This window comes from Salvia hispanica, chromosome 6 (assembly GCF_029641045.1).
Source record: "Salvia hispanica isolate PSC_SH4W2 chromosome 6, Shi_PSC_v1, whole genome shotgun sequence".
In the NCBI taxonomy this organism is placed as follows: domain Eukaryota; kingdom Viridiplantae; phylum Streptophyta; class Magnoliopsida; order Lamiales; family Lamiaceae; genus Salvia; species Salvia hispanica.
Window position 1 is genome coordinate 34,399,099 of NC_142697.1, and position 68,144 is coordinate 34,467,242.

The following is a 68,144-nucleotide window of genomic DNA, read 5'->3' on the forward strand; positions in this document are numbered from 1 at the left end:
ATAAAAAATTAAGTGTTTATATATGAATTACTAATAATGAAATAATTTGATGTAGATCACTATAGATGAGTAAATTTTTAATACTATTAGAATAAATAGATGTGAATGACTATTAGGGAGTAAAATTTTAAAAGTGATTAAATAATAAAATAATTGAATTGAATAATTATAATTATTTCGTTTGATGATAATATTAAGAAATTAAATATATATGTATATAGTCATTTTTATAATATAGAATTTTAAATTCAATTGAAAAGTGAACGTTTATATTAGTGTTTAAATAATAAATAAATAAAATTCTCTATTTTAAGGTAAGTTAATTCAAATCCTTTTATATTATGCAAATTTGTAGAAAGTTGCTAAATGACTTAATTACAATTCCCCAAAGTTATTGAAAGTTATTAAGGTATTGACTTTCCTTTCATAAAAAACGTTATAGTACTACATAAATATTTATAAAATTTCCTTTTATTTAAATTAAGGGTATATTAATACACATTTACATTAAATTTATGGCAAAATGACATAGGGGTATTATGGCATGGAAACATCTAAATCACAACTTTTTAGTTAATTAGTTTCTAATATATACTGCCTAATCAACTTTTTTCCTTATTGTATCTCCGCTCTGACTTATCTTCCAATTAATTCCATCCCTTCCAAGTTCTATTGTCTCTTCAGATTATTTTCATTCGTATGTAGATTGCTTGAAGATTACTTTCCTGCTTGAGGATTTGTTTCCTTGTTTATATTAAGTTTACAGTTGTATCTTGCATGTGTCCTATAAATAATTCCTCATTCCAAGAGCTGGTTTTCTTAGAAAACATAAGATTTACTCTATATATCAATTGATATGATGAACGTGGATTGCATCAAGGTAAGGCAGTCGAAGAGATCAACGCCAAGTCCAATGCCGTAAACGTCATCAACACCTGAGGGACATCATCACCATCAGTCGAGCATTTTAAATTGCATTAGAACTCTAAGTATGAGCATCCACTGGCTCAACATATGGTGTGTGTGTGTGTGTTTGTCGTCCGACACGATAAGGCAAAAATCTCGAACATCGATCACATAATAAAACCTTCGTCACAACCACAACCAGATGACAATAAAACATGAATGTTGACTAACATTATGAGCTATTATAACGTGACTATGGATTAGCAATATAGCATCCGTCATTATATATACTAGCTAGCTACGCCCGACATATAGTGTGCAACTGGTCGACATGATAAGGCCAAACGCAAACACTACAGAGCAAATAAACGTTAAGACCCTGATCCCTAAACGACTAAGAAACTTTATACGAACACATAAATGTAGACTAAAACGAGATCACATTTTCGATTCCTAAACTCTTGAGCGAGAAAAGGCTAGGAGTGAAAATCTTGACATAGGTATGGTGATCCATCGCAACAAGATCCATAAATATCCGGATGTCTCGAGTAGTTCTTGTCTTGTTGTAGTGGTAGATGAGTCGCTCGTCCAACAACATCAAAACATCACCATCTTTGAAAAGTTTGAGAGGATAAACAGGCATTACCTCCAAAGGACAATTCAAACCAAAATCAAAACCATTACTACTTATCTTGTACTACAATATGGTCCAAGATTCCGCGACATGGTATTCCTTCATCAACCAGATGACAATTTCATCTTTCCACTAATAAGAAAAACACGGGCGGTCCCTCAAAACACTCAACTCCATTACACAGGAATGTAGTGAAGATCGCCGTGTCTCACCGGATCGGATTTATAGATAATCTATTTTTTTCATATATTAATAGGTGTGGAGTTTTTTATTATTATTTAAAATAATTATTCTCGTTCTCTTTCACGCGCAAAGCTTTCCTTGCCCCTGGAACTAGGAATTTTCATTCTCGTTCACATCTTAACTTTGGCTATCTTTAATTAATTTACTGTGGTTTCATTGAGACCTTATAATCTCCATATTATTATTTTGTGGTTTGTTGTTATAGTTGTTAGGATTTGATATACTTTCTAAAATTTCTCTGATAGGATTTGTTTTCCTAAACTAAGATGACGCAAATTCTCAACAAAATGATGGACATAAGTACGTATTTAGCCCAAACCAATGTTAAGTCTCATCCCACCAACAAAGAGAAGGTCAAGAATGACGACAATGTGACGAACATCAAGTATTAGTTCAATGCTTAATACTCGGGTTCGCAATTTCCGGTGGTCAAACACTCTGTTAAATTCTCTAAATTCTGTCCCACATCGACTTGGTGATGATCCTAGCTTCTCTATATATAAGTGTGGATAACCCTCCCCCTTATAAGGCCTTTTAAGGGGTGAGTGGCCCATTTCTAATATGGTATCAGAGCAGGGCCCAAGTCGATGATGGTTTATCTCTTTATCTCTTCTCTTGCCTACCCACATGATGGAAGTCCGATGTGTCATTCCGGCCCACATGTGAGGGGGTGTGTTAAAATTCTAATATCTTGTCCCACATCGGCTTGGTGATGATCCTAGCTTCTCTATATAAGTGTGGATAACCCTCCCCCTTATGAGGCCTTTTAAGGGGTGAGTGGCCCATTTCTAATACACTCGATTAAGACACCACTCTATGCTCGATTGGCATTAACAGAGCTAGGTGATATATAGAGGTTTGAGCCACAAAAAGATTGGAACTTCATGAAATAGGAGTGATTTCTAATACACTCGATTAAGACACCACTCTATGCTCGATTGGCATTAACAGAGCTAGGTGATATATAGAGGTTTGAGCCACAAAAAGATTGGAACTTCATGAAATAGGAGTGTGAATACTATCTATAGTGACAAAATGAGTGTACAATGATAGTTGAATGTTTTAAAAGTATTAATTTGATTAGGTTCATTGTATCTCGTTGAATAATCCATGTGACTCAAAGAACTTGTAACAAATCCTTTTTCAGATTACCTTTTTTCAGCCCTATTCCATTACAAATTAAAATCTAGAATTCATCACAATAAAAGAGAAAAAGTAAGATACAATTGTGTAACTCTGTTTTGACCTAATCAAAAGAAAACTTTTTTTCCTCTGTTTTCCTTTGTAGTCAATCTTCAAGATACTAGAATCAGTTCCCTTGTACATGCCAAAAGCACACAAAAACTGCCTCCTCATTAGTAATGAAGTTTGAATGAAGTTATAAACTAAAGAATTTGAATTAACATTGCTCTTAAGTCTTAACAATACACAATAAAGAAACCTTCGACATAGACACGAACATATAACGACAAAACACATATGTAGACGAACATCATGAACTAGAACGAAATCACGTTCTCGCCTCCAAAATTCTTGAGCGAGAAAAGGCTAGGGGTGTAAACCATGACAGATGCAATGTCATCCACTGAAGTTGCAACCGTAAGCAAACCTATTAGTCGATTAGTTCTCGTCTTGCTGGAGTAGTAGAGGAAGCACATCTCATCAAAATACATAAAAACATCACCATTTTCGAAAATTTTGATCGGATAAACATTCATATTCCGATTAACACCAAAACCATTTGAATAATCAATACTAATCTCGCACTTTATGGTCCAAGATTCCTTGACTTGGTATTCCTTCATCTGCCAGATAACAACTTTATCGTCCAATCGGTAATACAAACAGAGGCAATCTCTCCAAACAATCAATTTAACATCCACAGCAAGTCCATATACTACCGCGGGAGGAGATAAGACGCCAAAACATTCTGTTTCGAGATCAAAAGCACAAATCTGAACTTTAGCGGAATCATATACCGTCCAATGGAGGTTGCCATTGCACACAACGTAAGCATTGAAATCGAATGTACGACCGGAAGCAGGGCCGGGTTCAACGCGCCTCCATATTCCTGTTCCGAGGGTGTATACAAAAGTCGAGCCGGAGCCCAGTCCGGCCACAATAATACAGATGACCTTATATTTCCCGCTTAATTTGCTCACACCGAATCCGAAATTCAAAATCGAGATGTAATCAGCGGGGCAGCAGAGCTCGATGTATTCACGAGTGATTGGATTGCATATGTAAACATGACGCTCTACCGATGAGTATAGAAGAAGCAAACCATTAGTTTGACGAGCTCGATAAATCGCTGCTGAGTTTCCGTGAGGGATGTCGAAATCGGCGAGGGGAAAGAGTTGGAGATCGTGGCTCTCGGCATCGGCTTCGTCTTCGTCTTTGAATTCGAAAATTGCGCACTGAGTTGAGTTTGTGTCTGGCATCAATCGAATTAGGGCGGGAGGGGTTTTGAGTTTGGATTTGACGAAATCGTCGGATTGGAGGAGATTGAGCCATGGTTTGCAGACGCATTTGCTGATTGAGATGCTTCGGAGAGGGAGACGTGAGAGGATGTTTGTGGTGAGTTGTGATGGTAGATTTTTGAAGGAATTTGGCTCCATTTTAATGGTAGAAAAGGATTGCGTTTATGCTGTAAAAACAGACGGTAGAAGAAGAAGTAGCTGCGGCGCTGGGTGAATATGAATTAGGGCTTTTACTCATCACTTTTTATACTACTGTTTTTTTTTTACTTCTAGGAATTTTGAAATTAGATGCATATATTTTTATATTAAAATTATTAAATGAATTTAAAAATTATTAAATGAAACATCGTAGTTCTAGAGGTGCCCACGGTTCCGGAATCGGCGGTTATGATTCAGAACGCCGGTTCCAGTTTTGGAAATTGCCGAACCGGAACAAACCGCGACTGTCATTTGCAGTTTCAGTTACTGTTCCGGTTCCAAAACGTCGGGTTCAGTTTCAGTTCTGAACCGGCGATTTTTAAGGTTTTTCATGGTTCCGAACCACCGGTTTTCGGCGATTTCACGGTTTTTCGCGGTTTCGGCACGGTTTCGATTCAGAAATTTTTGAACTTAAACCGAACCACGGTTCTAAAATCAACGGTTTCGGTTCTGAAAATTTCTCACAGTTTCGCGACTAATCAACGAAACTTTAAATCTTGGGCAGCTCTGGTCCTCACAAAGTTACGTGCTTCATCGAGAATAATCAACCATTAAATGCTCGGCAAGCACGATCGAGCATCTTGCATCATCATAGTACTACTTAATAATTTGTGACAAAATAGTGTAGAATGTTTTCAAAGTGGTGTTTTAATTCGACTAGTATTACACATGTGCTATGCACATATTAAAATATGTTAAAATATTAATTTTTGATAATATTATTATTAAAATTGTAAAAATGTATGTATATTAACTATGGATTATACAGCCAAATAATACTCCTATAAAACTTGAAATAATTAATAGTAATAATTTTTTTTAAAATGGATAACTTTGGTGTATCATAACTTATTAAAAAATACCATTCCTATATGAGAAATTAGAATCATTGGAAACTGTTAACATCTTATGAACTACTACTATCTATATGGAAAATTTATAATTGCAAATAAATATATTTTAAATCAAATTAAACTTCTATTTTGTTACCATTATTCAACACACTTAATAACAACAAATTTTAAAAATTGACATGTACTAATAAATACTACCTCCGTCCCCCAAATTTTGACCCGGTTTGACCTGGCACGAGTTTTAAGAAATATAATGAAAAGTGTGTTGAAAAAGTTGGTGGGATGTGGGTCCTACTTTTAAAGTATTAGTTTTATAATAAAATGTGAGTAAGAATGAGTTAGTGGAATATGAGGTCCACTACCAAAAATGGTAAATAGTGAAGTGTGTCAAACTTTCATGGACGGATTGAAATGGTAAACAGTGTCAAAATTTGGGAGACTGGGTTAGTAATAAAAATAATAGCTAAATGACATGTAAAAAAAATACTAATGGTCATTATTCTAATAAAAAGACTTAACAGATTCTCATGATTATTATTCGAAAGAAATTTTGTACAATCATAATTATACAAAATAAAGAAATTACTGGTAATATGGAGTAATATATTAGAGTAATATAGTAGTAGAATATAGTAGTAATGTCATAAGTGATCCAAAATGATAATATAAATTAGTGAGATAGCTAATATAGTAGTAGAATATAATAGTAATTTTTTATTTAAGTGATCCGAAACTATAGTAATACTCCATAAATTACTGAGGGCTATCGCATAACCAAATATATAACAGGCCAATAATATAGAGAAGCTTAAACTTGTTGAAGCCTAATAGTAATTTCATAGAGTAGTAATGTCATATTTAAGTGATCCAAAATGATAATATAAATTACTGAGATAGCTAATATAGTAGTAGAATATAATAGTAATTTCTTATTTAAGTGATCTAAACGATAGTAATATAAATTACTGAGAGCTATCGCATAACCAAATATGTAACGAGCCAATAATATAGATAAGCTTAAACTTCTTGAAGCCTAATAGCTTATCATTATATCTAAAAGAATAAAGTGAAGTTAATCAAACTAATAATAATATAAATATTAAGGAAGATTAAACCAAAATTATAAAGGGCCAATAATAGAGAGAAGGCTAAACTTGAAAATAGTCTAATAGTTCATCCCTAATAAATCTAATCTACGACTAATCGAACTAATAATTATATTAATACTGAAAAAGGACTAAACCTAGATATGCAAATTGGACGGGAGTATGCGAGTAGTGTTGCTACACAAAAATATGACCACATCATCGGCTTTTGTCCACAACATACCCCTCTACCGCATTCTTTGATACAATTTGTCGACGAGAGGAAAAAACACACAACCGCAATAAAAATGCAATAAATGATAAACTCGAAATTGTACAAAAAATCCTGACTTTTAAGTATTGCATCAAACCTGGCCCTTGTGTAAACTTCACAGAAAAGTTGTTTGGATACTAACGCCCCTGCGGAAAAAAAAAGTCTATAATTAATAATTTTATATAATTTGCATACAAACATACCACTATAAACTAAAGACATTGGTTTTGGCTACATGATCGGTAGCTTCATAAACTTAAATGCAATGAATTTTCATAACTGAATAAATTGTGGAAGGCTGCAGATCAATGAGCAATGTGTGAAATAGTTCTATGATATTAACCTTTCTTCCTATGGTATGAAAAAAAATATCAAACTTGACTTTGGTAAGTTAAGTAGGAATACGTGGATCAAATGTCATATTTATAGGTAAAAAAAAATAACCATGAGATGGCAAGTGCATAATTTAAGTGGGAATATGTGGATCAAACTTGACTTTCTCCGGTATGCACCCTTAATCACATTAATGTAATCGGCCTAATGGCAGGTGCATAAATAATTAATGTCCAGCCTAAAATCGCTTAATGATACACATTACACATCGCTTAATGTCTAAATAATCACACATACTATTTCTCTTCATTGGCTCAGTATTCCTTTATCAACCAGGTGACAATTTTATGGTCCAATCATGTCGTATATAGCTATATATTACAATCATTACAATTCCTTTTTCAAATCAACTTTTTCCAGCCAAATTCCATAACAAACGCAAAATATAATCAAGAAATCATCACAACAAAATTGAAAAAGAAACAAATATGTTTTTACCTAATCAAAGTAAAACATTTCCTCTGTTGTCAATCTACAAGATACTAAAATCTGTTCACTATGTCTGCGACATAACAGCAACAAGGAAGCTCCACGTTCGCCATGCTTCCCAAAGGCAAGCAACGACACGCAGCGACAAGGACCAAGAGGGCACCAGCACTGAAACCCGAAACGTAGACTCAATGACACTGGTGCGACCAACAGATCTCTCCACATCAGCTTTAGGTCTCGGGGCCGTTCAATGGCCATGATCCCTTCCGACATCTGCATAACCTGCCCCATCATCGCGACCGCAAGAGCTGTTCTTGGATGCATCAAAGCTCACAACAACTGCCTCATCACTTGATAATGAAGTTTGAATAAAGTTATAAACTAAAGAATTTGAATAATCAAACAAATGGAGGCACAAATCACAAATAGAAATATTAACTTAAAACCAACAATGTCGTTGTCACGATGCACTACATAATAAAGAAACCTTCAACACAGGCACGACCATACAACAACAAAACACATATGTAGAATAACATTATGAAACTAGAACGATATCACATTCTCAACTCCGAAACTCTTGAGTGAGAAAAGGCTAGGAGTGTAAATCATGGCAGAGGCCTCGTCATGCTCTGAAGTTCCTTCCGTAAGCCTACGGACTTCTCGAAGAGTTCTCGTCTCGTTGGAGTAGTAGATGAGGCACTTCTCTTCCAGAAACATCATCACATCACCATTTTCGAAAAGTTTGATTAGATAAACATTCATAGGCCTCCAATGACAATCATTAAAACCACAATCAATATCAATACCAATGTGGGACACCATGGTCCAAGATTCCACGACTCGGTATTCCTTCATCATCCAGACGACAACCTTATCGTCCAACGTGTAAGACAAACACAGACAGCCCCTCAAAACATAAAACCTGAAATCGATAGTATGTGGTTCTTCGGTTAGTCCTTCAATTGCGAGTACAGCGAAGATGCTAAAACATTCTGTATCGAGATCAAACGCACAAAGCGACAGTTTTTCAGCGGAATCTTCCACCGTCCAATGGAGGTTGCCGTTACACTCAATGTAACCATGGAAACAGAATATGAAACCGGAAGCAGCGCCAGCTTCAACGCGCCTCCATGTTCCCGTTCCGAGAGTGTATACGCAATGAGAGTCGGATCCATTAGTTTTAAATGTAATGTGAGTGGAATGAGTTAGTTGAAGGTGAGACTCTATTACCATTTATGGTAAAAATGAATGGGACTCCTATTCGAGGACGAACTAAAATGAAAAAACAAGACTCTTATTTGCGGACGAAGGGAGTACGTGCTTGATCGAGAATACTCAACCATTAAATGCTCGGCAAGCACGATCGAGCATCTTGCATCATAAAATAATTTGTGACAAAAATGAGTGTTGAATGTTTTTGAAGTATGTCTAATCTAATGGTGTTTTAATTTGATTAGTTTATTTTGTAACACATTTTGTAGTACTACGTTAAATAATCCATGCCAATCAACTAACCTGCACAATTTTTATGAACTGTTGTTATTTTTTTATTTATCTTGAATTCACTTGATTTCACACGTGCTGTTTCTCTTCCTTTCTCGGTCTCATAATAATAATAATAATAATAATAATAATAATAATAATAATAATAATAATAATAATAGCATAGTCTTATGTTCTACAGATATACAGCTGCACAACAATTATTACAATTCCTTTTCCAAATTTCCATTTTCCTGCCGCATGCCAAAATTAAATCAAGAAATCTTCACTATTAGAAGAAAAAGCAAGATACAAATATATGCTCTGTTCTGACCCGATCAAAGGAATAAAGTCCATATAACAAGAAAACATCTAGACTAACAGTATGAACTAGAAAGAGATCTTCTCGACTCTAAAATTGAAAAAAGGCTAGGACTAGGAGTGTAAATCAAGGCAGGGGCAACATCATACATTGAAGGTCCTTCTATAAGCATACCAACTTGTCCAATAATTCTTGTCTAAGTGGAGTAGTAGATGAGGTACCTCTTGTTCAGAAACATCAAAACTTCACCATTTTTGAAAACTTTGATCGGTTGAACAAGCATCAAATCAAAAACAAAGCCAAAAATCAAAATCAATACTACTAATCATGTACTCAGTAGTCTAAGATTCCTTGACTCGGTTATCTACCAGATGACAATTTTATGGTTCAATTTGTAAGACAAACAAACATGGTCTTTCCAATTGTAAACCTTGCCATCTTCAACGATGGAATCAGAGAGTTGAAGATGAATGATGAGTTGGATAGAGCTGGCACTGCAATGAAATCTTTGACAGAAATTATGGAAGATAACAAGCAAGAAATTAGTGATCCATTCCATAGATAGAATTCAATCAAATCAAAGTATACCTTTGACATGTAGAAATTCTCCCTATATAATGGGACGTACTGATCTTCAAATTCATCATCTAATACAATCATCCTTATGCAATACAGTAGCCTTGTTCATTTTCTAGCTATGGCTTTGAAGGCCTTCAACCTAACTTTCTGTCATGGTATCAGAGCCTAGGTTTCGTACCTAGGCTTTGACCCCTTCCTTCACCTTAATCTCTTCTACCTTGAAATATGGCTGAAAGTGACAGCTCTAGCCCAACACAACAAACTTCAGTAAATAACATCCCCACCATTCCTATGCTTCCGCAAAGTCACCCGATATCCACAAAATTATCCGATAGCAATTATTTGATCTGGCGTCAACAAGTCTTAGCCACTGTTAGAGGATACGGACTCGAACCGTATCTCATGGGAGAGCAAATTATTCCGCCAAAAATGGTGGTCACAACAGAATCGTCAACTATGTCGCCAAATCCGAGCTTTCTTGTGTGGCACCAGCAGGATCAGCGCCTAGCGGCATGGCTGCAATCTTCTCTTGATGAAAGTGCAATGGTGATCGTGGTGGGTTTGACCACGAGTAGGGAGATCTGGTCGGCTCTTGAAACGAATTTCGCCAGCCAGTCGAAAGCAAAAATTATGCACTACAAACTCCAACTACAAACCTTAAGAAAGGATTCCCTCACAATGATGGAATACCTCAACAAAATCAAGAGCATATGTGATATGCTTGGATCAGCGGGATGTCGAATCATGGAGATGGATCAAATTCTTCACATCTTGAGTGGCCTCGGAGCTGAATACAATCCTGTGATGGTGACGATAACATCCAAAGGTGAAACCTGGTCTGTTCAAGAAGTTACAGGACTTCTCTTGAGTTTTGAATCCAGGCTCGAATCCACCAAAAGCCTCTCCATCAATGTGGATGGATCTCAACCTACTGCTCACCTATCTCAGGCTCCTCCTCCAAGAAAGGAAAACACTATTGGCCATTATGGGAGCAGCTTCAATCGAGGGGAAGGTAGCCGTGGAGGTGGCAATTTCAGAGGTCGTGGAGGTCGAGGTGGCTACAGAAGTCGCGGCAATCGAGCCACCTGCCAACTATGCCAGAAACCTGGACACATGGCAGATAGGTGCTGGTACAGGTACCAACAAAATTTTCCAGCAGCTGCATCTCAGCCCAGACAGTCCAGCTTCAATCCGCAGCATGTACCACCACCTCCTTCGGCAAACTTGGTGCAGACAAGGGGAAGCCCCAGTCACTACTCTCAAACTAATTTCAGTGGCGACAACATGTCCTCCTGGTATCCCGACTCTGGTGCCACCAATCATGTAACAAATGATTTCAACAATCTGACCACCTCTTCTGAATACAATGGAGGTAATAATCTTCACCTTGGGGATGGTCACGGGGTCCCCATTTCTCACGTAGGTCAGTTTATTGCTAAATCATCTCCTTCTTCACCAAGAACTCTTTTGCTAAAAAATCTTCTCCTTGTCCCTAAAGTCACCAAGAACCTTCTGAGTGTCTCCCACTTTGCTCGAGATAATAATGTGTTTTTTGAATTCCATTCCTCTTATTGTTTCGTGAAGGACCAGGTCACCAAATCAATTTTGCTCAAGGGCTCCCTTGAGAATGGCCTTTACAAGTTTGATCTCCACAAGCCTGCTGCTACTTTATCATCCACTCCTACATCACAGTTGAAGAAATGTGTTCCAGTCGCCTATACTTCTTCATTAGGACACTCTACTGCTTTCCCTAAATCTACTACATCTAGCATAGATCTTTGGCACAAAAGGCTTGGCCATTGTGCTTTCAATATTGTTGAAAAGACTTTGCATAGTTGTAATATCCCCTTCTCATCTATGAAATCAAGTTTATTATGTCATCCTTGCTGTGTTGCTAAAAGTCACCGTCTGCCATATTCCGTTTCTTCTTCTCTTTACACTGCTCCCCTCCAAATGGTACATAGTGATGTTTGGGGTCCTGCCCCCTTGAGTTCTAGAAATGGTTACAAATATTATGTGAACTTCATCGATCAATTCAGTCGTTATACATGGCTCTATCTACTCAAGTCCAAATCTGAGCTTGTTGATGTGTTCAAACACTTTATGGTGTTGGCTGAAAATCAATTTGATACAAGAATCAAGGCTCTCCAATCTGACTGGGGTGGTGAATACAGGGGCCTTTCATCCCTCCTTCAATCTCGAGGGATTGTACACCGAGTTTCCTGCCCATATACTCCCCAACAAAACGGGATGGCTGAGCGGAAACACCGACATATCACTGAGATGGGTTTGGCACTTCTAGCTCAATCAGGGCTATCCACATCTTTTTGGGATGATGCTTTCACCACAGCCGTATATATCATCAATCGGCTCCCATCGCCCACTCTCAACAATATGTCCCCATATGAAAAACTTTATCACAAAAAGCCAAATTATACACTGCTAAAAACCTTTGGTTGCCTCTGCTATCCACATCTTCGCCCTACCAATCATCACAAGCTCGAGTTTCGATCTGATGCTGCAATCTTTATTGGGTACAGCTCTTCTCATAAGGGTTATAAGGCTTTACTTCCTTGTGGCAAAGTTGTCATCACACGGGACATCTTGTTTGATGAATACACATTTCCTCATAAAAAACCACTCTCTTTCGTCCCATCACAAATCCCACCGTCACCTCTTATACCTCCCTCACTACCTCTCTCTTTTCCCTCATTACCACCTGCACCTGTGCTCACTCCAGATTCTCCAATCACATCCGTCTCACCATCTACTATACCTCCAAACTCTCCTATACCTCTCAGCTCCCCTCCTGACTCACATATGGACATCTCAGATCATGATTCTCCTGATCATGTACATGGATCCCCACCACCCACCTCTCAACTACCACCTAATCAAGATTCCCCACCTGCTGCCACCTTTCAACCACCACCTAATAAAGATCCACCATCCACAGATTCATCCTCCTCACCTTCCCCAATAACTCAGCCATCTAGCACTCATCACATGGTGACTAGATCTAGAGCAGGCATTTTCAAGCCAAAGGTATTTCACATCAGTGTAATTGATCCTTCGTCCACTGTGCCTCGTTCCATCCGCCTAGCTCTATCTATTCCAATCTGGAAAGCAGCTATGACAGCCGAGTTTCTTGCCCTTCTCCGCAACAAGACTTGGATCCTCACTCTTTTGCCCCCGGGCAAAAATCTGATCGGTTGCACATGGATCTTTCGAATTAAGAAGCATGTGTCTGGCTCAATTGCTCGCCATAAAGCTCGCCTCGTGGCCCAAGGTTTTTCACAAGAAGCAGGCTTCGATTTCACTGATACCTTCAGTCCCGTTGTAAAGCCAAATACCATCCGTCTCATCCTAAGTATAGCAGTCTCATCTGGCTGGTCGATAACTCATCTCGATGTAAACAATGCTTTCCTAAATGGCTCTTTGGAAGAAGAAATATACATGCATCAACCTCCCGGTTTTGAACAGGGTGGTCCTAATGTGGTTTGCAAGCTCAATAAGGCGTTGTATGGTTTGAAACAAGCTTCTCGTGCTTGGTTTCTAACCATTCAATCAGTGCTTATGGGTCTTGGATTCATTCAGTCTAAGGCCGATACTTCACTTTTCTTTCGCAAGATTGGCTCTGAAGTGATCTATCTCCTGCTCTACGTTGATGACATGCTCATCACCGGCTCTTCTCCGTCGGCCATACAACTTGTGATTAAGCAGCTTAACAGTAAGTTCTCACTGAAGGATCTTGGAGAGGTATCCCATTTTCTCGGTGTGGAGATTTCAAAAACCTCTCAAGGAATTCACCTATGTCAAGCAGCCTATATCAAGGAATTATTGCTCAAGGTCAAGATGGACAGTGCCAAAGCTTCCCCCACTCCTATGATTTCTGATTCGAAACTTAGCAAGCATGATGGTGATCCTTTTGTCGAAGGTAAGCTTTACAGAAGCGTGGTTGGTGCATTACAGTATGCAACAATCACAAGGCCGGAAATCAGCTTCTCTGTTAACAAGGTCAGTCAATTTATGGCGTGCCCTCTTGATCAACACTGGAAAGCTGTAAAGCGAATTCTCCGTTACCTTGCTGGCTCAGTTAATCATGGCATCCACATTCGTGCCTCTAATTTTAATCTCACTGGCTTTTGTGATTCTGATTGGGCTTCGGATCCCGATGATAGGAAATCGGTCTCTGGCTACTGCACTTATTTTGGGGGTAATTTGGTTTCATGGTGCTCACAGAAGCAAAAGGTTGTATCTCGTTCCAGCACTGAGTCAGAATACCGCAGCCTTGCACTCCTCGTTTCTGAAATAACTTGGCTCACCTCGCTTCTCACTGAATTGGGCATAAAACTTCCTCATTGTCCGATCATCTGGATTGATAACATGAGCACTATCGCCCTTGCTTCAAATCCTGTCCTCCATGCTCGTTCGAAACACATCGAACTGGACATTCATTTTGTAAGAGACAAGGTAGCAGCAAAAATGATAGACCTTCGCCATGTCCCGACCACAGATCAAATAGCAGATATATTCACAAAGCCCCTGAGCCACCAATTCTTCTCTCGTCTGCGGAATAAACTCGGAGTTTATTCTCGTTCCTCCATCGAATTGAGGGGAAGTGTAAACCTTGCCATCTTCAACGATGGAATCAGAGAGTTGAAGATGAATGATGAGTTGGATAGAGCTGGCACTGCAATGAAATCTTTGACAGAAATTATGGAAGATAACAAGCAAGAAATTAGTGATCCATTCCATAGATAGAATTCAATCAAATCAAAGTATACCTTTGACATGTAGAAATTCTCCCTATATAATGGGACGTACTGATCTTCAAATTCATCATCTAATACAATCATCCTTATGCAATACAGTAGCCTTGTTCATTTTCTAGCTATGGCTTTGAAGGCCTTCAACCTAACTTTCTGTCACCAATAATTCAATTTCATGTAATCAACTAATCCATCTACGACAGGGAGGAGAGAAGATATTAAAACATTCTGTTTCGAGATCACAAGCACAAATCTAAAAGATTTTGGTTGATTCATGTACTATCCAATGGAGGTTGCCATTACATTCAATGAATGCATGGAACTCGAATGGAACAAATAAAAAAAAAAAAATTTAATTGTTTAATTTTTATAGGATGCAGAGAGTATAAAAGAATATATTCTCATGTTCTGACTTATATAGCTAAATCGTATAAAGCTATATGAAAATAATTACAATTCCTGATCAAATCACCTTTTTCCAGCCCAATTCAATAACAAACACAAACTATAATCAACAAATCATCACAGTAAAATAGAAAAAGAAGAAACAAATGAGTAATCTGTGTTTACCTATTCAAAGTAAAACATTTTCTCTGTTTTCCTCTGTAGTCAATCTACAAAATATACTAAAATCTGTTCACTTTGGATGCATCAAAAGCTCACAACACCGGCCCTCATCACTTGATCATGAAGTTTTAATAGTATATAGTTGTAAACTAAAGAATTTGAACAATCAACCAAATGGAGGCACAAATCACAAATAGAAATGTCAACTTAAAACCAACAAAGTCGTAGCGATACACTACATAATAAAGAAACCTTCGACACAGCACGACCATACAACAGCAAAACATGAATGTAGACTAACATAATGAACTAGAAAGAGATCACATTCTCAACTCCAAAACTCTTGAGTGAGAAAGGGGTAGGAGTGAAAATCATGGCAGAAGCCTCGTCATCCTCTGAAGTTCCTTCCGTAAGCCTACAGACATGTTGAAGAGTTCCTGTCTTGTTGGAGTAGTAGATGATGCACTTCTCTTCCAGAAACATCAACACATCACCGTTTTCGAAAAGCTTGATTGGATAAACATTCATAAGCTTCCAATGACAGTCATCAATACCACAATCAATATCAATACCAATATGGTACACCATGGTCCAAGATTCCTTGACACGGTACTCCTTCATCATCCAGATGACAACCTTATCGTCCAACGTGTAAGACAAACACAGACAGCCCCTCAAAACATTAAACCTGAAATCGATAGCATGTCGATCTTCAGTAAGTCCTTCTATCACAGGCGCAGAGAAGATGCTGAAACATTCTGTATCGAGATCAAATGCACAGATCGACAAGATTTCAGCAGAATCTTCCAACGTCCAATGGAGGTTGCCATTACACTCGATGTAAGCATGGAAACAGAATTTGAAACCGGAGGCGGCGCCGGCTTCAACGCGCCTCCATGTTCCCGTTCCGAGGGTGTACACGCAATGAGAGTCGGATCCATTATCCGCATTGATACAAACAATCTTATATTGCTCACTTATTTTGCTCACGCCAAATCCGAAACTCAGCGAATAAGCTGCTGACACATATTCGGCAGGGATAAAGAGGTTAATATATTCACGAGTGATCGGATTGGATACAGAAACACGACGCACTGACGATGTATGTATAAGGAGCAATCCATTAGTCTCCTGAGCTCGACATCTTTTGATTTTGTTTCCGAGGTGGATTTCGAAATCTGCGATTGGGCGGAAACGAAGAGCGTGGCTCTCGACATCGGCTTCGTCTTCGTCTTGGAATTGGAAAACGGTGCACTGAGTTGAGCTCGTCAAGGGCGTCAATTGAGCTAGGGCGGGTGGGGTTTTGAGTTTGGATTTGGCGAAATCGTGGGATTGAAGGAGATTGAGCCATGGTTTGCAGACGCATTTGCTGATTGAAATAGTTCGGAGAGGGAGGCGTGAGAGGATGTTGGTGGTGAGATCTGATGGTAGATTTTTGAAGATATTTTGCTCCATTAATGGTGAAAATGGAATGCGTTTAAACAGGTAGTAGAAGAAGAAGAAGAATTGTGTGAATATGAATTGGGGCTTTTCTCCACTTTTTATAGTAGTACTAGTAGAAAGCATATATTTATTTTAATTTTTGTATTTTTAAATCTGAAAATTGAAACGTTGTATGAGTATTTAAGAAGCAATTGATTATCATGCATCAAGTAATGCACAAAGTTCGATGCTTAAACGCTTGATTGAGCATATTCAACCTCTCAATACTCAGCAAGGACGATCGAAAATCTTCCATCGAGTAATAGTTTAATGCTCAAATTTCAAGTTGCAAAATCGTCGATGGTCAGATGCTCTCGAGCATCAATGCTCGATCGCACACTGCTCGATGGTCATTAGCTCGATTGAGCATCGAGCAACAACCAAATGGCATAAGCCGAGGTTAGGGAAGGCCGGAGGGGTTTTGGTTATTGGATGATGAGAATTTGTGTAATTATTATATTGATTTCAAATGTATGTCATGGCTATTTATCTTCCTTTCTCTTTACTCTACGTCTATCATTATAATCTCTCTGATTCATAAAAATATGGACAATGTTATGATACGGAAATTAATAGTATAAAATTGATAAAGTAAGGTAGAGGAGGAGAGAGATAGTTAAATAGTACTTTCTCGGTTCTATAGTAGTAGAGTCATTTTATTATTTTAGTATGTTCCATAGAGTCATTTATTTTATTTTTTTAGTAAAAGTCAACACATTTCTTCTCACTTATAATTATATTTAAATCATATGAATTGTGATAAATTTTATATAAATCATATGAATTGTGATAAATTTTTTAAAAAGTAAAATATATGCATATTCCTGGATAAGAGCATCTCCAATGGTCGGCTAGTGACCGGCTAGCCGATTCGCAGCGGTGGCCGATCGGCTAGCCGAACCATTGGAGGCGGCCAGCGGAAAATTGGCGAGCGGGTCGGCGTGGGCTGGCCGATCGCTCGGCGCTGGCCGCCATTGTGGCGGCCCGATCGGCCAGCACCGAATTTTGTTTTTTTTTTTTTTTTTTAAAACCTATATAAACGCGATTTTAGTTTCATTTTCATTTGCACCACTTGTTTTAACGAGTTTTCTCTCTCTCTAACTTTCTGTACAAGAGCATCATCGAGCGATGGATCACAACAACGAGTCCAGTCCAGCGACGAGTGGATCTCAGACTCCCACGGTACCCGTGGGATCTGGATGGGGCCAGATGGGCGGGCAGATGGGCCCAGGGTTTAACGTCCCTTGGGGGCAGTTGATGGGGATGATTGTCGGTGCGCCGGGGGTGATGCAGGGGGGTATGCCGTGGGGGATGCCGGGCGGGGGGCAGGGGAGCCAGGGGAGCGGCGGGCAGTCAGCGCCGGGGTGGGGAGGTATGCCCCAGATGCAGCAGCAGATGATAGGGATGATGTGGCAGGGAGGGATGTAGGGGGGGATGCAGCACGGTATGCATCCCGGGATGCAGGGGTCACCGGGAGGGGACACGGTATATCGTCCCTCGCTTGATTTTTTGACGGCTTCGTCTCACACGTCGACCCCAGTGGAGACGCAGTTCACTGGCGATGACCTTCTGTCATTGCATAATATGGGGATCGATCTCGGGGATCCGGATACTCCCGTTCTAGCGTGGCGGGCCGCGCCGAAGAAGAAGACGAAGGGGAAGGCCAAGGCGGTCGGCGAGTTGTCGCAGCCCGCTGTTGACGACACCCCCGGTCGGAGGAAGTGGACGGAGGATGAGTACGCCGGGGTGGCCAGGGGGTGGTTGGAGGTGTGCGACGATCCGCTGGTTGCGAACAACCAGCGGGTCGTCAACATGTGGGCGAAGATTCAGAGCTGCCTATAGGAGGCACTGCCCGCACGGGAAGGACTTCAGCAGTAGTGGGCAGAATAAGGAGGACGCCTAGAGGATAGCCGAGAGTCAGTTCCCCTTGCCGGGGAAGTATAAGGAGTTAAACTTCTGGGAGTGCTTTTTGTTGCTGAAGGACTCCGAGAAGTTCCGGGCGAGGTGCGACGCTGGGTGGCCGAAGAAGCAGAAGCTGAACTATTCCGGCGACTACAGCGGCAGCAGCGGCGGATCCCACGATCTCCCCCGGATGCTGAGGAGTTTCCATCCCCTCCTTCATTTGCTGGTCGCCCTCGCCCGGTTGGACAAAAGCGGGCGCAACGGGCTGCGAGGGGAGGATCCCCCCTATCGCCCCAGGAGGCCCAGTCCTCCGCCTCCCACCCGCCCCACTCGAGTACACTCTCCATTCGCGTAACCATACGCGGGATCAGATGTACACGGTCTTCCAAGATTGGAGGACCGCCACTGACCCCACGGAGAAGATGTTTCTTCACTCGATGCTCGAGAGCATGCGGGTTGATTTGGAAATCGCGAGGGCACGGCTAGCGGGTTCCGACGTGGGCTCAGATACCACGGGTGGCGGCGGCGACGGCGACGGCGACGAGGAGTAGAGAGTGGCGGGGCTCGTGTGTGGAAGTCTTTTTTTTTAAAAAAAATCATGTATTTTTTTTTAAATCGTTGTACTTTTTTTTAATGAAATGAATAAATTTTCCCGTATATGTGTCGTAAATTTAATTCCGTAATTTAATCGTAATTTTAATTCCGTAAATGTAGTACTTTTTTAATTATTTTTTTACGGTTGGTCTATGACTGGCCTAAATCTGATGTGGCATGTGTATTTTTAGTGCTGCTGACGTGGCATAGAGAGAGAATGACTGATTTATTACTGGCCAATTTAGCATTGGAGATGCTCTAACAATGAAAGTGTATATATTTGTTTTTTTTTATTGAGGTAGGAAGTATAAAAGGAGAGTTGTGTTACTAATAACAAGATTTTGCCACTGATGACTATTTCGGCGGGAATCGTTTTGGTACTTTTCTAAGCACGAATATAATCATTTCCTAAACTGAACCTATTAACGCATCGTGAATAGAAGCTAAAAAAAAAGACCTATTTAAATTTTAAAAAAAAAAAAAAACAGAATCTGCTGCAGGTGGTTGTAAATTGTAATTATAGATTTGTCTTCCCAAAGTCTTATCTGAAAATGAAATAGATTTGTTAATAGGGTAATATTCTATTCCATAATGTTAAAAATCTGAGTTAAATGGGGGCAGGAGTAACGAAATTTATTACTAATAAATTCCACTAAATGTGATATGTTTGTTTGAATATTGAAATGCTGGAAACAAAAATTTCAAATGACTATATGCTATGAACTATTTTATTTATTCTTTATATGTTGGCAATTTAATTAGCATTAAAAGTAATTCTGCCTTCCTAGCTAACGCAGATTATATAGAAAAAACCAGTCAATATAATTATATTCAATTAATATTTGAAATTAGTTGTTAAAGAGAAATGAGTACGGCAAGCTAGCATTAATAATCAATTGTCTTCCCAAAGTATATTATCGGAGAAAGATGAAAAAAATCTGTTAAAACATTTGATTTTAATGATTTGTCGTTGGGACTTGGGAGCATGCAAATAAATATTTTATTGAGAATGTCAAAAGTAACGGCTGAATAATACTTCCAACCTATAAATCCTTTTAGTGCATCAAAGACTATTCAGTTGCAGCCCCTACACTCAGATCCGACATTATACGAGGGGATTAAATTAAGATATGCTAGTCCGTTTAGGGAAGATCTTAACGGCCCTTACATTCAGATCCAATATTATATGAGGGAATTAAATCAGGATATGCAGTAGTCCGTTTAGGGAAGACCTTAACCTACCCTTACACTCAGATCCAATATTATATGAGGGAATTAAATCAGGATATGCAGTAGCCCGTTTAGGGAAGACCTTAACCTATTGGCAGAGAGTTAACTAAAGTTAAATACTAAAACATGGTGTTGGTTAATGTGCTACTATTCTGTTTAGAAGAGTGAAACGTTTTTTTAAAAAGTTCTATTATTGATAATACATTATTTTTATTATTTCTCATTTATACTGATATATTAAGATTGTGTAATGGTTGATAAGACTAGTAATAATAATAGTAGTAATAGTTTTATGTTACAAAATATGACAAACTTATTCAAGAAAAAATGAACTACACATATAAAGCTGTATAACAATAATTACAATTTTTTTTCCAAATATAATTGTTCCAGTCCTATTCAATTTCAAACACAAAATAAATCAAGAACTCATCACAATAGAAGAGAAAAAAGCACATACAATTATGTACTACTCTGTTTTGACCTATCAAAGGAAAAACATCATCTCGCTGTTTTCCTCTCTAGGCAAATAGCTCACTTCGTCTCAGACGTCAACAACGACGAACTGCCCCGTTCGCCGTTCTTCCCGGAGGCGAAAGACGACACTCCCGGGGTCCGCATCGACGACGACGAAGAGGGCACCGGTATCGAAGCTGCGAAAGTAGAGAACGCGCTAACGCTGCTCGCTGTGACACTGGTGCCACCAACGGATCCCTCCGAAGCAGCCTTAGGTGCCGGGGGCCGTTCGATCTCCATGATCCCTTCCAACATCTGCACGACTTTCCCCATCATCGGCCGCTGCGATGGCTGTTCTTGGATGCACCAGAAACTCACAATGACCGCCCTCCTCGCCTGTTCCATGTCGATCTCGTGATCCAAGAGTCGCTTGTCCACGACTGCCTCGATGTTTCCCTTCTCGAACTCCTCGTAAGCCCACAGAGAGAACTTCTTGTGGTTCGTCTCTGCAGAGACCTCGAAGTTCCTCTTCCCGCTCACGATCTCGAGCAACACCATTCCGTAGCTGTACACGTCGGATTTGGAGGTGATGGGGAGGTTGGCAAGCCACTCCGGAGCCAAGTAGCCTCGCGTGCCTCTCACGCTAGTTAGGGTTCGATAACGGTGATCCTTCGGGTTAACGAGCTTTGCAAGGCCAAAATCAGAAACCTTCGCGCAGTAGTTCTCGTCTAAGAGGATATTCTCCGGCTTGATATCACAGTGAACGATGCAATCCCGGCATTCCTCATGGAGGTACGTGATCCCTCTCGCCGTACCTAGGGCTATGTTGAACCGATTCTCCCAATTCAGATGCTTCCCCGACTGCTCCTCGGAGGAGGCGAATAGGATGCTATCGAGCGAGCCGTTTTTCATGAACTCGTACACCAGCAACCGATGCTTCCCTTCCGAGCAAAATCCAATCAGTCTCACCAGATTCAAGTGGTGAGTGCTGCTGATGGTGGCCACCTCCATCCGGAACTGCTTCTCGCCTTGCTCGATCCCCTCCAGCTGCTTCACCGCAGCCACGGTCCGGTTAGCAAGAACCCCTTTATACACGGTCCCAAACCCTCCCGCCCCGAGCTTCTCCTTGAACCCCTTGGTCGCCTTCTGCAACTCCCTATACGAGAACTGCACCGGTGCACCCGATGCATACTCAAGGAGCGCGTACTGAGACGACAACGCACTAAACTTATTGTTGTTCCGAACACACCACCACCACAAACCACCTTCAACAAGTGCCAACGCGAACAACGTGGCCAACACGGCTGCCACAACCACCCACGCCTTCAACCTCCACTTACTCCTCACCCCACCACTCCCCGAACCAGCTGAGGGATTAGGCAGCACAGGCGCGCAAACTTTCACATACGAAGTGCTTGGAATAGCCGGGGTGTGAAAGCCACTCACGAAGCTGCTCGTCTTCAAGAAACACTGCCCTGATCCATCAGATAAAGAGGTAGAAGCAACACAAGAAGCCCCATTCAAACAATTCAGGTTACAAGGCTGATTTCCCATGTAGAAAACCTGCGATTCCAGCTCAGGATCGAAGGTTAAGAACTCGGTATGATCCAACGGCAGCATAGCCACCTGACCAGGGCAATCTTGAAGCTCAACCTTTCTCCTACAACCACTCCTACTATCACTAGCATCAATTAGCTCAAAATTAAGTGAAGCACATCCACAAATTGGGGAAGTATCATTGTAGCTACAAATCCCATTATTCCCACAGAATCCATAAACCTGACATTGATCACTCACAGCAGCCCAACCAGTAGCTAAAACCCCAATACTACCTTGAACAAAGCTATGAATCCTCAAATTCCCATCATTATCCAATCTCACAATCCTAATTACATTGCTTTCCTCTGCATAATCACTACTGTAAGCCAAATCAAGATCGCTAGTGAGTGAAACATCAGAGAGGGTGAGGATCCCAGTTGGCTGAATTTCAAGAATTGGGTTTAGCAAAGTTGAATTGGCGGTGGAATTCAAACCTGAGTTGTAATAAGTCACGGAATTGTTCCACAAAAGCGTCAAGTTCCCATTTTGCATAATCTTGAATGTGTAAAGACCTGATGTGAGGGTGTGATTGGCGGTGAATTGCTGATTGGGGAGGAGGGTATCGGTGGGGCGGTCGAAGGAGGCCCAGACGGCGGCGCCGGAGGAGTTTTTGAGGATGAAATTGCCGGAATCAAGAAGCTCCGCGGCGGAGACGTTAAGGGAGGCGGTGGAGGATGACCAGATTGGGGAGGAGGAGGCCGCGGAGGGGAGGAGCTGGAGGTCGCCGGAGGGGAGGAGGCGGAGGACGGCGGAGGAGGGGGCGGCGGGGCCGGCTTGCCAGACGGGGATGGAGTTGAAGGAGACGGCGGCGATGAGGGAATCGGCGGCGGCGGAGGAGGGGGAGGGGAGGAAGGAGATGGTGAAGGTGTTGTTGGAGGAGGTCCATTTTGAATTGGGGTCGGAGGCGTAGAGGGTGGAGTTTAGAGGGATGTCGGCGGCGGAGGCGAGGAGAGGAAGGAGGAGGAGTAGGAGGAGCGGCGGCGGAGGGGAATGGGGGAGGCCCATTTCGTTTTGGTGGTAAAGATCGGAGCTTTACGGCGGAAAAACACACCCCATTGAAGAATTGGGAGGTGATTGAAGCTTCAATTAGATATAGTCAATGTGTGTGTTTGTGTGAGAGAGAGAGTGTTTGACCTTTGTTTTCCGATTTGCAGATTTCTCCACTATTTGCAGGTCTAACACGGTTGGTTTCATTTCTTTACAACTGTTAAAATGTGAATAATTTTATGTTTATAGCAGTATTTAATTATTTCTCTGACCACCATTATATTATTCTCCGAAATTATAACACGCCTCAATTTTATATTGCTCGAATTATATAACTATCATACTCGTGAATTTTATATTGATTCTGAAATCAGATTTTTTTTGCTGTATTTTACTAGAATTTTAAATTTGGTGTCGTAATTATGAACTTGGATTTTCCGGTGAAATTTAGAGACATAAGTTGGGAAATTTACTACAACATGTTGAGTTTTTCCCTAGGTTTAATTTAGAAAAAAAAGTCGAATTTATGGAAAATTCATAACGGGACTGAAGTTATGGTTTGTGATTTTAGAGGATGTCAAAAATATCAAATTTAAGCTAAGGTTTGCAACTTTAGAGATAGATGTAATTATATTTTTACCGAAATTTTGTATTTTACATGAGTTTTAAATTTGGACACAAATAATAAACTTAGGTTTGCAGTATTCACGAGTCAGATTTCATAGGAAATATTGAATTTGTGTGAAATTCACTACAAGTTTGTGATTTTGGATATATCAAAATTGAGCTAAGGTTCGTGATTTTATTGATCGATATGAGTAGTTATTATAGTATACACAGTTAATAGTTAAGTAGAAATTTAAATAACATCACAACGGGCTCGAACTGAAAACTTTTAGATATGAGCATTAAATCGTTTTGCCACTAGGTCCATTCATAGCCTTAATGCATCTTTTTTTAGCTAACATATGTGATTAGTTTTGTTTTTGTGGCTATAGGCACGAGAAGTTTAAGATTAGTATGAGTTTGGTATACAATTAATTTGAAAGTGAAGTTTCATCAATAAATTTTATTATCATTATTGCTATGTTATGTTCATGTATTTGTCTATGGCATGTGATATATTGATAAAGTTTATTAATTTCGAATCTACCACTTTTAGGTAGATAGTTCGATCTTCACATTCTTGGCAGGACAAAATTCTATTTTCGATCTATGTGAAAATTAAATATCTCAGTTGCTTGATTTTTGGAGACGTGGTCGTGTATAGTACTCCAAATAATAAATGAAACGCGTCTATGTGAAAATTATGTGGAAATCAAATAAGTATCTCATTATTTTTAGTTTTTGAAAAATTTGAAATCGCATTATATTTAATAATGAATGAGATAAAAGTTTTTGGACAGCTCCAGAAATAGAACAATATACTACTATATTTGTTAATTTTCAAATTAATCGTATTATAAATAAATAAGTTGGGATAGTTTTGTTATTTTCAAATAAAATCATATTCTTTGTGTATATACTATTTCAGAATATATTTATTCAATGACCAATAATATAAATTATAAATTATGATTATTCCTTTTATCAGTTTATAATATCAATGGAAAAGTAAAATTGAGTTATTATTAGTGGTCCTTGTTATTAGTAGACTATGAATTGGTCAAGTGAGGAAGATTGCGATAAGATTTTTATTTCTCCTCTCCACTTTTTTCAAGTCAACCATTTGATCAAGTAAAACTTCATGTCATTAGTTTTCAAATAATCAATAATCATAATTATAACTATATTTTTGTTTACTTCAAGTTTATTAAAAATAGTTAACGTGAGGAAGAAAACATGACATTCTAAAAAATTTAGTTTGAAGAGGTCAACAAAATATTGTGAACCCAAAATTAAGGTATACAATTGACTAAAAGAAAAATAAGGTCACACATCCTTTTCTTTGATGACATATTCATAGCATATTTTTAATTCTTTATCAAAATCATCAAATCAAGAATTCACACAATTTAACATCTGGAAACTTGACAATAATTGCAATCACTATTCCAAGAAAACAAATACTACAAAAATTGAAACTAAACCAAGATCTTCAATCAAAAGATGATCATGTTTCTACACCTTCCAAGCCAAAGATGAAAATCCAAGGTCCTTCAAGACGAAGCCAACGACGAAGCAACCACCATTTGGTACAACGAAACTAATGAAATCTGTCGATCACAACAGAAGATTGAGCTGATTCATCAGCCAGTGGACAAAGGTGGAGGTGGTTTCTTCACATCAGCAATCCCTTCAATCATCTGCACAACCTTCCCCATCGTAGGCCTCAACGACGCGTGCTCTTGGATGCACCAGAAGCTCACCTTTAGCAACCTCATTGCTTGCACAACATCAATGCCATCCTCCACTAGCCTTCTATCAAGAACTGCTCCCACATCGCCCTTCTCAAACTCCTCGTAAGCCTACAACGAGAACCTTCTGTAGTTGCAAAAACCAACCAATCTCACAAGACTCAAGTGATGAGTGAGTGCTACTAATTGTTGCAACCTCCATTCTGAACTGCTTCTCTCCCTGTCCAATCCCCTCAAGCTGCTTCACAGCAACAGCCATTTTTTTGGCCAAGACTCCCTTATAAACCGACCCAAATCACCCTTTCGTCTCATGTTGGAGCTCCTTGTATGTGAACTGGACAGGAGCACTTGATGCATGGTCTGAACAAGTGTACTCATACACTAAACTACGGTATCTTGGTTTAGACATACAAAAAAACCATATCAAACAGCTACCCAAATTGACCATTACCAAACTGCTTCCCAAAACTACAACAGCAATCTTAAGTAGTGCTACTGTTCGATTCTCGACTTCTTTTGGTGTGGCGAGCTCACACACCTTTACTATCAATTGTTGGTGACTGGTAACCACTAATGAAACTTGACCTTTTCATTTAGCAAGTGCCTGTTCTGTTTTCCAAGAAAGTCGAAGCTACACAGGAAGAATCGTTTAGACAATTAGACCTGCAGGCTGCAGCAGTTGTTGCTATGGAGGAATCTTCATCAGTTTCTGGAGGATATGTCAAGAACAAAGTATTATCCATAGGCAGCATTGTTGTTTGACACTTCCGAATATCCATTTTCCTCTCACAACCTATGTTCCTTCCCTCGTCCGACTTAGTCAGAAAGAAACTCTGAGATGGGCATCCACATAAGTGATTCCCACTGATCTCATCATATCTGAAAACACCAAAATCTCCACAATAACCGAAAACCTTGCACTGATCTGTGACAGCAGCCCATGTCACATTCTTACTTCCTCTTCCATTTATTGAATAACTGTACATCCTCAAATTCTCATCACAATCAGACTTTGATCACTTACTTTACCATAGTCACTACCTCGTGCCATAATTACACGTGATGATGATTGATCGTTCAGCGAAAGAATCCCTTCTGAATCCAGCCTTACTAACATTAGTAGTATTATCTACTAATGTTGGACCACCACACAACAGAATAGCCTTTATAGAGCAGGAGGTTTCCGTAGAAAGTAAACTCGAGCCAGGCAGAGGAGTCGACAGCACCACCTGCTTTCCAGATGGGAACACCATTACATGTGATGGCAACAAAATAAGTGTCTGTAGATTCTTGAATGAAGGAAAGCGAGAAACGTTTGTTAGGCGATCTCCACGAATCACTTGTGTTCGAAACATTTAGTTTTGAAGATGAAGATGAAAAGGAGCCACACCATGTTCAGGAATGAAAACTTCATCCTCTCCTTTTCACAATCGATAGAAGGACGATCGAGAGATCATATGTATGCATCAAGAAAGAAAGCTTGCCCGAAATTGCTAAAAGTAAAATGTGAACCATCAACCAAGTTTGCATTAGATGGAGAATAGTCTACTAAGACCAAGTGTGTTATATCATATGGCTTGATTTTAAAAATCTGTTAAACAAGGCTTTCAAGTAACATATATGTTCAGTTCAGTGCTGTAAATTTAGTAGGGCAAATTGTCTAAAAGGTCACAAACTTTGGAGAAAGTTTGATTTTTCCCACAAACTATAAAAGTTGCGCCTAAGGGCATCCACAATGGGGCGGAGGATAGCCCGGACTAAACCCTTCCCTATGCTCCGCCACATCATCATTCTATCCTCCTACCCTTCCACCTGCAGTGGGGCGGACTATAGCCTGCCCTATAGTCCGCCCTAAGCATTTTATTTATTATTTGAATATTTAAACACTACAAAAATTGGAAAAAAACAACTTCATTTAATTAAAAATTCAAATTACATTACGAAATAAAAAAAACTACAAATTTTCAATGGCCATTAAGTCGTTCATGAGCTGAGCATGGTCTTGTTGACTGCGCATTGAGGTCTGTCTCTCTAGAACCTCACTGAAGCCCATTGGTAATCCTCGAGTGACGGGCGGGGTCGCCGTGCTGGAGCTAGATCCACCTTCATCATTAGCTCAATCGGTGACATGTCCAGCTTCTTGTTTGACTATCATGTTATGCAAGATGATGCACGCATACATGACATCGGCGATGACTTCCTTGAACCACAAACGCGCCGGACCTTTCACTATTGCCCACCGCGATTGGAGCACACCAAAAGCCCGCTCCACATCCTTCCGCGCAGCCTCCTGCTTTGCCGCAAATAACACTCTCCTGTCACCCATTGGGCAGGTGATCGTCTTCACAAAAACAGGCCACCGTGGGTATATGTCATCGGCCAAGTAGTACCCCATATGATATTGGTATCCGTTGGCAGTAAACTCGATGGTTGGGCCGCGACCCCTGCATTGATCGGCGAAGAGGTTGGACGAGTTGAGGACGTTGATGTCGTTGTTCGACCCGGCTACACTGAAGTATGCATGCCAGATCCAGAGCTGATGGTCAGCGACGGCTTCGAGGATCATCGTCGGGTGGCTACCCTTGTATCCATTGGTAAATTGGCCTCTCCACGCCGTCGGACAATCTTCCACTACCAGTGCATACGGTCGATGCTCCCTAGCATTCCAGGGAAGCCGTGCACCGTCTCGTGCATCCTCATCAGGCTCTGGCAATCCTCATCAATCGGCCTTCGCAAATATGCGTCGCTAAAAGCCTCCACAATTCCCCTACAAAAATTATTTAGAAAATCGCGGCCTTGTCTCCTCGACGTGAAGGTATTCGTCGAACATATCCGCCGTGGTGCCGTAGGCCAACTGCTGGATCGCAACCGTGCACTTCTGCAACGGTGTAAGGCCGGGTCTGCCGATGTCGTCTTCCCGATACTGGAAGTATTCATCACCTCCAACATCCGGACAATGCGGAGAAAAATATCTTGCCGCATTCAAAAATGGCAGTGAAAAACCGTCCGGCCCCACCATGGTTGCTCGGTAAAATAGTCTGCGACCAGACGTTGGTGAGCTACGTAGTCCTCGCAGGGGACAAACGTCCGACGTCGAATCGGCCGAGGAATCCGCGTCGCCGCCACCTGCTCCGCCGCTTCACGCTCGCGCTACATTTCTGCCAAGCATTCCGCCGCAGCATCATTAACGCAATCGAATAAGGCCCGAGTAATGCCTTCCGATGTACCCCATTCGTCGCCGCCGAGATTTATTTTTAAGTTTGAAAGTTGGAAAGTGAGGGATGTGAGAGATGAGAGAGAAAGATTGGGAGATGGGAAATTGAAAGATGGGAAATGGTATGGGAATTGGGTATTTAAATAGAAAAAAAAATTGAAAAAAAAACAATAACGCGTTCTATCGTCTGTCGCATCGTCCGCGTCGCCCACAGTGGCGGACGATGCGAAGGAGGATACACATCGTCCGAGCTATCCTCCGCCCTATTGTGGATGCTCTAAAGTCATAAACTTTATTGGATCGTGCAAATTGCCCAAACTAACCGACCTGACGATATATTTCCGTTAAAAACTTATCCCACGTGGCTAGGAGTGGGAATTCGGTCGGTTCGGTTCCGACCGAACCGATTAGTCGGTTAACCGACTCCCATTTTTTTTGAAATCCAGAACCAAAACCGAACTCTTTGTCGGTTCGGTTCCTCAAGGAACCGATCGTTTCGGTCTTCGGTTCCAACGAAGGAACTGAACTCAAATGCAATATAAACATTAAGTAATAAGTCGTGAAATCAAAAGGACAAAAACCATAATTCCATTCCATCATCAAAAACCAAAATTCCAACAAAGTTTACAAAACTAAGTCCAAAACTAATAAACCAACATCATTCATCAAACTAATTTTTACTTTTCTAAATAAATAAATAATAAAACTAAAATAAATATAGTAAAATTAAATATTTAGAAAATAGCGGTTATTCGGTTCTAACCTTTCGGTTCTCGGTTAGAACCGGAACCGAGATTAGCTTAAACTTAATAACCGGAACTGAACCTTAACCTTATTTTTTCGGTTCTTGGTTAACCGAGAATCGAAAATTAAGGTTCGGTTCTCGGTTAACCAAGAACCGAGAACCGTTTCCCCAGGCCTACACGTGGCATGCCGGAAGCGTGACTTGACAAAAATTTTAACTGGGCAAAAAACGGCGTCGTTTTATGCTTTTTTTTATTAAATCTCCTTTACACGTCGCTGTTTCATCCCTAAACCGTTTGTCGACGATTTCACTCTTGTCGATTGCATTTTCCGTCGATTGAATTGGGTTTGTGCTTTCGAAATTAGCCAAAAAGAAGTTATATTACCTGAGCTCAAAAATTTTGCCAAAGTCACGCCTCCGACATGCCACGTGGAATAAGTTTTTAACGGAAATATGTTGTCAGGTTGGGTAGTTTGAAAACTTTGCACGATCCGATAAAATTCGTGACTTTAGGTGCAACTTTTATAGTTTTTGAGAAAAACCAGACTTCCCCCAAAGTTTGTGACTTTTTTAGGCAATCTACCCAATTTAGTAATGGAATCAATTTTTAAAGAAAGGTAATCTTGCATTGAATGGTTTTTAGTAAACCAAACACTCCTTCTTTGTTTTTCCAGCGGTTGACTCATTCTACATGGAATTTATATTTAGTTAAGATGGGACATAATACTTTTATAAGAAATATGTTGATCCATTCTATAAATATTTCTATTACAATTCACAAAAATATACGATTATTGATTTATCATCAAAAGAAATAGCAGTAATTGTTCAAAAAGAACTGTTCAAATAACGTAAATAGTTGTATACAAATCATTTAAAAATAATATAATTGATTTAATCTGAGTAACTAGGTAAGCTATATTGTACTCCATGTAAATATTAAGGCTCGCCAAAATATACGATTATTTGCCATCATAATTAATTAGCAAAAATTATTCAAAAGTAACCGTTCGATTAACAAAAATAGTTGAATACAATTATTTTAAATAATTGTAGGATAGATCTGGATGACAGGATGAGGTATATTATATTGAGAATCTAAAAAACATACGTTTACTTTTTAACATAATTAAATAACATAAATTATTCATAAAAAATATCATAATCACTTATACTTTCTTTCGAGTCCATAACAATAATTATTGAACAACTTCAACTCGACTGCATAATAGATCGATCATCAAACCTACATGTGCTATAGTCTTAACAACTTGCACTTAATTCATATATACATATTAGAATTTGATAAAATTTATAAAATTCACTTTTGATTTGGATACAATTTTATCCAATTTAAATCCATGAAAATCTAGAGAAAAATAATAAAATTGGAAGGAAACAAATCAAAATTTAACCAAAACAAACCAACATCCTTATTATCTTTAGGATTTCATATTTTATCACTATCGTATTCCTTTAAGATTATACTCCCTCCGTCCCCGATTAAGAGTCACATTTTTCCATTTTGGTTCGTCCCCAATTAAGAGTCACATTTCATTTTTACCATAAATAGTAAGTAGGTCCCACATTCCACTAACTCAATTCACTCACATTTTATTATAAAACTAATATAAATAAATGAGTCTCACATTCCACTAACTTTTTCAATCAACTTTTCTTTATATTTCTTAAAATCCGTGCCTGGTCAAAGTGTGACTCCTAATGGGGGACGAAGGGAGTAATTGTTTATTTCAAAGTCTAATTGGTATAGGAATTTTAATTTGTGTAACTATAAATATTGGTTTTGGAGAGGTCTCAACATCTCATCCAAACAACCTGCAATATGGCCAAGGCGGAGCTCTCTTCCAACAACGGGTTCGACAAAATCAAGTATCGATCGATGGAGCTAGTCGGATCGGTCAACAATTCCGAAGTCCGTGTGCTGATCGATAGTGGTGCACACCATTGTATGATATCCGAGCATATGGCTCATAGCCTACACTTGCCCATTACACCGACAACGACCGACTTTTCTATTTCCATTGCTAGCGGCTCCACGGTGCGGGTCAAGAGCGTTTGTCGCAACGTTGCACTAAGGCTCCACTCCGAGGTATTCAACATCTCTTGCTACATTTTCCCTCTCGTCGAGAACATCGACATTGTTCTCGGCATCCCATGGCTCGCTACACTAGGCGATATGGACGCAAATTGGAGGAATCTCTCTATGGAGTTCATATATAATGGCCGCACCGTGCGACTCCTCGGCTTACAAGAAAATCAATAATAATTATCTATTTACTCTTTCGAACTCTCAACCTATTGACTGGGAAGAAAATTCTAATTTTTTTAGGGTTATGTAATTTTTCATTTATTTCAATCATGCACTTTTTTTTAATTTTTATATCAATTATATACTCCCTCTGTCCCACTAGAAATGAAACATTTTCCTTTTTGGATTATCCCATTAAAAATGAAACGTTTCTTAAAATAGAAATAACTTTATCTCTATTTTTCTCTCTCTCTTACTTTACTCTCTCTTCTTTAACTCACAAAACAACACTATATAATCCTGGGCCGAAAAGCAAATGTTTCATATTTATTAGGACGGAGGGAGTAGTTTTCTTTTTTAATGAAAATTTACAATCTTATTTGTAAATAATTTATTGCAACATAAGACGATACATTCTATGTTTTAGCTAACCTTTTCGTAAAGAAGGAATAAAATTCTACATCTCAAATATCAAATTTCTTTAGTGTAATTTTGGATTGATTTGGATTACCTATATTGTACTTTATAAATATTATACTATTAAGATTCACAATTATATGCACGATTTTTGTCATCGTAATTAAATAACATATATTTAATTTTTTCAATGAAATTTCACAATTTTACCGTATAACACGATTTTAGAGAATGGAATTCTACTTAATCTCGAATATCAAAGTTCTTCAGAGTAATTTTAAACTGATCTTGTTATATTAAGATTCACAAATTTATACGATTATTTGTCATTATAGTTAAATAAAATTAATTATTTAGGTGCAATTTAATAAAAGCTCATTCGCCCACCGTGGGGCTCGAACCCACGACCACAAGGTTAAGAGCCTTGCGCTCTATCAACTGAGCTAGACGGGCTTTATTGTTTAATTAAATGCTAATTACAGACTTTACTGCTTAATCATAAGATATAAAAATGTGTAATCCAATCACAATTGGAATGTGTTATTCTTTCAAATCTTGAAGCTTGATTTGATTAGTTATTGATGTATACTTGATTATAATAATAGTTATTGATGTTACTTGATTATAATAATGTGTTATTCTTTCAAAGTACTAAAACATACTTCGATTCAGTTACAATAATGGTTGAATAACTCCAACTCGATTGCATAATAGATCGATCATCTACATGCATGTTAATACACATATCAAATTTATGACATGGTGTAGTTATGTTGCTCAGTGTATTGACAAAATAATAAATTACTAGCGTTCTCGTCTTCGTAGAACATACCAAAATTTGAGAAAATATATAAAAATTCACTTTGTATTCAGATAAAAATTATATCTAAATTAAATTCGTGAAAATTTTGAAAAAATTAATAAAATTCATAATTTTTACTCAGAATTTTAAAGTTATGTCACAAATCAAAATTTAACTAAAATTCACAATTGTTTTGATAACATATCCTATTATCATTAGGATTTCATATTCTCCCATTATCGTTTAACAATAAGCTCAAATTGGAGACACAATTACACTTGTGTTGGAAAATTTCCAAAATTTAATTTAGGGAAAACAAAGAAAAGCGTCCTTAAATTGGGGATATGTTTGTCAACTAGTACATTTTAATCTTTTATTTTTTGGGGGTATTTTTATTTGTATCCTTTAATTTTAGTTCTGAAATCATGAATAGATATGGTGTGGATAATATATTTAAAAATACTATAAATTAGCTTTAATTTTAGCTCTGAAATCATGAATAGGAATGGTGTGGATAATATATTTAAAAATACTATAAATTAGCATGAATAAAGTCTTTTTTTGTAGCGGAATTAGGAGGGATTAGATAAAGTCTCGCACGCATGATCGTCTATCAAATATAAAACAATATCTTTAAGATTTGATTTTTTTTTTTTTTTGGTAATAAACAATGGGTAATACCCGAAAGATTTGATTTCTTTATTTTTATTGTCTTTAGGATATTATATTTTGCAGGAGATAGGTTTTGAATTATTTAATTGAAAGCCTAATTGGTGTAGGATCGGAGTCTTTATGTAACTATATAAGTATTGGTGGCCTAAGTTCAGAAAATCAATTATTTTGAAGAGAGCAATGGAACTTACCGGAACCATCATCAATGGTAGAGTTCATGTCTTGATCGATAGCGGTGCGACCCATTGTTTTATAGCCGAGCAAACGGCTCTTTCGCTACACCTGCCTATTACACAAAAATCCGACTTGCCTCCTGTTACCCTACTCGACGGCTCCACGATGCCGGCCAAGGGTATTTGCCGCAATGTCTTAATACTGCTTGATTATGAGCCATATACTATTGATTGCACCGTTGTTCCTCTCAAGGGATTCGATGTTGTTCTTGGCATCTCGTGGCTCTCTACACTAGGTGATGTTAAGGTCAATTGGATGAATTTCTCCATGGAGTACATTTACAATGGCAATAAGGTGCAGCTCGTAAATTTACATCCAGATAAAAAGCTGCGGCTCTTAAATTTACTTCCAGACCAGAATGGTTACCTGTCCTCTACTATTAGGATGTGAAGCGTCTCATTGACTACTACTTTGTTTGCTAGTGTTTTATTTTAGGATTTAATTATGCATTGTTATTTCATTTTTATATAATTTTTTATTTTAATGATGTGATTTCATTTTTATAGAAATTAATTTGAGTATTATTTTATTTCCAAATCTATTTAATTAGAAATTATATATTCAAAGAAATCAATATTAAAAATAATAATACATGCGCTATTTCATAGTGCTCAAAATTATCTATAGTGCCCAAAAGCACGTGAATAGTGTAATGCTCGATGACTGTGGATATTTGTTCGTCAAAAAAGTAACATTGAACCAACTTCTAATTAAGATGAGATTAGCTCATACAAGACGATGAACTGCGAGGATTCCAATTCCATGCATTTACATTACCGAAATCAAATTAAAAGGCTTAAATTTGTGAGAGCTTGTCGACATTGAAAGGATAGACCTCATCTCCAATTAGAGAAGAGAAAGCCTTGGTTGCTATAACTTCATTTACAGCTTGTGTTGGATGCAAGCCATCAAAAAACACATACTCACTTCTATTGCTGCAAATCGAGCCCCCTCGCTTGCACAAGATCCCCGTCCCGCCTTCGCTCACTTGCCTTACTTCGCAGCACGAATTGCTTGCATCCCGGAAACCTCAATAAAAAAAGATCCAAAATTAATAAAACCAAAGTTGAAAATATTTAAGTAGATGTAAATTAAGGGTTTTCTCTCAACATGTATCCTATATGCAGTGACACAGAGCCAGAAAAATAATATCGGCCCAATTTAGCAAATGACTTCTTATGAAGAAGAAAATATATACCTTGAGATCGAGGAGAATTGATTATATCACTCAGAATCTTGTAAGCGTTGACGAAAACAAGATTAGAACCGGGCATTTGAGGCCGGATATCATCTACCAAGCTCTTCAAGTTGTCATTGAACATCGCCGATGCTCTGTTCAAATTCTCCACACACCCCTCTTGTGTTGGGACCCTGGCCAAGGCCATCGGGCTGCAGCCATTCGGATTGATCGCCATCAGCACAAACTTCCGGGCCCCAAGCTCGTGCAACCTCTGCATAATACAAAACACCAACAACCAAAAGGGGATTTTAGCGATAGGTTCTATAGAAATTGGACGATCCTATTTGGTCAAATACCTAGCGACAAACTCATATGTTTCTTTCATTACGTTATTTTTGAACAAATTCACGGATAACAAGCCTAAAGATTTTCTTATCGATGATAGTGACAATATTGATTACCTAAAGCTAATCTACTAACTTAAACACCCTAATTAAATAAGGTTGAACCAAATTAAATAGTGCAATAAACAAATGTAGATACCTTGAGTTGGGCAGAGAGAATAGCTGTGACAGAGTCAGTAAATGCTTCAAGGCTGACATTAGTGTTGGCCAACCCAAGAAAGTAATTAAGTGAGTAGTCATTTCCTCCACTTCCAACCACAAACAAGAAATCAGACAGAATTTCTTTGCTATTACTGTTCCCAAATTGCTGCTCCAGTTCTGGTAGAGTCACCTTCTCAAAATTGCTGATTTGCCGATTCAAACTGGTTACATTTCCCTGAAATAACAAAATTGGATATTTATGAGGCTTTAAATTTTATGGGTTCGGCTAAAAAATCGATCTTTTCTCTTCACTAGAAAATTCAGTTTCTTGGTGAGCATGATCACTTGGTCTAGTGTGGTTGTGTATTGATTCAATTAGACTTTATTACATCATGCACATTCTTCATTAAGTCTTGAACCAACATTCCTAACATATTTTGATATATTATGTAAAAATCTTACCATGTGACTGAATCACATGAACTTCACCACCAAGTATCAATGCATAGAGGTGAACATTCAGATTTTGACCAAACCGGACCAAATTCGTAATTTTTCTTAAAAAATCTGAACTGGACCAAATTGACCGGAAAATCAGAAATTTTAGAATCAAAACCGAACCCGAACCCAAACCCAAACCAAATTCAAGATTCTATTTTATGTTTTCAGCTAAATATTCAATCTTTTCCTTTCACAAGAAAATTCAACTTCTGTGTCACTTAGTCTAGTGTGGTTGTATATTAAATCAGTTAGACTTTATTACTACATCACATGATCACATTGTTGTTTAACTCTTCAACCAACATTCCTACCATATTCTTATACATACATAACAAAATGATCATGTGACTGAATCACATGAGCTTCACCACCAACTATCAATGCAGAGTCAAAATTAGAGGTGAGCCACTTTCGGTTAAGGTTTTTGCTATAGCCAAACCGGGCTGAATATGTAATAGTATTTTTTTAAAAAACCAGTACCGAACCAAATTGTCCAAAAAAATCAAATATTTTAGAATAAAAAACAAACTCAAACCCAAACCAAATTCAAGATTCCAGATATTTTGTTCACCCCTAAAACGAAAAGCCTAGCAAGTACTCATCATTTCCTTATTAATAAAGACATTTCTTTTCGGCAAGAAGTTTAAGAATTGTGTATTAAGTGGAAGGTGATCGGCAAGAAGTTTAAGAATTGTGTATTAAGTGGAAGGTGAATAAAGTGAGTGAGAGGATTACTTTTTGTCAAAAAAAGAAATGACTCAATTATGTCCAAACATCCTAAAATCGAAAAATGACTCAATTAACATGGAACGAAGGGAGTAGCAACTACGTATTTACAACCTATATAGTCCTAACAAAATCAAGAAAACCATGACATAAATTTAACATAACAAAACATATCCAAAGCATCAATAGAGAGAGACTAACAGCAAGAGCACCAGTGTCATCAAGAATCCCAGAACCACCAGAAGCAAAGTTAACACCATTAACTATCCTGCCACCCCTTGTTGAGGGATCAGTGAAAGATGGGATGTAGTCTGAGAGTTGCAGCTTCTTCCCCAAAATGTCAATTACATTTTCTCCATTGGTGAACCTTCCAGAAGGGCCAAGGGGGAAGTCCACTCCATAGGGGGAGAAATCTGCCTTGGCTAGGGAGTTTGTGAGGAAATTGTTGTTGCCATTGTCAACTAATGAACTCCCAAAGACAAACATGCCTTTGGTTTTGCAATCATGGTTTTGACAAGTTGATGGGGTGATGAAGATAAAAATGAGAAAGACACAACAAAGGAGGGAGAGATTTTGAGACATGGTCATGATTTGCAGGGTGGTGGCCTTTCTTAGTATGGACATGGGATATTTGTAGATCTCTAAATGTGTATTTATAGAGGAGGATAGGAAAGGGACCTCAATAGATTAGTCATAGAAAAATAATATTTGTAAATTTATTTCCTTAGAGTCGTACTTTTGTGCGCGGGTCACACCCGGCTGGTTCAACCCGATATTTTGAAATGGTGCTCCCTCTGTCTCAAGAAAATTGAATCACTTCTTTTCGCAAAGTTGAATCTACTTTTGTAAAGTTGAATCTACATTATTCTCGTTTTTACTTACTATAAACGATTTTTTCAAAACGAATGTAATAAAGAAGTGACTCAATTTTTTTGGGACAGGGCCATAACTTTCCAAAGACCTATGATGTCATAATTATGCCTTAAAAGGTTCATGAGAAAAAATGGGAAAGAAAGAGTTGAAATTGGCATGATTCAGTAATTTTAATATTTTATGATGATATTTTTTTCAAGTTTTAGCTATTTACAAATTCAAATTTCCGGTGACTTAATTTGAAGTTCATTTCTTAATAAAATAGTACTATTAATCGTAACAGTTACTCATAACACTGAAGAACAATAATTCATTCTTGAATTTCATGGTGAAAAAGACCTCACAAAAAATGCATTTTATGTTTGTTGACAAGTATCCAATTTTTTTCACTAGAATTGATACATTGGTGATGTGGATCATAATCTATTCTTTCACGTTATTAATATATTTCGGCAAAATATCACCCAAGAATTTGGTAGTTATTTTTAATTTGGACTTCTTTGAAATACACGCAATAAATATTGGTGTGTTAAAATAGTTATAATTTAAAAATATCTAGGCAATTTCGTGTTATAAAAATTGAATTTGTGGTCAGTAGAGGACCAGAGGTAGATGAAGATGAATGCTAGTAGTAGATATTTATATCATATATGTGTATTTATTACTATGATCGTTAATTCGTATCTACTGAATTAATTTTAAGGCAGATGCAATGCATCAAATAACAAGTAATCTCCCTAAAAACTATTTATATTTGCAAGTCCATTTCCATTTTTCTCTATAATTACTCGATAAATAAAATTGGCAACGAATGGAAGGAACGCATAATATTTGTTAAATGAATAGTTACGTACTTACGTTGCATAAGAATTAATGGGCCTTCAAAATTAGCTGAAAATGAATCCTCATTTATTCTAATGGGATTTTTATATATATAAAAAAATTATTACATAATTTAAACTGGTCGCCAATTTTGACCTCCTGGCTCATAATTAGAATTTTTCAATGAGAAAACCAAAAATCTTTATGACAATCATACTAGTCAACCATACCAAATCAATTCAATATATTGTATAATACTAGGTATTCACGAATCACGATACTCTTGTGAAATCGTTATACAAGTCAACTTTTACATTTATTGTTTGATTTTTGGCTATAAGTCAAGTTGATAAAAATACTAAACCTAAGCAATGAAGCATTTATTTTTAACAAACTAGAACTTGATTTTCCTACTCCCACGGCGACTATAAGAGCATCCACAGTAAGAATAGGCCATAGGCCAGTCACTCTCTCCCTGTCATGTCATCAGCACTAAAAATTCATCTGCCACATCATCATTTTAATCAAATAGGCTAACCTAAGGCCAGCCACAGGCTAGCCGCAATAAAAATAATTCAAAAACAACTACATTTGCGGAATTAAATTTACGATAAATTACGAAATTTAATTTACGAGACATATATGGGAAAATTCATTCATTTCATTTTTTTTTAAAAAGGTACATAGATATAAAAAAAAGTACATAATTTTTTTCCAAAAAAAAAAACGGGCTTCCACACACGAGCCCCACCTCTCTCTACTCCTCATCGTCGTCGCCGCCGCCATCCGGGACCTCCACATCGGTGGCATCTGAGCCCGCATCTGAGCCCCCCATTTGTGTCCTCGCGGCATCCAAATCGACCTGCATGCTCTCGAGCATCGAGTGAAGAAACCTCTTCTCTGTAGGGTCAGTGGCGGCCCTCCACTCTTGGAAGACCGTGTACATCTGCTCCCGTGTTTTTTGACGCGAGAAGAAGATGTACGCGGGTGGGGGGGCGGGGACTGTCGACTGGATCTCCTGGGGCGATAGGGGGGAGGATCCTCTCGCTGCCCGTTGCGCCCGCTTTTGGCCAACCGGGCGAGTGCGGGTCGCAAACGATGGAGGGGACGGAAACTCCTCAGCATCCGGGGGGAGGTAGTGGGAACCGCCGCTGCTGCCGCTGTAATCGCCGATATAGTTCAGCTTCTGCTTCTTTGGCCACCTAGCGTCGACCCCCGCCCGAAACTTCTCGGAGTCCTTCATCACCAGATAGCAGTTCCAGAAGGTGAACTCCCTATAAATCCCCGGCTTGGGGAACTGACTCTCTGCTATCCTCCGGCAGTCCTCCTCAGTCTGCCCACTACTCATCATGCGGAGGGCGTTGGCGTACAACCCCGAAAATCAGCTGACCGCGGCCCTGATGCGTTCCCATCCCTTCCGGCACTCCTCCCCGCTGTAGTCCTTTCCGTGCGGGCAGTACCTCTTGTAGGCTGCTCTAATCTTAGCCCACATGTTGACGATCCGCTGATTGTTCGCAACCAGCGGATCGTCGCAAACCGACAACCACTCCTTGGACAGGGCGACGTACTCCTCTTCCGTCCACTTCCTCCATGTCGGCGAGTCGTCAACAGCCAGCTGCGACGACTCGCCGACCACCTTGCTCTTCCCCTTGCTCTTCTTCTTCGGCGCGACCCGACGACCAATAGTCTCCATGTCCCCGATATCGAACCCCAGCTCATGTAATGAGAAATGGTCATCCCCAGTTAAATGCGTCTCCACTGGGGTCGACGTGTGAGACGAAGCCGTCAAAAAATCAAGAGTGGGACGATAGACCGTGTCCCCCCCCCCCCCGGGTCACCCCTGCAACCCGGGCTGCATCCCTCCCTGCGCGCCGGCCATCAACCCCATCATCTGCTGTAGCATTTGTTGCGGCATCTGGGGCATACCCATCTGGCCGCCCATCTGCCCCTGCATCCCCCTTGCGTGGCCGCCATCAACCCCATCAACTGTTGCCAAGGGTTGTTGTACCCTTGGCCCATCTGCCCCCATCCAGACCCCACGGGTACTGTGGGAGTCTGAGATCCGCTTGTCGCCGGACTGAACTCGTTGTTATTGTCCATCGCTCAATGTTGCTCTTGTACAGAAATTTAGAGATAGAAAACTCGTTAAAACAAGTGGTGCAAATGAAAATGAAACTAAAATCGCGTACATATAGTGTTTCAAAAAATTTCAAAAAATAAAAAATAAGAAACGGCGCTGGCAGATCGTTCGCCGATCGGCACGCCACAATGGCGGCGAGCGCATCGGCCAGTGCCTGGAAATCGGCGTGCGCTCGCCGATTTCTACGCCGATTTGCCGCTGGCCGGTCCCAATGGTTCGGCTAGCCGACCGGCTAGCGACGCGAATCGGCTAGCCGGTGCGCTAGCCGCCATTGTGGATGCTCTAATACTCCCTCCGTCTTATAATAGATGCCACACTTTTCTTTTTAGTTTATCTCACAAAAGATATCACATTTCTTCTTTTGAAAAAAGTTCCCTCTTACATCAATGATAAAATTATATTTTCTCTCACCACTTAACATACAAAATAACATCTCTCAAAATCTCGTACCATCTACTAAGTGTGACATTTACTATGAGACGGAGGGAGTAGTATTTAGTAGTATTACACTACTTCCTAATATTAGGGAGCATTTAATTATAGTATAGCCCTTCAAGTGATTATATAGTTATTCTTATCCAAAAGGTGTGATTTGCTCATATGTGTGTAGCTTGAACTTATCCAATTAGTTTTGATTATGATGATTCTAAGTCTTCCATATATGTATACTCTAGAAAAAGTCTTCTACGTAAATTGTCCGTCTTAATAGAGGCGAGGCGTGTACTCTCTTAATTTACTTTTTCATCACTTTAATATTATTTAGAAAATAAAATTATAAATAAATAAACTATCCTAAACAATTTGAGCTTTTATAAGGTTTAGGCTACATTGTTTTTGCCTAATTTCGGTCGAAGTGATGCTATTGCAGTCATAAATAATGGTTGGAACAACCTAATTTTAATTGTAAATTTGATTAGAATAAAAAAGTAAAGTGTATATATTGTTTGAGATATTTTTAATAGAGTAGTAACCAGGCAGAATATAATAAATGAGTCGCAAGTCAATACAATGGTCATGACTCATGCAACATGTTAAACTAGGATGATGGTACTCTATGCTGCTTGTGTTGTACTTCTATCTTGAAGTTGGAGAGGTCCCTTTTGGAAATACTCCTTAGCTAACTTTAGAGACATTAATTCCTTACCAATTTTTTTTGTATTGTAGTGTCACAATTTTTGTGTTTTAATGCAACAAGAATCGCATATATTTTGTTGGCCTTTGTGCTTCCACAAGTCTCTTCTTGTACTTTAATGTCACAATTCTTTTCTGTTTAACTGTTTATAATATCACAAATATGGCAAACACTTTTTGTAGAATAATATGAATGTAAAGAACATCTCATGGTAAATTAAATCGGAGATTCTAGTAATAGGATATTAGTTACTTTGCCGTTGTGACTTAAATTTTGTTGCCTCATGATTTATATTGAGTTTGATGTAATTAATTGTTGGAGTAAAATTATTTTTTAATATGATATATAATTAAAAATAGATTTGAATTTGGTGTAAATGATTGGAGTTTGGAGATTACCTTACATTTAAAAAAAAAAAAAAGGACTACACATCTCAAATAACAAAAAGAAGAAATTGGGATTACGCTTATGCATATGTTTAACTGTACAATATTTTGCATAGATTGGAATTGATTATTTTCACCATAACGCTATTTATGATTTGGGTTTTATTATTTATTTATAGTTTATACTATGTCAATTATTATTTTTTAACTTTAACAAATTTATATATTAAAATTTGTAGAGGACAAATCAATACTCCTATTTACTAAATACTACTCCCTCTGATAAACATGCTCTTTGTTACAAGAAAATAATTATCAAGAAAGATATACCATTAAATTTCCTTAATAAATATTTCGGCCTAAAACCAAGTGAGTTAGAGTTGGGGCCAAAATATTTTAGCCCGAAAGAAAATAAAATATAAAAAATCCTAATATGCCTGAACGAAAAATAGCCTTGGAACTGAATGCACCCAAAATCAAGTGAATGGCCCTCAATTTATTGAGAATTATTTAGAGAATAAAATTATGAACAAATAAACTACTCTAATCGGTTTGAGCTTGTAATGCAGATTTGTAATCTTTAGCTAATTTTTAGCTTGTAATGCACCCAAAAAATCTCTAGTGCAGTCATAATTAATGCTTAGGATAACCTAATTTTAATTGTACATTTGATTAGAATAAAAATGTAGAGAACATATATTTGTGAGATTTTTGTAATGAGTAATGCTATGCAGCCATAATGTGGCCAGCCACACAATGGCATTTTTGTAAATAAATATAAAAGACAATGCAATAAATTAATAATAATAGTTAATGCTAAGATAATTTTACTTAATTACCCTTTTCTCAATTTTTTACTTCAAATTTTAAATTTACAACATTCTCTCTCCATAATAATTTATGCACAATTTACGTCAAATTATATGCACAATTGTATTGGAAATAATCATATCATACCTATTAACTAAGAGACATCACAATATATCATAAATAAATTGTGTTAATACGTACTTAGTATGTATGCTTACTTAGTATGTATGCTTGCAATTTTAAAATTAATTTTTTTTAAGTACATCAAGAATGGGGATATATACAAATTGACTGCACGTTAACATATTGATAATGTTAAAAAATCAAAACATCAAATACATACATAAAATATAAATAATAATTGTAAAATAATGGAGTAGATCATAAGTCTTGGAAAATCAATTACACATTCTATTTCATCTTTTACGTGTATATTTTTTTCTTATTAGTGTCATTTATTTTTATTTTTATATTTTTCTTTGATTTTACATTGTGGTGTTATTTAATATTTGAAAATATTTGATCCCAAATTATTAAATAAATCTAAGATCAATAAAAATTCTTCGTTAAATTGAAGATCAATTTAAATCTCCAATCTAATCTAATAGGAGTACTAGATGACACCCAATTAAATCGAAAATCTACTCAGGATCTAAATTACTTGAATGAATGAAAATTAATTTGTATATCAAATTATACGATCGAAATAATTAATCTTTAGTTCCATTAAAGATCAATTAGAAATAAATAATTGAAGTTTAATTATAAGTAGATTAAGCATATTATTAAATTATAAAATGTCAAACTATAGTTATATAATATGACAAACTGTTAACAAAATTATAATTATTGATAATACAATTATCATTGATAATTAATCTATGTAGTATCACAAATGTAGGATCATACTATACATGTAAAAATTGACATTGCATATTGTGTATATATTTTAACGTGAGATGTCATTTATAGTTGATTCAAATTTGCAATTGTGAATTTCAATTTATATTATATTATATAATATTATATTAGAGAATCAATTGTAATATATAGTATCATATTAATTTAGTTTGTTTATAACAATAAATATTCTTTGCTTGCAACAACATATTGTATTCTTATTTTGTAAATGTAATATAACGTGGCTTTAAATGACAATTTACTTGGCTTTAAATGACAAATTTACTTGGTACAATCCATTAAAAAAAATTAATTTTTTAAATAAAAATTATATATGATTTTTGAACTTAAGGATTTGATTTCCAAATGTCTTAAAATTTGTCTGACATAGACAAAAGTGCGTACTAGAAAAAAAATACATAAGGCGTAATTGCATGCTTATGTTATGGGCAATTGAAATTTTGGTTGATTTCTACTTAGTATCTCATATGATCTTCGGTTGAGGATTCAAATTGAAAATAATCGAGTAATTGAGAGTTTCTATTGATTTGTGATTTTATTTTGAACAATTATGAATTTTAATTGATCATATTTTAGTTAATGATTTCAACCGATTGTTGAAGATTTCAACCGAACTTTTTTTTTTGTTATGGACTACACAATAGTACTCTGTGTCACAATTTTTTTATGAACCATTAAAAATTTCAGTTTATTTTAAAAATATTTAATAATAAATAAATATATATATATATATATAAATAAATACTTTTGATATTTACAGTCTTTCCTCAAAAAATTTGAATTAATTTTATAAAAAAATTTGTACAATAAAATGTTTACGCCTATTATTTATGAGTTATTTAAATATTACCTTTAAATACAATATGTACTTTAAATTATTTCATTTATAAGAGAATCTAAATACACAATTACCAATTATTGAATTTTATCATCATGAATATTATAATTTTAAAAGTAATTTTACATATAACTAAATAAAAAATTAACAATAGTACTCCATAAAGCAATAAATTAAAGTAAAAAGAAAAACTGAAAGAAATCGACATAAAATTAAGAATTAGAGTGTTAAGTATTTGAAGTTTTATATTTCCAGGAGGATTCAAATCATTTAATGACTTAGTCTCTTCATTGTATTGCATTTATAAATAAGGGTAGATTTGTCTCACAAAATTGATACTTTTGAGACTTACTAATTTCGAGTAAATCAGCATTGAATGTAGAATTTTTTATTGATATTTTATATTTTATGGCTGGACCTGGCCATTTAGCATCACTTTTTGTAATGGATTGTTTGAAATAGTTTGGTACCTAAATTTATTACTTGCAGAATGCAATAAATTGTCACAAGTCAATTCAAACATTCTGACACTACAGAAAAATGGTAAACTGGAATGATGAAACTCTTACGCCTTTTGGAATACTAACTAACTAACTAACTATAGACACATTAATTCCTTACCAAATTTTTTGTATTTTTAGTGTTTTTAATGCAGCAAAAGATGGCATGAATTTTGTTGGCCTTCGTGCTTCGACGATCCTCTTCTTGTATTTAATAAGAAGCCTGTTCAGTTTTAAAACTTATGTTGTTTTCATAGTTACTCAGTTTAATGTCACATTCTGAGCTTAGACATTTTTATGTAGTACTCTATCTGTCCCATTAGAAATGAAATGTTTTTCTTTTTAGTTTGTTTCATTAAAAATGAAATATTTTCTAAAATGGAAATATCTCTATCTCTATTTTTTATCTCTCTTACTTTATTCTCTCTTCATTAACTCACAAAATAACACTATATAAAAACTCATGTCGACTTTCAAATGTTGCATATTTTATAGGATGGATAGAGTATCTAATTAGTTTATCTTATTGCAAAATTAACATTGTAGAGAGTTCAAAACTCTATTGGATTAATTCTATCTTTACCAACAAAAGGCCCAAATTTTCCTTAAAAAACAGGAGGCCCAAATATTTGTCCCTAACTATTTTAGAATAGTACTACGAAATTATGACCTAACTACAAAATATATAAATTTTGTTTCATACTCCAATTCTAATGCATGATGTACAACAATTCTCATTATTTCATTGATTGATTTGCTTTAATTTAAATCTAACTTGTATGTGGCTGGGATAAAATTGAAGTGACAATTCTCATCCTGTTGATTAAAATCTTCCGACTAAATATACTTGATGAGTTATGGATCTTCAAATTTCTTGTGAATGTATATTCCTTTTGGTATTGGTCTTTTGCTTTGTGAGTGTTCCTCTTGGACTTGCTTTTCTAGACGTGATTGCTAAATTATGTTTGGTGTATTAGGTTTTTTTGGTGTTTCTCTGATTTTTGAAAGTTTTATTTTTTGTTGTTTTAACTTTTGTATTCCTTTGCCTACCATTTTTGAAATGATTTGAGTCCTTCTCTCTCTAAAAAATCCAATTAGCTTATCTTAGTACAAAATTAAAGTTGAGAGTTCAAAACTCTATTAGGGAAATTCTCCATATTACATACCAACAAAAGGGCCAAAATTTCCTCGAAAAAGAAAAACAAAAGGCCCAAATATCTATCTCTATCTATGTTGGAACACGAAATTATGACCTAACTACAAAATTTTGAAATTTTGTTTTATTAGATGAATCGATTTACCAACATGATACACCATTGATTACTTTAATTTAAATCTAACTTTGATGGCGGCGCATAGACCATTACATTGTTATCAATGCAACTTTAGAAGTCCCGAAACTATTAATATTTTAATTATAAAAGTTTTTTATACAATCATTTTGCTTTCTTTTCAAAAGGTACGATTTTATAGTTCATCACTTCTGATTGAAAATATGCCTCTCCCAAAATTACGTTATAGATTCATCACTATTATTGGATGATACATAATTTTAATTATAGCCTAAACTACTTGTGAGAGATGAACTACATGAAATCGAAGGTAATGAATTTACGTCAAACATCACAAAACTCCACCATTAACTGTGCAAACTATAAAGATTAGTAATATAATACTTAATTAATAATTAGATGAACTTTACTTTCAAAAAGAGTAATTCATAATTGGATGAACTTTTGCTTGCCTACTCTCTTAGATCTCAACTAGATTTCCCAATATTGAGTAGTAATTAAATGAACTTTCCCTTCAAAAATAATAATTATATAAACTTTTGTTTGCCAACTCTCTTAGATCTCAATTAGATTTTTCAATATTGACTAGCCCCGTGAATCAATTTGTTATTGCATCGGCAGAATAACGACACAAACTCAACAAGCTTAAACTTAAACACAACTTACTAAAAATACTTTTGACACTTCATTCAATACAAACAAGATCCACACACAATACAAACACATTAATGACATAATAAGGACATGATAACAAACCGTTAAGATAATACATGACGCAACACGACATGATGATAGTCATACAAAGTTTATAATCTCTAAATTTAAATATTTAAACCTAAATGAACCATAACAATTACACTAATAACTAAAACAATTAATCAATAAAACAATCGTATCGATGATGGTAGGTTACATAATCCAACATGAATCCGACACGAAATTACCGTGTTCTTATTACGTCGATATGCACACCAACACCATAAAATTTGACATAACTCATTAATTTTACTTATTCACCTAATATTGAGTTTATTGATTAAAGTAAACTGTTCAATTATCAATAATGATTAGGTAAATATAGCTCCGTTATTATGATGGCTCCTACAATAATTATTTAACCGAATTGCAATAATTACTTTTTCAAGAATTACACAAATACAGAAAACAAAAGATGGTAAAAGAACCATCAATAAAACACAAGGTACAATCATTCCAACTGTAAAAACAATTGTGTAGAAACAGACGATATATAAACGCACTGAGTTGAACATCACTTGCTTCATTTCAAGATTCAACGCACCAAGAAAAATCATCAACCCTAAGTCTAAAGCTGAATTGATTGAACAATTAGCTGCTGGTTTCACTATTTCTCAGGTTTTCCCCTCAGATCTCTTCTGATTTTGCTATCTTCACCGTTTTTAATTAGTTTTGTGGATTTTTAGGAACAAAATTGGCATCGCATTGATTCGGTTATTGATTAGGATTCGGTTTGAATTTTGATTAGGGCTGATTAGCTGATTTGGGGATTTTTCCTTTATATACTTTCGTGATTGCTAATTTGAGATTTTTGCTTATGATTGTGAGCTCAATTGAAAATAGAAACGGCAGATTTGTTTGGGGAGTATTAATTTTTGTGTGAATTGATTCAAGATTATTTCTTTCTTGCTTTTTTGATGCTGTTTTGGTTTGGATTTGTTGAGCTAGCAAGATTCATTTTTTGGTGTTGGGTGGATTATCATCTATTGATTGTTAATGAGTTGTTGCATTGTGTTATTGGAGTTGTTGATGAATGAGCTATAATTGGAATGCTTGCAAAATGCTTTTTGTGGTATGGTTTGGTTAATTTGGAATGTGTTGAAGATTTTATTCAAGAATCATTTGGATAAAATTTCCTGCTGCTTATGATAATTTAGTACAAGGATGCTGATTTTACGTTGCTTTTTTCGCTTTTCGGTTTGGAAAGTCGATATTTTGGTATCAAATGAATCCGATTTTACGTTAAGTAAATCAGTTGAAAATCTCGTTGAAACTCTAAAGATGCAGCCTTTCTTTTTGTTCCGTAAACTTGTTTCTTGATTACCTATTAAGATGGTGGAATAGGAAACTTATGGAGATCCGCTAAAGTGGGACGAAGGTGAATTTGTACTTTGGCTGCTCTTTCAACCCCATATGTATATTCTGCCTCTTTAAGACGTTTACCGGGCTTTGCTTATTGTGAAGTAGTTCAGAATTCGTTGTGTTTTTACGTGTTCATAATTTTGGGATGGATGAAGTAGTGAATTAACTCGTATCATTAAAACCATTATATTGTGTATTTTATCCCCTATCTTTAGTCTCGTTTTGAGAATCCTTTAGTGAGATCGACCTCTATTTCTCATCTCTTGCCTGTTGATGAAATGGATAGGAAATTATAATTGGGAAAAACGACGGGGTCTGTTTATTCTCTTGATTCGTCTTCCCTTGTGTAGTACTTGTTACATATTCGCGCCTTTTTGTGCCCAGATTGGGGCGATCAATGACTGCATGATATCAATGTCTTTTTAGCGTAAAAAAACGATCCATTCATTGAATTTTCCATTTCAGTTTTCATTCACAGTGCTGCAAGGGAAGACCGCGACTGATTTGATTGACATCTCTCGCTGACAGTATGAGTCTGGCATGTCTCGTATGCCATGGCGTAGAGAGTCCATCACATTCCTTCCGAAGCTACTCCGTGTCAAGCTCTGACAACGAAGGGAGATGCTCGGCTATCGCAAGCTGCTTGGCCAGAAAAACCGCACTCCCGCACTCAAGAGCCAATCACGGGTTCGCGTCTTCTAAGGTGATGCCCCAGCCCCTTCCAAGCACCGGCGTTGCCGGCCCTCCAAGGCTTGTCCGGAGCCATGCTGTGAGAAGGGACATCGTGAGGGACTGGAACTTTGACGAGGAGCGTTAGGCCAAAGCTCAAGAACGCGGAACTGCTCAAGAATCGGAGGTCGGCCTCCCGCCTCCTTCATTTTCTCTATGTTGTTTCCTAGTTGATGATATATATATTCACATGTAGTGAGTATCTAAGCATTTGTAACCATACCTTGGAAGATTCTGTTTATAGCTCTTCTTTTACATCTCTGGTTTTGATACCTCGAATTCTCTTCTATTGAAAAAAGTAGTTTTTTCAAAAGTGTCATTTCTTTTGTGGGGTCCATTGGATTTTGGAATTTTGTGTAGAGAATTTTAGAAATGAAGATAATTGTATTTGTTTGTGTTGTATTTATAGAAAAAAAATTGAATCAAAACTATAAAAGTACTCCATTGGCACAACTGTCTCACGTTGCCGGGACCACACCACGAGCCTGGCTTCGCACCTTGTGACACACGGTGCATACCGTGGGCGTCACCACCCCCTCCCGTCTTGTAATGCGGCAACAATTGTGCGATACTTTATTTACAGAGATCGTGTGCGTGCAAACTCACTAAAAATCATTAGAATTTCGCGGTTTATTTTCCCTCAGTGTCATTTGCAGCCACCCCGTCTCTCGCTCTCTCTCAAACGCACACACACGGGAAAATTTCTTCTTTCGGTTCAATATGGAAATAAGCTTCCCAAAATAGAAAAAAAGCTTACTTTTTAAATTCCGCAAAAGTGAGAGACGTTTCATTAATTGGAGACGCAGACCCTTATACGTCTCATCAAAAGTGAGAGGCGTTTCATTAATTGGAGACGCATAAAAGTTATGTGTCACCTATAAGAGGAAGACGATGTCTTCAAATCCATCGTCAAAGGAAATTGTTGCAAATCCATCGCATAACCCTAAACCCTTATGCGTCTCATTAATTGGAGACGCAAAAAAGTTATGTGTCACCTATGAGACACCTCATTCGCATCAGGATTATGCGTCTCATTAATAGGAGACGCAAAAATTCAGAATGTAAATAAAAACTTCCCGATTTGGGAAGCTAATTTTCATATGTAGCCCAAAGAAGAATTTCACACACACACACACACTTTTTATGCCAACTTAAATCAAAGTTAGCATTCCATATCACATGTCTCTCTTCTTAATCACTCCCATTTTTTTTATGTTGTTTTTCATCAATATGAGTTTACACCCTCTTTAAAATCTATCAAATACAATCAAGAAAATTTGCTTCTTCATTATGAAAAAGACATTATTTCTTTATGTGATTATTTGATCATCATTTTCTGTTGTGGAAATTATCAATCTGCAGCAGGAAAGGATACCCAATGCCTCTCCTCTTTGAAGGGAACAACACAAAGAGAAGACTAATCACAAAACCAACCACAAGTGGAAAAGTATTAGTGAACTTCCTTGCCAAAACCAGATCATAGCAGCTCAGCACATCACTCTGCAGCAATGCAAAGGTAAGGAACGCAACCAACGAGAGCGATGCGTGGTACGCGTCGCTCCACCGCAGCCTATACTCCCCCGGGAGGCGTGGCCGGGCCCGCCCTCCCCCAAAGTTCCTTATCCCACGGAGCGTGGCCACCCCATAGTAGAGCCGGCCGCTGCTCGTCCTGAAACTGTCCGTGAACGAGAAGAACACGCACGAGCTGGCCGACACGGCCAGGAAAAATCCCATCAGCCACCGGTCCAACGTGGTGCATTTGCCGTCGTTGGTCAGTAACGGGGCGAAGATGGAGAAGGCAAGGATGGTGGCCGTGGGAAGCAGGACGTTGAGACGGGCAGTGCCGCTCAGGATTGTGTTGATGATGTATATGTAGTTGGAGCTATCGACGTCGTCTTCTTGGTCGGAGGTTTCGCTGTCGAGGCAGTTTTCGTTGTCGTCTGCGCTGTGGAAGTCACCCTCGGCCTCAGGGTCCGTGGCACCCCTGAGGTGTTCGGTAATGTTACTTGACATGGTTGATGCTGGTTTTGATTGTAATGTTTTGTGATGTTTTAGTGGTGATATAGCTTAGTTTTGTGGAAAAGAGATTCCTTGTCCTTGATGAGATGGAGAAAGCAATTCCTTGCTTTTTGTCATGGCTTTCTTCTTTGATCTTCAGCAGGGAAAGGTATCCTTTTGATTGCAATTTTACAACTGAATTCATATAGATGTCAACAGAAGACATACGTATGTCAACTACGTTTAATTGACATACAAATGTCTTCGTAGTTGACATACGTATGTCTTCTGATGACATCTACTCCGTATCAACCATTCATATCCATGTCATTAGTGGCATGATTATATATAGTTTTCATTCAAGATGTGAGAGGGATGGGAATATTATACTCTCTTTGTTCATAAAATGTTATCCACATTTATCATTTTGATTCGTCCACAAAATATTATTCACTTTGTTTTCTCCATTTTTGGTACGTGAATTTCTTCACGTTTCTTAAAAATGCACTGAGTGAAATCTGAGCAACATTTGGTGGACGGATAGAGTATTCAACAATATTGCCGAGATTTTCCATAAAAATGGCCTTCTTATGAAGGAGTTTCTTTTATTTTCACAGCTTCATTAGTAAAATATTTTCCCTCCAATCACTAGGTTTGAATTCGAGTAATCACGGTCAGAGAGTCAGGACCGTTGGAGCCTCGAGGTAAACAGAGAACCATTACGATTTCTCTTTTTAAAAAAAGTTGCAAACGTCTCAAAAAGGACATAACACAGGAAAGATAACAGCTTTAAAAGCAAAAACAGGAAACTCGTGACAAGAAGAGATTCAAACATAGGATCACATGACCAAGATTTTCAGATCTTATTATATCTTCAACCTAATAACCAAATGCTCATTATTTCATCACAAATTCTATCTCTATAGACAAACAGGCAGGCAAGGCTTTCTAGAAGATGTTTCAAGGGCAAAGGCCATAACAAGAATCAGGTATGTAACTACACACTAACTCTTCGACAACAGGGAAACGAAAATTTTAGCTACCTCATGTCGCAGATCTCTAAACCGCTGATATTCTGACATGAGTCGTGTATCATAACATATGAAAACACACAGACATGTACTCGTAAAATCAACAGAGTTTTTTCCCATTAGTAGCATAGAATTTCCACGTTCTTCGCGACCTTGTTGCACAATGATAATATAAATCACAATCTCTATGAAAGAATTAGATTTTGCTTGTAGCTATAAACCAGAATTCACTACATAGGCAGTTGGTAAACAGCAATATATTTCTATCATTGAATATATCAATCGAGGTCGTATGAAGTGCAAAATGCCATTTTTCACATTTGCTCAAGATATATGTATATCGAATATGTGCAACCTAAAATTTCCTGATCTATATATGCCAAAATACCCTCAGAACTTTGCTGGAACAAAATAATACCAGGGTAGGAGGGGTCGTACACCGACAATCAGCTATACAACAATATACAAAACAAAATAGGAGTAATCAGTACTAGAAAAGGGATTAATATGATGGAATCGACAGACCTCACGAAAAGGGGCCGTCCTGTTCATCATGGTCTGGGGATTTTAAAGAACCAGCTCCACGTGTCCCTTGATCTTGAGATGCTCCATGGGAGGAATCTTCATCTTCACTGCCTGGCTTCGAGGATATTGCATTAAACGAACCGTTTCCCAAGGAAGGGCCGCAGAGTTGGCAAGGGTTGGAAGATCTCTGGGAACACCAGTGATCTGGAACACTCAAAAAGTATGTATCTATGAACTTCCTAAATCTCTTCTTATATTCTCTTGGAGAGACGATAGTTGGCAGCTGGTTTTTGGGAACAACGAGTGAAGACTTGACCCAGTTCTCGAGCTGCTTGTCCCAAGTATACTGCCTGAGATAGTCTATGATACCACACACCAATTCACGACGCTGTGTATCCACTCCTACTAGAAGAGAATAGTCCATCACGTTGATCGACTGATAACCAATAAAACAAACAATAGTTAGTACCGAATTAAGTGGCATGTCAGTGGTCAGTGTGTTATTATTATACCAAATTTAAAGAAACTAACATTGAGAAAATTAGTATCGTTATACACAGCCCGCTGCAGATTCCTCTTTGATTTCCTACTGACATAGAGAGGTGATATATTCATATCGTTCACAAAATTTTGATCCAAAAGAACATCTCCAGCACCATTTTCAGCAGTTAATCGAGCATGCAAAGCCCCCTTGAGATCATACTGTTTGGAAATCTGTCGACCAAATGAAAGATTCTCCATCACTAGGAGATCGTGCCTGGTTTCCTTCCCATTCTTTGGTGCTCTTATCACAACCTAAACAAGTTTAATTAAGAATAAGCATAAGACAGTTTATGCCACCTTAAAACGAGCCAGACGTAAGGATTCAACTAGATAGACTAACCTGGTAGATGCCAAGAATCTTAGCAAGACATGTCTGGTTTCCTTTCTCATAGCACTCATTCATGTAGTCGAAGTAGTTTGTGGCGAACTTCATGAAGGACTCAAACTCTGTCCTCTTGATTTCCTTAATGATGAACCTGTCATCTAGAGTTTTTGCAAAGAAAGATTTACTCTTTCCACCTTTCGCATTCCAATACCTACAGCGGCTTAAGGAAGCAATATAATTAACTTCTGAAGGACAACATCGATCTCGCAATTGACGGAACTGGCTTGCGTATACACATACGACAGAGTATTTACGCTTCCCTGGATATTTCCCCAAACCCATAGAGACTTCTGGATGGCTAGCACCATAGGAGACTAATGATTCTAACAAATTCAAACCATCGAAACTAGAAGAATGTAGATTTTCCATTGATGCAGAAGGAGAATGCATGCTATCTGAATCGAAAGATCCAAAGGAGGACCAATTAGGAGCTGCCAAAGAAAACATTCGTGGTAGGCTCTGAGAACCCTCAATGGATTTTGATTCAGTTCCTCTTTCTCTTTGAACATCCACTGTTAGATCGTCCGTCGCTACTGCGTCGTCTTTTAACAGGGTCAATGCACAGGCTATAATGCTTGAGAATTCATCTTCATAGTCAGATACAATATAGTCGTCCACGCCAAGAGGAATGTGCAATCTGGACCCCTCGTCAGAAATCAATTTTTGAGCTGTAGACTCTGCATCATAGCTACTACAAGATTCAAATTTTGGCAAGTATCCTCTCTGGAGATCTTCAATGTATTCACGCCGGATGTCTGCAAAGGGTGCCCAGACCCAGCCTTTTCCATTTTCCAGGTTAGAGAACATAGAAAGATATTGCTTAAATCTCAATGAATTGTTTGGATCAGAACCAACCCCTTCAATGTCTGACGATATCGATATTATACGACCTGTCTGCAATTCCATAGCTGAATCAAGATTACCCTGTACAGAATTTCCTTCAACAGAATCAAAATGATCTTCTGGAGTAGGTTTCACCAAAAAATCATGGGCTCCAGCTCCATTTTCATTTAATCTTCCAATATGTGGTGCCACACCATTTTCTGCCACATTTGGCGTAGATTTATCTCCAGTGGATCCTTTTACATGTTCATCAATTGGTATTTCTTTAATTGGATAATCATCCCTTTCTTCAAAATCTTGTTTGATTTCAGATCCAGAAATTTCTTCAACAGCAGTATCATCCCCACTTAATGGCTGTCCAAAAATGTCATCCTCCTTCACTGAATCAGAATCAATCACCTTAAATTCTGAAGAGAGCAATGCATGTAGTCTTCGATCCCATATGCATGATTCCAGCATAAGATCCAATCGGACTCTATTCAAGCTTAGAATTTTACAAACAGCACCATCCTCACTTCCATTGGTTGCATTTTGAACCTCAACCTAATAAAAAGTGATCACAATATTAAGAGCAATGTAATTACGTCACGTACAAAACAATTAAAACCTAAAGCTTTAAATTTATTGTAGTTGAAAACCATGTGAAACCAAACAGCATACTATTATTCTACCAATGCTAGATTCTTCATGGACAGAGAGAAAACAGTATATCCAAAAACAATTTCCAGTTTCTTCCTATCTAGACAGTCAATGAAGTCAATCAACTATTTAGTAGAGCTAACCTTGTTCAACATTAATTTACATATTACAAAGAAAAAGAACGTAGTCATACTTGCTTCTAGATATGCAAGGAGAGTATACTCCAACATACTTTAGTAACCCATACACCATTCCACAATTGTATAGAAGAAACCATCGAGAAATCTATTTAAAAGTATATAAACTATAAATGTTCCTTTTCCATACAATAAACGATTTTAAAGGTAGATAAAGAAAATAACTAAGAAGTAGATCTAATCCTTAATTCCTTACTAAAGCTAAAAGATGGAATAAAAAATGTGCAAGAATAGAAATCTAACCTCAAATTGAGACCTTTCCTCTCTCAACATCTCCACAATATCAGAAAATTCCATCTTTGAACCTTGAATGTTCAGGGTTACCCCAACATAACGATTTCTGAGATCCATCAGACATTTTTCGATCTCAATGAACATCGAAATCCCTTTCGAGTACACCTTAAAGATAGATAACAACAATATGAGTCAAGAGATGAAAGGAAGATATGCTCCTTTAGCTAGATGGTCCAATTACCAGCCAAAATAAAATAGCAAAAGAATTCATGAAAGAACATACATTCTCAGAATCTTTTTTAAGAAACTCTCCTCCGCCTGAATAGTTAAATTGTATCATCTGAGATGGAAGCGAAACTGAGTAGGTCAAAACTGGAGTGTACTTGAACATTGCAACCATGGGCCCCAATCTGCATATTCACCCAAAATTTTCGAGTTTACTTGTGAAAGATGCCACAGTGTAGAAGTAAATGGAATTAGAGACGTGAAATAGAATAGCAAGCTATTGTTAAAAGCTATCCATTTTGTCAGCATGCACAAGCTTAGCTATCGCTCACCAAACTCAAGACCTAGTGTTTATGTTACCTTCCAACAAAAATTTTCAAATAAAACATACCCAAAGAAGTAGAGGAAATCCTTATGGTAAGAATGACCACAGCAGGATGGACTACTGAATGAAGAATGATTTGAAAAACTCAGTTCCAAAAACTTTCCAAATGACAACCCGCGGGCAGCAGTGGATATCAATACCCTTTTTGTGGATTTTGGGCTCCCATCACGGAGTTTACACCGCCCACAGCGACTCCACATCCAAAGCTTCCCGTCAGTTTCACCTGGCAGACTTTTTCTTGCAGGAAGACGTCGAACTTGGATCGTAAGTTGTTTATTGTGATGTGCATAGTAGTAAAAGTGCGCCTCAGGCAGTTCGCTGCAAACATCACACTGGAGTCTCTGCACAGAGGAAGACTTTATGTTAGTTCTATAGCACAAGCATATAAAATGCTTTAAATATAAACCAATATACTCCTACCATACCAAATGGACAAAGTAAATAAAATTATCGTAATTATTAGTAAAATGAATTTCAACCAACCTGATTGAGCAAATTCTCTTGCAAAAACTTCCCAAGGGGAACATCAAAACTGCGGTAAAACTTAATATGGGAAAAATGACGGTGCTCACAAATACTTCCAAGTGAGGCATTGCGTTTGGACATCAGAACCAAAATACTCTCAGAATCTAAGACTGAGTTGATCTCATCCTTGCCTTGTGTTTGGTCTTTGGTACCATCACAACAGTTTTCTAATGTGTCTGAAGATTTTAGCAGATGGGGCTGCTGATTGTTGAGTAAATTCTCTCTGTCGTGTTTATCCTCTTGAACACTTGAGATCTGAACATTGTATTTTCCATCCTGGCCATCCTGATTTGTTTTATCGAAATCAAGCTGACTCTGCTTGTTCTGAGGAGAGTTGGAGAAAAAAGGAAAACTGTCATCCATAACTCTTTGGATGGATGTTGAAATAGAAAGACCTGGAAATGTTTCAGGATTGCATGCTTCGAATGACAATGAAGAATTGCCTTCTGATGAGATTAGATTCTGCGACTTGTCCTTATGGAACTGATCAGACATGTGAAAATTAAGTGCAAGTGGCTTGTTCACTTCTGCATTACATGGCTTATCAGCAAAAGCGGTCGAATCATATGTCCCTACCAATGTTGACTTTATATCAGTCAGTGCTAAATCAACCACTTCATTGGGAGAAATCGTGGAGAACATAGCAGTCTGATCCAAAAGGAAAGAAGTCTCAAGCATCAAATGATATGCCATGACAACTGCACACCGTATTACACATTTAATTCTTTTTAATTCATCACTGTTTGCTCCCATCAGCAGAATCTGTGCATCACAAAGCAAATAAGGTCACAAAAACAAGCAATTACCTTATCGTAATGAATCTGAGTGAAAATATCTCAGATTTTATAGTTATGATGGTGACTGGAGTGAAGAATTTACTATGGAATAGCAATTACAATTTTGAAGAATTATAGGATCATATAGTCTCATAAACTCAAATATTCAATGTTAAAATCGAGACTATCAGTCATAACTGTTATCTATGAAATGTGAACTTACTGTGCAAGCAAGCCGAGTAGGAGCACCCTCAAGGAACATCAATGTTTTGCTTTGTTTTTTCCCACCTTCCTTTGGAGGAGCATATTCTTCTACAAACTTTTCAATATGAAAGGAGTCACACTGCCTTAGTCTTTGACCTATTCCAACCTCCGAGGCCAAGATAGGCGAGCCAATACAACGGGCAACTCTCTCCAAGCGGTGGAGCTTCATATCAAATACCAGTGTAATTCCTTTTGCTAGAATAGACTCTTGTATATCACGGGAAACTGATTTCTCAACTAATATTACATTAGGATGGTACATGTCTATCATATCAATGATAGTTTTCAAATTGTCTTTCTCCTGTAAAGGAAAATATGTTCAGAAAAGGTAAACGGATGTTTATATAGTGTGTCACATATTAGATTGAAAGACATGGATTTTAATTTCACCTGCTGCATCGATTCAAATGATGACAACCCACCAGAAGAAAGTTCAAGTGCACCATGGATCAGCAGCAGTCTTGGGCTTTTATATTTTGTTGGCATGTGTTTATGAGCAGCATGCTTTTTGAAGACTAGACCTTTTATCAGTTGGCTGCAAAGTCAAAATAAGATTACAAATTTTAAAAGAGATAATAGCATGTAACAAACATACAAGCCACATACTAATTGTTGTTGGACATACACCCATGCATCATCAGTAGTAAAAGGTTTAAAGGGGACCCTATAGACCTGAACATACGGACTAGTTTGGGAAAAAGCATTAGGCTAGGATCATTTAGTAGGCACAGAAATTTCTTTCAATGTTAATCTAATTAGAAACAGTAAGTTATTAAAGGGTGCATGGTATGGGGTTTGCAATAAGGGGTAGCGCAACGAATTAAACACAATTGTTTGGTTAGAGAAGTCATTTGCCTTGGCCACCTTTGGTTAGCAGAGTGAGGCATGCTTATAAACCCACCTATCCCTCCAGGCCCCAAAAATTGAGGGAATGAAGTCCCTAATCATCCCCAACTTCCATCATAACATACAAACTCCAATTCCTTTTAAACTGCCTTGAGACTGGCAGACAAGAAATATACATCAACTTTACAAACAAAAATACAATTGTTGAGGCACTATACAATGCATTAAACCAATTTCCAAATGCAAGTCGAAAAGTACCAAATTATTACCTCTGTGAGCGGGAACCAGCTGCAATACATTTGATCTTTACATATCCATCAGGATCCATTGCCTTACCCTCGAGTGCATCCGGTCTCACAAAATTAGCAGCCTCCCATGATAGAGAAGTCACTATATCAACCCAATCCTCGCCATCGTTTCCAGAAGAACAGACACCCACAGATTTCACTAGTTGACTAACAAGAGACCTGAACTTACCATGCTTCACGTCATGCATGGCTTTAAGTTTTTCCTCTTTGAATCTTTGACTTCCACTACCTTCTTCAAAGCTGCTCAAAGAACTAGGTTTAGCCCATGCTGCACCGTAACCACACTCATCGTCATCATCATCATAGTTTGATATGCTTCCTAACACATCGTCTTCTTGGTCTTCTGATTCTGGAGGAAGCCAAAACTCAGCATTTATTTCATCGTTCAAAGAAGACATGTCGGATGACTCATCGACACAAGAACTTGATCTTTCCACATTGTTATCTGATCCTGCCTGAACTTCTGCACTTTCTGCATCTCCTATATTTTCGCTAGGCATCAAACTTACAACATCACTAACTTGCCTACTTTCAGGCTTCACCGTGTCATCAGCTTGGCGAAAACCATTTAAAGTAATTGCTGAAACAGAGTCATCCATGCTTCCCTTTAATAAGGAAATAGAATCTTCTTGACTACTATCAGTGCCGCTATCCTCTATGTATCTCCTGATGGTGGATTTTAAAAATAAGCTTTAAAGTTGAAACCAGGGAAAATATTCAAGATACAAGGGAAGCAATCTTCCCATATCATTCTCTTTCTAACACCAATTAACAGAAGAAATTGGATATTACCTCTCACATAAGTTTGCATCAACAGAAATATCACCTGAAAATTCAACGGTATGAGTGAACGAACAAAAAGAAAACAGTGGAGAATAGAATTGGATGGGGCAAAAAATAAAGAGGAGCGGTGCTGCAGTTTTCTGTGGTACTTTCGATGCTTTTTAGAGGAGTCACACTGATTGATCGCATTACGCAAGAACTGGAATTTTCTTGATTTTGACTTTCTTTGTAAATCTTCTTACCACACAACTTGCAGGACTTGATCAAATGCCCACTATCTAGTGCTGGAGAATGCCCATTTTCCTGCTCTGTGCAGTCACTTGATTTTGCAAGCTTTGCACCACAGTAATGGCACATATTACATTCAATTCAACTTCAGCCTGCACATTCATATTATACTAGTTCAAGTAGAAAGTGCCACAACCGATCTTCTGAAATGGAAAGGAAGGACATCAACAACCATCTAAGAGTGGAAAAACTACACAAATTGGAACAGGAATAGCAGTCATTACAAATTGTCACTTATGTATACAAAATTCACCTGGCTACAGACTGTAGAGCTTTGCTTTCATTTGATAGTTGAATTCAACAGAAATTGTTCCAGTGCTTAAAAATTGATTAATAAAAAATACTAACTCCGTCCTATGTTAATTGAGTCGTATTACATTTCAGGCCGTCGCATTAATCGACAAAAAACAAAAAAATTAATCTCTCTTCTCCCTCCTCCTTTATTCTAATTCTCTTTCCTAATTTAATCTATTCATATCCTACTTAATTCTCTTTCCTAGTTTAATCTCTTTATATTTGCTACTTAATTCTTCTCGGATTAACCTACTAAATACAAAAAGAACGTAGTCAAGGAAATGACTCAAGTAACATGGAATGGGCGGAAACGAGTATTTAATAACAATATGCAGCCCCCTCGTACTGAGAAACATAGTCCATTTCAATAAGTGACATGACACAACCCACAGAAATTTATTGTTCAACCACCACCTGTGCACAACTAATGCGATTTCAGAGGAAAAAAATTCCGATCAGCAAATCAGCAATTTGATTACTGATTGCAATACAAATCAACAAATCAGGAGCTCAATTGCACAGTTCTGATCCGAGATTGCATTGAAACACAAAGATCATTTGAAATCGCCAAAAACTAAACTGGCTGCAAAATTCCACAAACGAGCCAAATCACTCTAAATCTCGAATTAAATCACCAAAACCTCCAATAATTCCTTTCTAGCTGATTTGTTGACTTAAGTCAACAAAATACCTACTCAATCATCTATCCTAAATCCTAATCCAGAGATTGATTAACAGAAAAAATTCACACAGCAGCTCATTCTACCTTCATCAAATCCAAACTACTGCTCGAGCAAAAATCAGTAGACGACTCAAACAAATTAACTTTTTCCTAAAAAAAAGGATGATTCTAGAAATTGTTGGACAATACTCACCAGCAAAGAAGAAAAATCAATTGATCTGCGCAGCAAATCTTCACAGCAGAGATGATAACTCTCTCTTCCAGGTAGCGAGATATGGAAATCCAGAGGGAAAAAAGGGGGGAGAGAGAAGGGAGCAAAGAATTTTGTAGTGAATTCAAAGAAGTTTGGAGGAAGAGAAAAGATAATAAAAAAGCAAGCAAGAAATTTCTGTCTCACACTGGGGCCCACGCTGCCTTGTGCTTAATGCTCAAAAATAATAATTTAAATTGTTTTCAAAAATATTTTTCTTATTTGACTTAATGGAGCCAATGAGATAACAGCAATCTAGTTGTTGGAGTTATATATTTCGTCTCCTAACAAGAAATCTGATGTTTGAGTTATTAATATTATAGTGAAAAAATCAAAATGTATAAAATTACTTGGATTAGGTGGAAATTATATTTATATGAAATATTTGTGTATTTATATTTATATGATCCATATGAAATATTATTACCAAAGATGGAGGACTACGCATAATTGACATCAATAATGTGTTTAGTATTAAATCGGTTGTTTTGATACATATTACTATATATTTTCGTTGTAGATGAAGTTTGGGAAAAAATGGTTGAGGCGCAATAGTTTTGCACTATTTATGAGTAGTTTGGTTTGTTACACTTATTTGGATACAAACTTGCAACATAAAAATTGATTCTTACATATAAGGTGACTATAGGATCCAACATTCGAAGGGTAAATTGTGCTAATTTGCCACCAAAAGATTTTATTATGTGCAAAAATGTGCTATCGAAAATTCAACTTTGAACTTATCGTCGCGTCTGTTTATAAACGACGGGTTAATGACAATTGTTAGTGTAATGTTTACGCGTTAGATGAATCAATTTTTTGTCATCAAATTTTGTGAAACATGACATTTTAGAGAGAAAAAAAAACACACTAAAAATTGGAGACACTTATTAGAAAAAATTAAAATTTTAAGATATTTTATATTACTTTTTTGATAAATACACCATTAATAGAAGTTTTATCATACGCGTATTCAAATCTTAAATTAGTATTCCAACGAGATGAAAGGGTCCTATACTCCTATATATCAGTATATGTTACTATTCGATGTGTATTTCAAATAAGGGTAAATTGTTGAAGATTATAAAATTATGAAAATTAGTCAATTTATATTCTATTTCATTATTTTTAAAAATATTAATTACTTTCGTATCAATTACTCTCATTAGTTCACATTTTGAGTCAAATTGTGTATGATTGACTATTGAATAAAATTGTACTCCACTACTCCATATCTAATCATTTCATGAGATAATTAAAAATTAAATTCATAATATAATTAGCTACTTTTATAAATTGCATAGTTCTTGTCATGAAATTTGCTTTATGATATTTATAATAAATATGTCCACATATATCATAAAGTAAATGTAAAAAATAATAAGGGCTGCTAACAAAAAAACATTTTTTTTCTTCCCTACTAGGCGGCTCTTTGTCGCATTATTGGCCACTCTGGAATTTACAAATCTATCCCTGCAAATAATTTCGTAATGTGAAGATTAATGATAAATATTAGTAGTAAATTTCTCAAATTCTCCTATTCAATTTTGTCATTAGTGGATATAGATTTTCTTTTCAACTGCGTTCTTGCTTTTAGAATCTTTCTAGTTATTTGAGCGGATAATTAAATACGACTTTGACAAAACAATTGCAAAAAATTATTCGATATTTGAATTTTGGATTATATAACGACTTTGACAAAAAAAATGAACAAATTTCCTCATGATGTATTTCAACGTAATCAATTAATTCACTCTGTACATTTGAACCCTAAATTTCTTCAATGGTTCAAAATTGTTTTAACTTTAAGTACAACTTAATTACGCTTGATCCACCTACAAAATTTAGTATTTTTTTCGGAAAAATTTTGTCATGATATTTTTTACTCTAAAATAGGAGTAGTACACTAGGTTTGATGTTTATTCGTAATCATTTTTAGGGTAAGATATTTTTGTTAAAATGCTAAAATAATGAGACAAAACAACTATAGTAAGAGATTTTGAATAATCTAGTTCGTAATGTTTAATTACATGAAGCGTCCCTTTTAATGAAACATGTTGTCGCTTTAATTTATCATAAGAATCACCTTTATTTATAACAATACATTTTCCATAACACCAGTGATGATAATAACAATCATTTTTATATCCACATTGAAGAATCTTAAGAGATTTAATGAGTTCACTGGACTAATAGTATGAAACATCAGTATAACCAAGTATTTAATTTATAGTATAGATTAAAGTGTAAAGCTTGAGAAAAATTAGAGATATATTTTAAAGGGATATTGGCACCTAATATTATGGAACTTTCAAAAAGTTGGATTTTTCCCACGAACTTTGAAATTAATAAATAATATCACGAACTTTATCCCGAGTTTGTTATTCCCACCAATAAAAATTTTCGGAATATATTAATAGATTGAAGAACAATGTTGGAGGGTGTGCTTCAAGAAAAACTATCCTCAAAGATTGAAAAACTTGAAGCTCTCGAAGTTTTGTCGAGAAATTACGGAAAAAATCCGTATCATGATATTATTTGCCGGAATATTTTCTTTGGTGGGAATAACAAACTCGGAGTAAAGTTCGTGATATTATTTGTCAATTTCAAAGTTCGTGGGAAGAACCCAACTTTCTAATAGTTCTGTGATATTAGGGGTCAATATCTCTATTTTAAACGGCAATTCTAAACTTTAACGCATGATCCAATACAATTCGTAACCAAAATACATTAAGCTTGAAGTAAAGATTAATTGAAATGTCAAATTCATTGAAATTAAGGATTGTCGTATGTCTAAATACAGTGATTAAAGATAAGTGGGACACGTTTGTGTGCGTGTGTGCGTTTTTGTACAAAGTTTTCAAATTTATTATGATAGGACCTAAATTACCGAAAGTTAGATACATATTCTAGAATGGATGCGACCCTATATATTTTGAAGCCAATTGTCACCAATTTACTATTGGATAGGAACGACATTTTCCTTCACAACAATCTAATTCTATAAAAAAAACATACTTATAAAATACAGAAAAAAATCAGTTACAATCGAACGTAACTTAATGATTGGCTATAGAAATTACAATTTTGGTAAATTTTTCTCGATTTTTCCGTTGCATCAGAAAAATTCTACGAGGATGAGACTGCGTAAAATTTTTATCAATTTATGAAACTATTCATCCATAAGTTAATCTATCATGTATGTTGGGTTGGGGCAAGAGGTTTATTTGCATTTGCTTTCTCTTTCTTCCTTATTTTATTTTATTTAATTTGATCTCATCTAATTTTTTCTAAAAATTTAGCTATTAAGAAACTTAGTCATGCTTGTGTTCTCTTGTATTTAGATTAATTTCAGAGTGAATAAATATTTGCTAGTTAATATTTGTATAATAATTTTTTATTCTAAATTACATAAACACTATATACACATGAGTATTGATTTGTAATTACCTCTTAAAGAAAATTACTACATATATAGTGTGATGGAGCAATTATCAGCCCACACATTAGGAAGATCTAGTGGCCACTTTATTAAGATATTCAATGAGTAATAAAATCACGTACCTTTTATACACTGAAGTGATCATTTTTTAAACAAATTGATCTTTGTTGAGCATGTTATTATCTAATCTTATGATATTGGGATAAGGAACGTGAAAAAATAATTTGTATTATTGGAATCTTGGATAATCAAATGCTACATTCTTTTTTCATAGATTAAACTATTCAATTAATTATAGTATTAATCTTATAAATTATTTGAAGGGCAATTAAGGATTGGTTATCATCTAGAAAATCACGTAATTATAAAAAAAACTAGGTCATCTGATGCACACCAAATCACAGAATTTTGAGAATATATTATGAATTTAGTCAAAAGAATACTAGTGGGGTCGAGGTCGATTGACCTTATCGTCGGTCCATAAGGATCGAAAAATCCCATTAAATTCAGTTTTTCGGCTTATTGTCGATCATTAGTTCACTTTGGTTCTTCGTCCGTAATGGCTACCACCGCCGCCTCTGCCTTCCAACGCCAACAACGACCTTCTTCACTATGTCCGACCACACAGATTACATTAAGGTGAAAATACATAATAATTTTTATTTTATTGGTAAATAATTTTATATGGCATGACAGGCCGTTCTACCCGGCAAGTAATATGGTCTGATGTTTATTACACTAGTATCAATCCCGTGCGTTGCACGACCTATTAAATTTTAAATTAAAAGGTCAATTAAATAAATGAAATGAGAAAATATAAAATTATACATGGTTTATAGATCCCAAATAAAATTAGACAAACTTTATAAAATATATAATATTTATGAAATAAAAATTAAATAGTGACACAACATAAAAGAGTTCATTGACTATGCAATTGTACACATACAGTGATTGACCAGTGTTCAACCAATTTATAAATCCAACCTTCCATCGAGGTGAACTCAACTATATGAAATATAATATTTTTCAAATAACAAAAACATTAAAAATCTTTATAGAATATTAAATCTTGAAAGACAACATGAGGAGCATACATCATAGGAAGCTTAATATTCCACTCATACAACAATATGAAAATTTTGGTTTTTTGTTTCTAGATGATTTCCCCAACGGTTCTTTATGCCAAAAAATTGCATCCCAATAGGAACAATAAGAACTTATCCATGAAGCATCACCAATATTCTGATATTCTGCAAAATAATATACACAAACTATATTGACACAACTTTAGATGAATCAACAAAAATAAAACAATGTTGAAAAAAAAGAAGATGAATCAACACTCACCATAAATCAACAATTATCACGTTTAATAATCTTGCTAAGGTCAACAATTGCGCCAATAATATCTAAAAAAAAAAAAATAGAAGTAGCAACAATGTTAAAAAAACAAATAACAATATTATAGTTGAGAGTAATATTTAAAAATGCCAAATAGTGTCTCCTCAACTACATTATCAATCAGCTTGATATATTCAAATGTCTTAAACGTTAAATTGGAGTAGAAAATAAAAACAAAATGACGATCAATACTCACTGCGAATCACAATTTTAATCTCAATGAGCTGAAAATTAGATTATATAATAACCTTGCCAGGGTCAATGATAACATCATGGTATCTAAAAAAATAAAAGCTGAGACAATGTTATTAAACAAATAATAATAATAATAATAATAATAATAAATAATGTGTATAATAGATTCATATAAATGTACTACTATCGATAAAGAGTAATAATTATACTGGAAGTAAAAATATCTTTTTGCAGAGAATTCGTGATGCAATGAGAAAAGACAAAGAGGAATGAATTTTATCTAACCAATGATACCTATTTATAGGTAAAATGTATGAAGAAACAATCATAAATTGATGGAATTATAACATGATTGACCGCCTTAAATTTACATTGAAAATTGATTGATTTATTTAAATGTCATTTTTATTACCTTTACGTTACTTTGTTTAGTGGGATGAATTGATATTTATAATTTTTAATAATTAAGATTAAAATGAAGGTTATAAATCTTTTATGATTATAAGAGGGCATGTATGAAAAGCCGTATATGTAGCCATATTAATAATTAATACTACTATGTAGAGTTGAATAACTCTCATGTTATAAATATATATATTAAAAAATTAAACATGCCACTATTTTTATATTATCTTTACATTTATTATTCTCAATAACTTATTTTTATTGTGACAATTTCACATTTGAAATTAAGTTAATGTATATGGTTGGAAGTTACAAATCATAGTCCTCTTATTATCATAAAGATTTGTAACCTCCATTTTAATCCTATTTCTTAAAAATTATAAATATCTAAATTCATCCCACAATTTATGAATATTTCAAAATAAGGCCAAAACTCGCCTTTTATATTAGTATAGATGTGTTTACGACAAAATGATACAAAAATATGAAACTAGTTCCCTTTTAGCATTTTGTCAACGAAGATATTAATTCAAGGATGTAAACCCAAAATTCAACATTAATGACGCATATGCCACAAGTCATGTTAAACCATTAAACATCAAAATCTTTTCAATAAATGGGTTTTCAAGACTTCACACTTTTCACGCATCTGAGTAATTGGATTAAGATAGGTAAATACTTTTATCTCTTTTATATCTAAAATATGAATTGTAGCTTTAGAAATAAATTGAAAACAATCTTGTTTCTTGTATATCTAAAATATAAATTTAAACGTGTGTACTTTGTTATAATTTACTCGATCCTACATTCAATTAGGCTATTTTTAAAAGAAACTATCTGATTTTGTCATAAAAATAACTTCTTCCACATCACAAAATATTAATATTCCAAACTCAATCATAACTATATTTTGAGAGATTTATCCATGGCCACAACCACCTAGCCATAATAATTTATACTAGTTACTATGTATTAGTACTACT

General features: G+C 36.7%; 7 protein-coding genes, 1 non-coding gene and 1 pseudogene across 8 annotated transcripts; 1 reads left to right on the forward strand and 8 right to left on the reverse strand.

The window, feature by feature from the left end:
• Positions 1-3,161: 3,161 nt before the first annotated feature.
• On the reverse strand, positions 3,162-4,429 carry LOC125206680 (F-box protein At3g07870-like). The gene has a single exon (XM_089062038.1). The coding sequence runs from the start codon at positions 4,399-4,401 to the stop codon at positions 3,283-3,285; it is 1,119 nt and encodes a 372-aa protein (XP_088918164.1). The 5' UTR covers positions 4,402-4,429; the 3' UTR covers positions 3,162-3,282.
• Positions 4,430-15,408: 10,979 nt separating this feature from the next.
• Positions 15,409-16,719, reverse strand: LOC125206681 (F-box protein At3g07870-like). Its single transcript, XM_048105921.2, has one exon. The coding sequence runs from the start codon at positions 16,674-16,676 to the stop codon at positions 15,531-15,533; it is 1,146 nt and encodes a 381-aa protein (XP_047961878.1). The 5' UTR covers positions 16,677-16,719; the 3' UTR covers positions 15,409-15,530.
• Positions 16,720-20,742: 4,023 nt separating this feature from the next.
• Positions 20,743-23,675, reverse strand: LOC125207300 (G-type lectin S-receptor-like serine/threonine-protein kinase At1g34300). The gene has a single exon (XM_048106578.2). The coding sequence runs from the start codon at positions 23,487-23,489 to the stop codon at positions 20,964-20,966; it is 2,526 nt and encodes an 841-aa protein (XP_047962535.1). The 5' UTR covers positions 23,490-23,675; the 3' UTR covers positions 20,743-20,963.
• Positions 23,676-25,537: 1,862 nt separating this feature from the next.
• On the reverse strand, positions 25,538-27,301 carry LOC148923680 (G-type lectin S-receptor-like serine/threonine-protein kinase At1g34300 pseudogene; annotated as a pseudogene).
• A 5,552-nt stretch (positions 27,302-32,853) lies between these two features.
• On the reverse strand, positions 32,854-32,926 carry TRNAK-CUU (transfer RNA lysine (anticodon CUU)). Its single transcript has one exon. It is a non-coding gene; the product is annotated as a tRNA-Lys (tRNA).
• A 1,927-nt stretch (positions 32,927-34,853) lies between these two features.
• LOC125208043 (GDSL esterase/lipase At1g29670-like) lies at positions 34,854-37,742 on the reverse strand. Its single transcript, XM_048107590.2, has 4 exons — positions 37,335-37,742; positions 35,905-36,141; positions 35,380-35,632; positions 34,854-35,210 (listed from the first exon to the last, which is right to left on the reverse strand). The coding sequence occupies exons 1-4, from the start codon at positions 37,719-37,721 to the stop codon at positions 34,978-34,980; spliced, it is 1,110 nt and encodes a 369-aa protein (XP_047963547.1). The 5' UTR covers positions 37,722-37,742; the 3' UTR covers positions 34,854-34,977.
• Positions 37,743-48,062: 10,320 nt separating this feature from the next.
• Positions 48,063-49,966, forward strand: LOC125204090 (PyrD). Its single transcript, XM_048102641.2, has 2 exons — positions 48,063-48,221; positions 49,431-49,966. The coding sequence occupies exon 2, from the start codon at positions 49,495-49,497 to the stop codon at positions 49,780-49,782; it is 288 nt and encodes a 95-aa protein (XP_047958598.1). The 5' UTR covers positions 48,063-48,221; positions 49,431-49,494; the 3' UTR covers positions 49,783-49,966.
• Positions 49,967-50,756: 790 nt separating this feature from the next.
• Positions 50,757-51,880, reverse strand: LOC125208567 (protein DMP2-like). Its single transcript, XM_048108205.2, has one exon. The coding sequence runs from the start codon at positions 51,705-51,707 to the stop codon at positions 51,024-51,026; it is 684 nt and encodes a 227-aa protein (XP_047964162.1). The 5' UTR covers positions 51,708-51,880; the 3' UTR covers positions 50,757-51,023.
• Positions 51,881-52,969: 1,089 nt separating this feature from the next.
• LOC125204694 (putative 1-phosphatidylinositol-3-phosphate 5-kinase FAB1D) lies at positions 52,970-60,581 on the reverse strand. The gene is made up of 12 exons (XM_048103402.2): positions 60,444-60,581; positions 60,211-60,244; positions 59,380-60,084; positions 58,655-58,799; positions 58,224-58,565; positions 57,183-57,986; positions 56,706-57,040; positions 56,373-56,499; positions 56,099-56,254; positions 54,132-55,562; positions 53,780-54,043; positions 52,970-53,684 (listed from the first exon to the last, which is right to left on the reverse strand). Exons 1-12 carry the CDS (start codon positions 60,556-60,558, stop codon positions 53,250-53,252), a joined length of 4,893 nt encoding a protein of 1,630 aa, XP_047959359.1. The 5' UTR covers positions 60,559-60,581; the 3' UTR covers positions 52,970-53,249.
• Positions 60,582-68,144: the final 7,563 nt, after the last annotated feature.

Bases quoted from the DNA above. Each gene is read 5' to 3' on its own strand.
- LOC125206680 (XM_089062038.1), bottom strand. From the start codon at position 4,401: ATGGAGCCAAATTCCTTCAAAAATCTACCATCACAACTCACCACAAAC.
- LOC125204090 (XM_048102641.2), top strand. From the start codon at position 49,495: ATGAGTCTGGCATGTCTCGTATGCCATGGCGTAGAGAGTCCATCACAT.
- LOC125206681 (XM_048105921.2), bottom strand. From the start codon at position 16,676: ATGGAGCAAAATATCTTCAAAAATCTACCATCAGATCTCACCACCAAC.
- LOC125207300 (XM_048106578.2), bottom strand. From the start codon at position 23,489: ATGGGCCTCCCCCATTCCCCTCCGCCGCCGCTCCTCCTACTCCTCCTC.
- LOC125204694 (XM_048103402.2), bottom strand. From the start codon at position 60,558: ATGTGCCATTACTGTGGTGCAAAGCTTGCAAAATCAAGTGACTGCACA. The intron at 60,085-60,210 runs GTAATATCCAAT...ATCCACCATCAG, and splicing joins GATGCAAACTTATGTGAGAG to GAGATACATAGAGGATAGCG. The intron at 57,041-57,182 runs GTTGGTTGAAAT...TCCTCTGTGCAG, and splicing joins AAGAGAATTTGCTCAATCAG to AGACTCCAGTGTGATGTTTG.
- LOC125208567 (XM_048108205.2), bottom strand. From the start codon at position 51,707: ATGTCAAGTAACATTACCGAACACCTCAGGGGTGCCACGGACCCTGAG.
- LOC125208043 (XM_048107590.2), bottom strand. From the start codon at position 37,721: ATGACCATGTCTCAAAATCTCTCCCTCCTTTGTTGTGTCTTTCTCATT. The intron at 35,633-35,904 runs GTATCTACATTT...TGTATTATGCAG, and splicing joins TTCTCTCTGCCCAACTCAAG to AGGTTGCACGAGCTTGGGGC. The intron at 35,211-35,379 runs GTATATATTTTC...TTTTTTATTGAG, and splicing joins CAATTCTCCTCGATCTCAAG to GTTTCCGGGATGCAAGCAAT.